At 38.9% G+C, this 72,089-nt stretch overlaps 1 non-coding gene and 1 pseudogene across 1 annotated transcript; one reads left to right on the top strand and one right to left on the bottom strand.

Moving 5' to 3' along the window:
- Positions 1 to 28,998: 28,998 nt before the first annotated feature.
- On the bottom strand, positions 28,999 to 60,984 carry LOC136136863 (UDP-GalNAc:beta-1,3-N-acetylgalactosaminyltransferase 1-like; annotated as a pseudogene).
- Positions 44,059 to 44,161, top strand: LOC136137381 (U6 spliceosomal RNA). The gene has a single exon (XR_010656720.1). It is a non-coding gene; the product is annotated as a U6 spliceosomal RNA (small nuclear RNA).
- Positions 60,985 to 72,089: the final 11,105 nt, after the last annotated feature.

The raw sequence follows: 72,089 nt of genomic DNA, 5'->3' as shown, positions 1-72,089 counted from the left end.
TGCCCCAGAGAACGTCTGCCACCTCCGGGCTCACCCTCGTAAGACCCTCATCATACTTCCCGCTCCTATGGTAGGTAAAGACGGCTGCACCACAAGATGAAAGGGACCCAGGTCCCTGTGTCTCATGCTTGCAGGAGAGATTCCCTACCCACGGGGCTGCAATGAGTGCAAGCAATTCATCTTTACTCTATTCAGCCATTGAGAACCTGAGGTTGTTTGTCACAGCACTTAACCTTCACTGACATTGGAACCCCAAGTTCCAGTGGCCTCTCTGAATTTTGCTTTAACACAATTTGTAGAAGCTGTGAGAGAAAACAACTTTAACTATACTATTTTTTCTTTCTCTTTCTTCCCTCCCTCTCTCCCTTCTTTCCTTCTTTTTGTTTCTTCCTTGCTAATGGAGCTAAGTAGGTGGAGGGCTATCATGCTCCCATACCCCTATATCCTCACCTTTCCTTTCTTTCAACTCTCAGTACCACCTCTTTGCTTGTGTTTTGAATTATATTTGGAATAATATTGTAAATGCAAATGTGTAATGTTTTGACGGTAACCTCCTAAGAACCTCTGCTGAATATCTGTACAAATCTAGCACAGAGACTCAAGCAATAAAAGGTTTATGTACAAACTGTCTAAATACCTTAAGGATGTATTGCAACAGTGAATTTCCTGTTACTTAACATTACTTAAAGTAAGGTAGAAAAACACTGGTGATTTTGATTTTGAGCTCTATAATTTCTAAGACAGAAAAAGAATTGTGTTTCATCATGTTTACGGGTTTTTTCTGTAATTTCCTGCCTCTTGTTTGTTTTCAGAACTTGCATTGTATTGACTCCTTCAACCCAGCTTCTTGTACACACCTCTGCTGTGCATATCTAGAAGATCTTTCTCACTCCTTGCAAGAGAATCGCAAATCCAGCTTCCCAGCCCCACAATACATGCCATATTTTATATGAATTGTTTCAGAATATTCTCCAAATTGAAACGGATCACCTTATTCTCTTCCCATTGCCTTCATTTTCCTAAATGGAATTCATCTCACCGTACCTCTTACAGCCTGTTACAAGGTATTATCCAGAACACACAAATATCTGTCAGGGTCTTTCTGCCTTTAGCAAATTTCCCTCTCTATAAAAACTCGAGAGAAGAAAAAGCAGCAAATCCTCAAGGGCGATGTAAGTATTTGTATATGTATGTGCGTCAGACTGGACTTATTATTTTTTTAATTGCTTAGAAAGAAACAGATTTTTTTATAGAAATTGTCCAAAGCAAGTTTTGCTCTAAATGAAATTTGGGTTTTGTTTTTTATACGCTGCTAACATGAGATAATCTGGTTCATTTGTTTGGAAGACAGGCAGCATGGGAGCACTTGGCTGTTCCTGATTTGCTGGTTCGGTTGGAGAGGCTTGAACAGCATTGCTGAGGAGCTGTCCAACCCAAGAACTTCAGTTCTCTCCTCCCCCACTGATGGCAAACATCCAGGGTCCTCCTGTAGTGGCCCCTGAGAGTGACCCCGGAATCCTTAACATCGTGTTAAGTGCAGTTGCTGTAACTGCTCAGAATAAACCTTGAGTTAAAACTTACTTCCCGGGCTTCCCTGGTGGCGCAGTGGTTGAGAGTCCGCCTGCCGATGCAAGAGACGCGGGTTCGTGCCCCGGTCCGCGAAGATCCCACATGCCGCGGAGCGGCTGGGCCCGTGAGCCATGGCCGCTGAGCCTGCGCGTCCGGAGCCTGTGCTCTGCAACGGGAGAGGCCGCAACAGTGAGAGGCCTGCGTACCGCAAAAAAAAAAAAACCTACTTCCCATCTCGTTTTTATGGCACCACTGAAACATGAGTTTTAAGATCAGAAAGGCCTATGTTCAACTCTCTGGCGCTAACCTGTTATCATTCAAGAGGACATTTTGGGCACTGCTACTTAAGGTGGCAGGGTAACCGCCAGCCTCCAGAAGTGAGCCCAGAACATGGTAGGAGGCTGGCACCCAAATTCCTCCCTGTTTTGCACCGTCCCCTTTTGGGCAGGAACATGGCCTCAGAGGGGAAGGTCACGGTTGGCTGGGGCACCTACCTGCCTGCTCATGTATCCAAAGCCTTGACGACTTCCCTTTATCAAAATCTGCCTGGATTTGTTGGCTTCTTTAAAAAAACCATAACGCAAAAAGGTTTTGCATTGAAATGCTGACTTTCACCCACCCTTAGAAAAAGGATGTCCAGCACATGGATGGAAGAGTGGCTACATTTATGTCCAGGGAGCTTATACGTGACCTTCTTACGAGAGCAATCCCTTCTCTTTTAAGCACTTCTCTCGCTATTATGCGTGCGTGCACGCACACACACAACTGCAGCTGCGCAGGGCATCTTACTATGTATGTCAGTCACCTATAGGAATGTCCTGCGCGCTCTTAGGTATGACATTCCTGTTAGTACGCTTGTCCTTCTAGGCGCGGCTATTGTTTATTGCTCATTGTTCCTTCTGGCTATATCTGTTTATTGTTCTTCCAACTATTTTATACTTTATCAAAGGGGTGGGTGTCTCATCCAAACAGAATTCAGATGAACTCCACCCAAGGTGGGTAGGTGAAATGCTAGGCAGTCTTAGATTTAGGAATGGAGATCTCTGCTTACTAGCAAAAAGCCTATTATGGTATTTCTTTAAATATTTTTTCTTAATTACGTAAATGTAAGGGGTAAATAACCACCCTTGGTATTCAAAGGACAACTGAATAGGAATGTTCAGGAATTCTTTTGTTTGTTTTTAGAATTCCACATCAAAAATCTCTCCCCCTAGAGAGGTGGGGATCTGTGACCAATTTACGAAAGATACTCAGGAGTCTTCAGATCTAAGGAGACCCATTGGAGTGAATGTGGCTTCTCCATGTCGGGTCCAAAAGGGGGGAAGAGCAATAATCTGGATTAGCATCTGTTCACTCTACAAGGGACTAAGTGCTCATTAGACAGAGTTTGTGTGTGTTTGTTCGTTTTCCACTGTACATGACAGGTTCTGGAAGCTTCTACTGACCCAGCCACACTGGCACAGTGGCTGGAGCTTGGGGAACAACGGCCAAGCCTGTGGGTGTGAAGTGGAGAGCTGGAATGTGGGCACTCGTGCAGCGGGCAGGGATCTGAGCGTCGCAGGCAACCAGGCAGAGCGGACCTTTGTCTCTCACACACTGTTCTTGTGTCGCGGCAACAGGCAACGGCAGAGCTGCAATTCCAGATCCCCCTAGAACTAGGTGTTCAAGGCAGCACCGGTTCTGCATCAGGAGTGAGCCCACGAGGGTTCTTGAACCCTTGGTATGTGGGGACCTCAAGAGGAACATGTAGGATTTCATCGTTTATGCGATGATTTCCTTGCTCTAGAGAGTAATTGGGAAAAAAAAAACCAGATATTTATAAACTGAACTGGTGAAGCAAGACTTTGGAGAAGTTTCCATTTGCCATGTCATCTACTCCCCTCCTTGTTTCTTGCTCTATAATATAGAAAACAGAAGTTAATGTATGCTTCCATAAATAGCAGAAGTCTTATTTAGTGTGGTCAGTAGAAAAGAAGCTGAAGAAACCACTCCAAACTCCAAAGTGTAAATGAGAATTCAGAGCTATGCATATAAGGACCTATAAAATGTATCACTACAGGTAGGGAGGACTCTATATAACAATGTGGATTATTGGATCCAATCTGCAGTTGTTACGCACTAATTCTACACAAGGCACTACGTCTGAGACTTTACCCTTGAGATGGGGTAAAGAATTATGAAAAGTGTTGATTCAAGAGTCCAGTTCCCTGGTTCTTGTTACGGGTCTGCATCTTGCTAGCTTTGTGCCTTAACTTCTCTGGCCCTCAGTGCCCTATATAGGAAGTCGGGGGTAATAACAGGCCCCATCTTATAGATTTGATGTGGGAATTGCATGACTATTTAATATAAAGCTCTTAAAACAGTGTCCGGCACATCCTAATAATGAAGAGTTGTTATCATTATTATCGTCATGGTTATTATTACTAATAGTAATGGCAATAGTACTATGTTACCTGACTTGAATAAGGACGTAACATTAGACCCTCCCCTCACACATAAAAGGAATTGTAGACTGAGAGGATGATGAAAGGAAAGGGGGGAAAAAAATCAAAAGGAGACAAACAATTGAAAGCACCCAGGATACTTATTTGGGGCAATTGGAAGGAGACCATTTTTCAAGGAGTTTTACGCATTTAGTCAGTATACCAAATAAACTCTTGGATCAATACATCGAGAAATAACTTTGTAAAGCAGAAGTCTAGGATTCTTTGGGTCTCTATAGGAGGACTCCCCTCCCAAGGTAATAATGCCTTTCTTGGTGTTCAAGTATGAAATATCCACCAAGTAACACGCTCCCCACCCTTCTGCAGCCACAGGGCCGGGGAGATGCAGGAAGTTAGCTTAATGCCACCAGTTGTTAATTGCTGGGCGAGATGATAATTAGTAATAATTACCACACTTCAAAGAAATTAAAAATAGTACAGTGTGCTCTCTTGATTGTATTAAGTAGGCATGGCCTCTGGTCTGAGCTCAAGCAAGAACTCCAGCCACAGAAATAAGTTGAAAAGCTACAAAGAATGCTGATTTGTCTGTGGCTTTTGCTGTCACCTTCTCCTTTGGACTCATTCTCCTCTATACAATGAATTCAATCAAAAGTTACAGTGAAAGAAGGGGGGATGCAAAAAGACTATTTTGGACATAAAGGGAAAACAAAGAAAATTGACTTTCTCTAGAAGATAGGGAAACACATGTTTTTTAGGAGGAAGAATATTTTTAAATTGTGTCTACACTGACAGTCTATACGGGTGCTAATTTAGTTGTTTTTGGTAACTGGTATCAAACCACAAAATTGGCAGGGATTTTTCTCTCAAGTGCTCTATTTATTCCTTTTTTTATTTTGGTGTATGAGAAAAAAGGTCCAGGTGTCAAAACAATTGCTGGTTCAAAAAAACGGATTCATTACCTGATTTTTGTGTGTGTGATAACATATCAAAAACAAAGAGTTAGTACATCCCAATTCAAGAGAAACCAAAAGGTGACTAGTGATCTTCCCACATTCAGAATACAGGGATTCGTTAATGAATCTTTATTCTCTGTGTGGCTCAGACGCCCTAAAATCGGGCCCATTTTTCTGTCTTATTTTCAATTGCCTCCATCTGCTAATTTTAACTTCTTGCTTTCTTTGGGGGTCGGGGTGGGTGCAGTAGTTTTCAAATAACCTTACAGTGACACAAAGGAAAAACTGGAGTTTGCAGTTTGGGGAAGCTAACGCTTCAAATTAGCAACTGCATCTAACAGCAGCAGCTATGATTAGAAACAAACTCCTGCCAATGGCACCAACAAAAGAGAAAGAGATGCAGAAGCACACGCTATGAAAGCCAAAGCCTCCTGCGGGAAGACGGGAGGGTCCTGATGGTGCTGGAGAAAACGAACTTACGATACCATGACTTAAAAAAATGGGGAATAATATTTATTATATTTATACTGTACAAATGCAACTGCCAGTGGGGTTGGGGACTGTACGAGATTGCTCTATGACATAATGGTAACACTTGATTTAACACATGAATATCACAGGGTCTTCTACCGGGAGCTCGTTAGGCAGGTCACCATATTCTGGGACATAGATTGGGATAAATGGCTTACACTGACTGTTAGAAAATACATGCCATTTTCCTTTTGCATTTTTGAACAATCGTTTAATCCTGATAATAAAAGTCAGGCATTTGAAGAAAATCTAGAGCTTACAGAAAAGAATAAGAAACCAAATATAATCTCACTATCCAGAAATAACCTTTGTTGATATTTCACATTTTTGTCTTGCACTTGTATGTCTGCATGTATATGATTAATACGATAATGTAGAAAAACATTTTGATTGCTTTTAAAACTATATCTTTCTTAAAAAAATATTTAAAGTATAATTGATTTACAATGTTGTATTAGTTTCTGGTGTACAGCAAAGTGATTCAGTTATATTCTTTTTCATATTCTTTTCCATCACGGTTTATTACAGGATATTGAATATAGTTCCCTAGGCTGTACAGTAGGACCTTGCTGTTTATCTATTTTATATGTAGTAGTAAAACTATATTTTAATACACAGAAGTAATAGATGCTTATTGTAGGAAATTCAGAAAATGTGGAGGAAATTTCAAAAAAGACAAATCAGTCATAATTCTACTATCCATATCCTTGGGTACGTGGATCCAGATTGCCTTTTTCTTTATACATATAGGTTAATATTTTAGCTACTCATTTTAGTCAACAATACATCATCACGTACATCTTATCAAGTCTCTATAACATGCTTTTTAATGGCTGAATAACATTCCACTGACTGTACCATTGCTTAGGCAACGTATTTTAGGATACTTGAGTTATATAAATGGCCATTTTCTAACACTTTTTCAATAATAGGTTTTTGGTTTTGTTTTGTAAATTGAGGGCTGTATGTGTACTTAGGAGTAGAGTGTGATAGGAATACCTAACTACTCTGCAATTAGAGACCCAGAGATGCACTATGGTGCTTGCATCTTAGTGTCAACAATACGAAAGCTGCAGAGCTGGCACTGACTGAATTATTAACAGGAGAACTTACCAAAAGCAGCCCGATAAGATGGCACAGTTTTGATCCTGAGTAGCCAAATTTGGCCCAAACAGAAAGGTCTGTATTGGCCCCAGCATTTCTATTTACCAAGTTACCAAAGATAATACGAGGGATCCTTGGCATTTTATAACCAAACATCATTTCACAATGTCCATATGCAAACTCATACTAACTGTTGGAATTAATCACCCTTTACAGCAACTATATGAAATAGCTTTCTGTTTCCAAGTTCTGTAAATGGAAAACGATAAAGAGATAAAATGTGACTTTCATAAAACGACAGAGGAAATCACGAGGAAAACAAAGCACAAATCCTTACTTTTTTCCTTGCTTCTGCATTTAGAAAAGAATTAAAATTAGATCAGGAAACCTATGTTAAGACTCTTTTCTTGAATAAACCCGCTCATCCCTCGTATAGATCTGAAGATACCCACCCTTATAGAGAAGTTTATGCTTTTCAAAAGCATCTAGATGGTCAGGGCTTCAAACTGAACAATTTGTTGAATCGAGTCTATCCATACATGAGTTACTTTGAACTGTATCATCAAACTGGTCATTAGTGATGATTAAATAAAACCCCAAAGAAAGAAGATGTATGTGTGTTTATGTAAGTGTATAGTATACAATTTTTACATTTTATTGCATTTTTGATTAAGCCATTCAGTCTTTTTGAATCAAGTAAACCAAAAATATTAGTTATATCTAATATCTAACAGTATTATCAAATGGTCATAAGTGTTGATTAGGTAAAGTCCCAGTGATGAAGACAGCTCCGAGCAAATATAGATATCTGTTATATGTGTACAGTAGAATTGCTTTTTCCATTTTAAGTGCACATATATCTTCATGTCTGAAAGAAAAATGCTGATCTATCTCTAATGTTGCTGCAGGCTATCATCTGTCCTTTCCAAAAACCTGATGAACAGACAAACCCCAGGCTCTTCTCCATAGAAATCCCACTAGACAATATTGCTAACCCTGAGCATTCCACGAAACCAAACAACTAGTAAATAAGTTTAGAAAAAAAAACAACCCTTTTTCTTTGATCAAAGTTATCGGTAAACTCAGTCAGAATAATTGAACTAGGATTCTCAAATAGGCAACACTCGAAGACTCTTCAAAGGTTTACAGGACAGAAACAATTTCATTTTCAAAGCATACAGGGCTGTGTAAGAGAAAATGTAAAAATACCCTCGCAACAACAGTGCTCAACTAAAAATAAGCAGTAGAGACTCAGCCATGTGGGAGAGCTTCTACCTTACAAATCCCTAAGGATTTTGAATAAGAAAGCTTAGACTAACAGCTGTGTGTGGTACAGTGGAAGAAAACAGCCCTTCAGGAAAACTGTGTGTTCGTGTTAGGATGTGTCCTGTCAAGTTATGCTCTTCCTCTCTCAGAGAAACAGAAATCTTGAGCTATGAAAAGAATAAAGAAAGCTAGAGAAATTTCTGTGTGGTGCTGAAAATGTGAATTATTCTTTGTTCTTAATATATAGAGGCAGGGTGCTGCTAACAGAGCATGGGCTTTGGAAGGAGATTAACTGGGTTTAAATCCCAACCTATCAGTGTGCGACCTTGGGCGAGCAACTGAATTTCACCCTCCTTCCTTGTAAAATAGAGGTAATAATACCTGCCCACTTTTCAGGGCAGGATATAAGCAGTAAATTACCCACTGTGAGGGGTAAAAACAGCTTAACATAGTCCCAAGCACCTGCTGGATACCCAACAAATGTTAGTTTTGTTTCTTCCTCTTAAAAATACTTGGCTCTAAATACTAACACTTGGGCGTCTGTATAAAAGACACTTTAGGATTTTGGCATTTCTTAATTTTCAGTTTTATCACAAGTTCTCAGTGTTCCCTTAGTTTATCTATGTTTTCCTCATTGTTTTCCCTGTTTTATTTTACTTCATAGCTTTTATCATCACTTGATACCTATTTGCTTGTCTGTTTTCTACCTTTTGCCGTTAGAATACCAGCTATAAGAGAGCAGGAACTTTGTGCGATGCTGAATCTCCACCAGTGGGACTTCAATAAATATTTGTTGAAATAAAGAATAAATGCCTTATAAATGTGTTTTATTTAAAGCTGTTTCCAGCATTTCATGCTGAAATCGTTGGCAACAACACACCAGCTATTTGTAAATAAATATGTACACGAATAGATAGTATCATAATATATACTTTTACAGCTCCCCATAAGATAAATAGTGCCCTGAATACAATCAACATTTAATCAATATCTGTCACACGTGTTAATACGAGCTCCTTATTCAACCAACATATATGCATGAGTATATCTTCAGCTGGCAGAACGGTATTGTTTCTTATTTTTGTGCAGACAAATGACTGCTTTGTGTGGAGATAAAATACCATAGTCATGTATCGCCTAGTAACATATATTCATAATTTACCATAATAAGTACTGGAGGAGTCTTGTAAAAAGCAATATTCTGGGATTGAGCTGTCATTCACACATGTACAAATAAATATAACGTCATAAATGTTGAGGTGTGTTATGTGTGCATATGTGTACGTGCTTGTTAAGTGGATCCTGGCTGTCTGTTTGTTGAATAATTCATTAATATATTCACATATATGTATATAAAACAAGCTATAAAAATGCATTGACACAGTGGCATGGTACCATAAATGTTGGGATAAGTGGTATAGGCCAAATGTCACTGAACTGAGTTGTGAAAGAAGAAGAATGCTGAAGTTTGATTTAAAAAAAAGGCAAATTATGTAAGATGAGCTTAAAAGAAGCCAGGTTGTATGCCATGTTTTTATTTACCATCCTTTTAATATATATATATATTTTGCCACGGATGAGAGAGAGAAATGGAAAGGCCTTCCAAGGGCCTTTTGGATGACAAGGAACATTAGAAACAGGGAGGGGGTGGAAAGTTCTGGTCGTGGAGAGATTGTAGCCAACCTCCCGCCCGCACACCCTCAGCACTTCAACTCCTGCCAGGCAGGAACTAGAATCTTCTGTAGAGCACCATTATAGTATTAGGAAGTAAGACAACCACAAAGGAGAGAAGAAAGGCTCGATCTACCGCCGGATAGGACTCTAAAATGCTGCCCTGCGAGGAAGGCTGGGGCAGCGTGAGTCAGAAGAAAAGACCTCCCCACCGAAGTGTCATGTCTAAGAGAAGTTCTGAAGCCGGCTAGGAAAAACATTTCCACCCCCAAGGACTTTCATTTATTTTATTTTTTTTTTAAGTTAGTTCAAAGTTGGAGATAATGAAGCACATTTTTGTAATTCCATCCCTAATCTTGGCTCTGGACCAAGGCCTCTCCCATCTCTTGCCTACCTATCTCGATTCTCAGGCTCCTCCCACATCAGGGGAAACTCAGGGATCTCTCGTGAAATGTGCTTGACAAGTTATTGAACATTGGCAGAGGATGGCACTATTGATAGAGAATCCAGACACACACACACACACACACACACGCACACACAGATGTTTGAAAGCATCTTTCTCCATTCGCTCTGTCAGTTAGAATATTCTCCTTTATTGATTGATTGATTGATTTTTAATTGGAGTATAGTTGCTTTACAACGCTGTGTCAGTTTCCACTGTACAACAAAGCGAATCATCTATATGTCTACATATATCCCCTCCCTCTTAGACCTCCCTCCCACCCACCCCCACCCCACCCATCTAGGTCATCACAGAGCGCTGAGCTGAGCTCCCTGTGCTCTACAGCAGGTTCCCACTACCTATCTATTTTACACATGGTCAATCCTTAAAAAAAAAAAAAGAACATTCTCCTATAACTCCCAGCCCACATCACCATATTTATCCAGACCCCTTTATTCCCCTCAGGAACAGTCTGGGATCTTCCAAACTGGCCTGTGACTTTCTCAGTAAGGTAACAGGGAAAAAAAGCCAATAAAATAATATTGAAAATCCTGCGGCACCACCTCCCATACCCCCCGCCCCAGACACACACACACAGGCACACACGATTATTTGCTCCACTTTACAATGGAACACCGGCTGTTTCATGGGCCTTGGCTGGTGCTAAGGCCCAATACGTCTGAAATCTAGAAGCTGAAGGAAAAATAACAGCTAGGTGTGCAAAGGAGCCAGAAGGAATTGTTGCCTTGTCCTGGATCAGAGCTGGAGAATATTCCCTTCTGTGATTTCCTCTCCCCATTACAGGGCTATGAAAAGTCTCCCTGAAATAGGGAGACGGAAGAGGGGAAAGAAAAGGTGAAAGAAAAAGGGACAGTCGTAAAAAGACTTATTATTTACTTTTGAAATAAATCAGCAAAGGGAGGCCCGATCGACCACGCACTCTGAGGGCCCTGGGATCCCACGCTGACTGTTGCGCCGCTGCCCATGTTGATCTGCGCTGAAATTAACAATCAGCTGCTTTATGAAATATTGTCTTTGTTAGCTTTACCACTAACAAAAATACACTTCCAATTTTTCACATCCACACACTACATCTATTAAAGCAATCTGGGAAATTAGTTGGAGATAAACTGTACAGCGATTTTATTCATAGCTTCCCCATATCTCACACTGTTAATCCGTATCACAGCTCACTAAATAGTGCCTAATGTTTATTGCATTTAACTGAATGTATACAATTCTGAGGGTACGCCAGGGACCGATTATCATAATTATACATGTTTCTATGGAAACCCACAAGTCTAACAGTTTTGATTCATTATATTGTTATACCTTCTAGCACTTTCTAATTATTAGGTGCCCATAAAAAGTCTCCGTCTTGCTGTTACTATAGAAATGAGCTATAGACAGGCCTCAATTGTTAACCCTTAAAGGACCAAAATATATAGACTCAGACAGCTGGTAGCTGTTCACATAACTGATACAGCTAATAATTTCATCTGTTACTTAAATTCATAATTGATTTTATATAAATTTCTGAAAACATTTCGCACGGATAACTCACGAATGATTATCTTCAGATTTTATAAAACTGTCCTGACTTTGAGGTTCCCTATCCTATCAGACCCCTTCAGGTCTGATAAAAGACACACGGGCACTAATGCAACCTGGAATTAGCATACGCTGAAATCTGGAGTCTTTCAGGACCTATTTCTTATTTCATAGCAAGGATGCTTTTGCTGGTGTAAACTTAGAATTAACATGCTAAGTGGTAAAACAGATAACTCAGGATATTACAGCAAAAACTCAGACGTACTGAGAGCCTTTAAATCAAGCATCTAAAATGGCTTCAGAGTAATATGGCTATTTAGGTATAATTTAATATTGCTACTTAAATTGCAATTTGTAATTTAATATTTTCATTTTACTTTTTCTCCTATATTCACTAACAGAATCCTGTGAAAATTGAAAGGGACTGAGCAGTTTCATTGTCTCTCTAACCCTCCTGCTATTATAGTTTTCAATTAGAAGTGCCTTTTAATTTAGATCAGGAAAGCTCTCCTAAAGTGACAGCTCGCCCTTCACACTGCATATCTATTTATTTCGGAAGTCAACACACCATTCAATAACCTGAGAACAGCCCTGATTGCTATGCTAATAGTATTCAGAAATATGTCGACACAGATCGAAGCAAGTAAACTAAGGCTAATTCATAAAGTGAATAATAAAAGGCAAAGGAGAGCCTTTCATACCTTCTACTACTACTTCTTCAGCTGGAATCTTAAGCTTACAAATTTAATTTTTTTTCCTCCCTTAGGGAAATGAACACTATATGGTAACCAAACTGAAATTAGATTTTACCTAATATTACAGCCTTGCCTCTTTGACACGGCTTGTTTTATTATATAAGGCTGCCATGGGAAGCACAGAGACAATGACCGGGTATGTTAATGTTCGTGTGATCTAGGAGATGCTTGCTTCAGCAGCCTCTACAGCTCAAAGCTAAATGCATTTTGCTTTTTGAGGTAGGGGGAGGAGATGGGGAGCCATAAGAATTTTAAACGGATGCCCACATGAAAAACAACAGCACATGTGAGGGAACAATCGTCTTCTTATTCCACGCCCAAGCCACCAATGTCCATAGCAGCTCCCCGCCAATTAGGAATAAATCAGACTGTATAAAGAACAAAAGGTATGGACATTTGCGTGTTGACATTCAAACTCTTAAAAACCAGAGAAGCGATCACAGCCTTTTGTTCCCAACTCTTATAACGCCATTAGCCTCTGAGAAAAGTAGATTTACCACTAAATAGAAAATTTTAAGTCAGTTAAGAGTAAATTAAATCAGAGAGTTTAAAAGCTCCATTCATCAGTATGTGCATATATTACTACTTACATGTATGTGGCCTGAAATTGATTATATTTAATTCACATTAAAATTCGTCTCCTCGCCATAACCAGTTATTGGTTATCCAGAATAATTAAAGTATGTCTGCGTATTTTTTTTACTTACCCATAGAAATTAAACTAATCTTCGATAATCAACATCTTATTTTTCATCTTGTTTATACTGTCATTCCCATGATCATTAGTTACTCCACCTAATTCAATAGCCCCCTCCAAAAATCTAAAGAGCTTTCTCATACATTTTAAACCAAGCAAATACATACACTCATTGATAAAATGTAAGAAAATATATGTGTGCAGAAAATATATGAATGTTTCTAGATGAGTCAAAGAACTATATGAGAAGAACAATGATACTAGAGCCAAGATTTCACACACTCGATTAATAAGCCTTAAAAGTGACAATAAAAGCTTCTGAAAGCAAAAGCACAAACCGTTGTGTGTTTTTTGAAAATACCTTAAGATCACTGTTAAGTCAGTGAATCCTGGGGTAAGATGGGGGTCAGATACCGAGGTCAGGAGGGTGATTAGGCAACAAAAGCAGAGACAGTAAGTCATTCAAGCAGCAAACATATTACCACCTGGGATGTCATTTATTTCCTAGAGGTAGAGGTGGGTAAAGTCCCTGCGTGGTAAAACCATGAATTAATTATATTCTTCCCCTCCCAGTGAGCATAAAGTGCTCAGATTTTCTTTTGGGGGGATAGGGGGAAAGGTGGCTTATCATTCACAGTTGGATGTTAAAATCCCAGAGGAGAAAGCCAATAAAAGCAGCTCCTAGTGACAAAAATCCAGGAGCTGTACCATCACTATCAATCAAACTGAAATGTTTTAGGATTCATATTTATTTTCACCACTTTGTCACTGAAGAAAATGTCTAGTCAACTAGACAATGTATAAATTCTAGTTTTCTGATGCTTAAAAGAAAAGTGAAAAGACATTAGGGAGTTGTGATTTACTTCAGTGGAGGGGATTCCTTTGGAGAAGGCCGGTCCATGGTGAGGGCGGTTGATAGATGCCTCTGGCACTGTTTCTAGCCCCCAGGGTCAGTCTCAGGGGGACCAGCATCAGTCAGGCCCTGGGCAGAGGCACCCAGACAGGCTCCCCTCCTTGAAGTGTTCAGGATGAAGCAGGAAGATAATGTTATTTCTGTGGGGCTTAATCAGAGGCCCTTGGGCAGTAGTTCTTTTTCCAGTTTAATTACAAGAAATCAGAGAAGGAAATAGATGGCTTGCTCCCCAGTTAGGAACTAGCCAGTAAGTGTAACAGAGTGAGACCAGATAAAACAAATTCTGATCCAGCTGAAGGAAGATGTTCTGGGGAGAAAATGTAGGAAGAGAAAGAAGCCAAGGAGAGACTCAGGTCAGCAGCCACCACAAGCAAACAGTGCTCACCTGCAGTGTTCCTTCCAGTACCCTTCTTGGCCGTTTGTCTTCCATGTCAATTTAACATAGACACATGTGCCTTTCAGCTGTGGATTGCCACATCGCTATGAGCACTAAGGATCTGGGCAGGGGGACTGGGTACCGAAAAGAAAGCAATAAAGGAGCCACTGCCACAAATGTAATCACTACACGAGAGTATTACAATACCATCAAAGTGTTTTTTTTTTTTTTTTTTTTTTTGCGGTACGCGGGCCTCTCCCTGTTGTGGCCTCTCCTGTTGCGGAACACAGGCTCCGGATGCGCAGGCTCAGCGGCCATGGCTCACGGGCCCAGCCGCTCCGCGGCATGTGGGATCTTCCCGGACCGGGGCGCGAACCCGTGTCCGCTGCATCGGCAGGCGGACTCTCAACCACTGCGCCGCCAGGGAAGCCCCATCAAAGTGTTTTGATGTGTCTATTTTTCTCAGGCCCGATGTGTTATTTCAGAAAATATTATGCTGCTTATGCTTGAGGAACACAAAAAGTCAAATATTTTAGTTTCTCCTCTTTAAGCAAATAAAGAATATAGCTCTCACTTTCTCTTTCTCTGTGTCTCTCATGTTCCTCTCTCCCTCTCTTTCTCCCGCTCTCTAGCTCTCTCTCTTTCACTCTTCTACTTTATCAGTGCATCAACAAAACACTCATTATTATTCATTCTGGAAGACTGTCATTTTAAGAGGCTAATCAACAATGTTCGCGGTTTATGTTTAGCTTTTAATGCTACTTGGAAGTTTGAAAATGAAAAATCACCAGTATTAACACATGTTTGTTTGAGTCTCACTGTCTGGCTGATAGAAACCGTTCCTTGGATGTTCATATATGGCACACACGTGTTCCCTACCAGCAAGTAGCTTACATTCTCTCCCAGAGGCAGGACACGATACTAAACAATTACATATACAAGGGTTGTGCTGCAAACCACTGTGTCAGCCAGTACGTGCTCTGTGACTCAGGTAAGGATGGGGGGGGCTGGTGAGGGTTAGGACTACCGGGGACTCGAACATGAGCTACAAGTAAGGGTAGGTTTAGCTCATGGAAGGGAGATGCAGAAATGTATTTGACAAATACAGAAATTATAATCACCTAAATAAAGTGGACCGTTTGTTTAGATGGAGAAGAAGCAGAGAAACCAGAGGGTGCTGACTGATCGGTACAGGAGTTTGCGGATTATTTTATTGTAAGAGAAAGTCATTAACGATACTTTTGAATAGAAGATGTAGCTTGTGTAGCAGGAGAAAAGTTAGAAATCATGTGCCAGAAGACTAAAATGAGGAAAGATTTTGCCTAAAAAGCCTGTTAGAGACTCTTATACAATACTTCTATAGACACGAGTTTTATACTAGAGCGTTCCTGGGGAGAGGAAAAAGAAACGAGCGTGATGAAAGAGAAGTAGGATCAACACATTATGGGCAGAGAGGAAGAGATAAGGGGTGAGTGCAAGCCACCAAGGCAAGTTACAACAGGATGATGACATACTGGCAGAAATCAGTTTTGGGGGCAAGAGAATTCACTTGACTGTTGACATATTGCTGGAAACTGTGCTGAAGTCCAGCAGGCAGCAGGACTAAAGATCAGAAAATTATCTTTGAAGCGAGGTCACTAATTTTCATTCTCATAGTCATGCACATGTTTTGCTTTGTGTTTTAAATTAGCCAGTAGGTAAATGAATATGAATAAGTAAAAAATGAACAGTACATGTGATCTGATAGCTGATGTTGTAAGAAAGAATAAACTCTACAAGAAGATATGGAGGGGGAAAATTAAATAAATAAGAACTGAATCTTTTAATTTTCATCCAACTATGGACAAAGGAAGAAGTAAAATAAAGAAAGAAAGGAAAGAGAAGGAGTCGCAAAAATGAAGGGAAAATTTGCAGCAACGTGGAAGGACTTGGAGGGCATTATGCTAAGTTAAGTAAGTCAGACAGAGAAAGACAAATACTGTTGTTATCACTTAGGTGTAGAATCTTAAAAAAATACAACAAAGTAGTGAATATACCAAAAAAAAGATGCAGACTCCCAAATATAGAAAACAAACTAGTGGTTCCCAGTGGGGAGAGGGAAGCGGGGAGGGGCAAGATAGGGGTAGGGGATTAAGAGATACAAACTACTATGTATAAAATAATCTACAAGGACATACTGTACAACGTGGGGAATATAGGCAATATTTTACAGTAACTATAAGTGGAGTATAACCTTTAAAAATTGTGAATCACTCTATTGTACACCTGTAACTTATATAATATTGTACAGTAACTATACTTCAATTTTTTTAAAAAGTGAAGGTAAGGCAAAGACGAGAGGATGTCAAGCAGAGAGAAAAATAGAACAGTAGCCTAAGGGAGGTATCAAGACTGAAAGAAGCTTTAGTGATGTTGAATTTGTGTGTGTGTGTGTGTGTGTGTGTGTGTGTGTAAAATAAGAGAAAACTAGACACATATGAAGGCACAGGAGGAGACACCAATGAAAAGGTTCAGGTTAAATGTCTCATTCTTATAAGGACCGGTTGATACTCTCAGGGGCGAAGGCAGAGGGGAGAAAATTTGGGAGAGTTCCAGGAGGACTTTAGACCTGGCACTGGTAGGGGTGGGGGGAGGTTTATTCTATTGAAAAGGAAAGAAGAGAAAATAAGTGATGATCCAGAGATATTTTGAGGTTTGAAGAGATATGTGCACAAAGATATAAGTAGGAAAGAAGAAGGAATACATGCCAGATGGTCTCATACTAGGAACAAAATGGCTGGGTAAACCAGGCTTTAAGGAACCAACTGAATGAAGCCAAAAAGTAAAATTAATATTGAAGAGTTGAAGGGGCAAGGCCCTAGTATTGGTACTGTGAACAATAGTCACCAGGATTTTTACTGCTAAGTAAAACTTCCATCTGCAAATCTTGGAAGACTACCAGGTGTAACAGTGAGGCAAACAAAGCTGTCAGCAAAAAAAAAAAAAAAAAAAAAAAAGGAACTATCTTAAAACTCAATTCAATTAAAAATATATCTTGAGCATTGATTACATGCCAGGCACTATATTAGATAAGAGCAGGAAAATTTTAATGGAATTCTAGGACCTGGAAACTTGCAAAAAGCGAACATAAAATTTGTGCTAGTTTCTTAAAACCCTAAAAATGAGCTTCCTATAACCAGGATGACTCAAGATGACATAAACTGGCCTCAGATGACCCCTCCATTCTTTTCCATATCAGCTTGTTGGGAGAACTCTGCATATCTAGCCAAAAAAAAAAAAAAATTAAGTGAGGATTAGGTAAACTAAGATACCACCAATAATAACGCTGTTGTGTCACCAAAGCCAGAAGGAAATAGTATTAGTTATTACTCAGTAATTTCCGTCTCATCCATCCCAACGGCTGTAGGTTTTCTCATGACCTGCAACAAAGCATGAAAAGATGCACGCTGAAATGATGTACAAAGATTTAACAGACGTTAAATATTGAATGACTACTGTTTCGGGAACACTATCCATGTCATCTCAATAAATCTTTATATCTTTATGAAGCAGGTATTATCATCCCTATTTTACAGGTGAGGAAATTAAAGCTGAGAGACAATAAGTACCTGCCCAAGGTGACTAGATCAGTAAGTGGACAAGCTCCAGCTGAAACATAGCTGTATCGTTTTCCAAAGTCTGTAAACTTTCCGCCTAGCCTAGTGACGCTCAATCTTGGTTGCATATCAGAAGAAGGTGGAGAAGTTTCCAAACATATCAATGCCTAAGTCTCATCACAGACCAGTGAAGTCAGAATGTCTGTGGGTGTGGAACTGGCCTCTGGGTGCTGAATGATCTTCCGGGTGACTCTCACATGCAGTCACCACTGGGAACCACGCTTCTACATCAAGCTGCCGTCATTCAGTCATCTTTCATCCCTCTGTCTTTCTCTGACTTCCTCAGAGTCAGCCTACTTTTTTATTAGTGCTTGCACTGGACAATAAGAGCAAATACTATGTCTTCGTGACCTTATATTTTCAAATTCCTGGTTTTCTCATCTGCAATTGTCCCTTCTAGCTGAGACTTTATGATTCTATAATTAATAGGGGTAACATCTTTTAAATTTTAATGAGTTATATTTATATCGGTTATACACATAATACACATTATTCTTAGAAAATTATTTATCAAGTATTCACTACTTTTCAAGCACTATTCTAGGGACTAGGATATGGTAAGGAAAAGAAAACACAGGCTAATAAAGAGTCAGAATTTGAATTCAGCCTTTTAATTATAGGTTTAGTCCTCTTTCTACTTCCTTATACTCATATAGAGTATATTTATGTAGCTATTGTAAAATTATTAAGGGGGAGGCTAATATAATCCAAGGGTTGGCTATGCAAACATTACGTTTATTACAATATATTCTGTATATGACTCCGTCTGCTCCAAAACATTTTCCTCACTATGCTATCTACTCTAATTCTTCTTTTACTATAAAGTCTGAAGTTCCCACCGCTCTTTAGAAATAGACATCAAATATAAAAATGATGATACTTCAGTAAGGGTTACTATCACCTGCCAGTTACAGAAGTCCTGATTAAGAAAAGCTTAAGCCAATCAGTTCTTTACTACCGAGAAGTCTGAAGACAGGTGGCTATTAACATTGGTTCAGTGGCTCACAGATGGCAAAGCCAGTATCTCTGTAATTCTCATGAGCAGAGTGACAAGATGGTGACAAGATGGATGTGCAGTGCCGTCATTCCCGTCTACACTAAAGGCAGGATAAAAGAAAAAGGGGCTTTCTGTGTCAGCTGTCTGTCCCTTCCATCAAGAAAGCAAAACATACCCTGAATCCCCAGCTCACTCCAGCTCATATCTCTATAAACCTTGTTACATGATCATATCTAGCTGCAAGGGAGACTTGGAAAGTGTGTCTTTTCTTGTCTCTTTAGTGAGGACTTGAGAGACAACGTCTAGGCTCTAGTCACACATTATTTAGAAGCCATATTTAAAAGGTACTGCATTTGCAAGGATATGTGGACCATCAGGAAGTCTAGCCTTTTCTCATCTGTTCATTCATGTTACTTAATCAAATACGCTGAATGTTTTCTTGGAAAGCTCAGAGCTCCAAACCAAGGAATCCCGGAGTTTTTAGACAAGAAGAGGTCGAATGCCAATGATAGCTCTATACATATGGAAACATCAAAAGGGACTAAGGATTTCAGCACCTGTGAGGGGTGGTAGGGGAGGCAGCTGCTCATAAACATGGGAGATCCAAAGAAGGGGTCTGTGGAAAGATCGTGGAAACATGGACACAGTTTGGATGAGAGTTGGTCCTCTCTCCATGTAAACTGATTCTAATATTGTAAAAGTCATTTCAGTTTTAACAGCTTTATTGGGATATAATTTAACTACCATATAATTCACACGTTTAAAATGTACATTTCAATGGTTTTTAGCATATTCACAGATACGTGCAAACATCACCACAGCCAAGTTTAGAACATTTTTATCGGCTCAAAAGGAAGCCTGTAATATCACCTGTCTATCCTTCATCCCCCACCCCTGTCTTAAGCAGCCACTAATCTACTTTGTACCTCCATAGAGCTGCTTCTTCTGGATGTTTCATTTAAACGGAATCGTATAATACGTAGCCTTTTGTGACTGGCTTCGTTCACTTAGCACTAGGTTTTCAAGGTTCATTCGTGCTGTAAATGCATCAGTACCCTATTCCTTTTTATAGCTGAATAATATTCCATCCTATTATTTATGTTTGTCCATTCTTTAGTTGATGGATGTTTACGTTGTTTCCACCTTTAGGCTACTCTGAATAACGTTGCCACAAACATTACTGTTCGAGTTTTTATGTGGACGTATATTTTCATTTCTCTTGGGAATATACCCAGGAGCAGAATTTCCGGATCTATATTAACCATTTAAGAAATTGCCGGAATGTTTTCTAAAGTGGCCGCATCATTTTGCATTTTCACAAGTAGTGATAAGCGTTCTGATTTCTGTACATCCTTGCCAACACTGTTCTCTGACTTTTTTTATTCTAGCTCTTCTAGATGGTGTGAAGTAATATCTCATTGCAGTTTTGATTTGCATTTTCCTGATTACGAATGCCGTTGAGCATCTTTTCATGTGCTTATTGGCCGTTTTTATTTCGTCTCTGGAGAAATGTCTATGCAGGTCCTTTGCCCAGTGTTAACTGGGTTATTTGTCTTTTTTATTATTGAGTTGTAAGAGTTTTTAATATACTCTAGATACAAGCCTAATATTAGATAGGTGATTAGTGGATATTTGCTCCATTTTTTTGTTTTTTTTACCTTCTTAATAGTGGTTTTTGAAGCACAAATATTTTTAATTGAGATGTTGTCCAATTGATCTTGTTGTTGTTCATGATTTTAGTGTCATATCTAAGAATTCACTGCCCAGCCCAAGGTCCTGAATATTTACTGCTATGTTTTATTCTAGAGTTTTATAGTTTTAGCTCTTACCTTTGAGTTTTTGATCTATAATCAATTGATTTTTGCGTATGGTGTGAGGTAAGGGTCCAACTTCATTCTTTTTCATGTGGCTAATCCATTTATTCAAAAGACTATTTTTTGTCTATTCAATGGTTTTGGCATCCTGGTTGAAAACCAGTTGACTATGGACACATAGGTTTATTTCTGGACTCTCAGTTCTATTCCATTGATCTATATGTCTGTCCTTATACTAGTACCACACTGTCTTGATTACTGTTGCTTTGTTGTTAACTTGAAATTAGGAAGTGTGAGTCCTCTAATTTTGTTCTTTTTCAGGATCATTTTGGCTACTTTGAATCTCGTACAATTCTAGATGAATTTTAGAATCTGCCAGTTGCTACAATGAAGCTAGCTGGAATTCTGACAGGGATGGCATCTTATCCGCAAGATCAGTTTGGGGAGCATTGCCGTCTCATCAATAGTAAGTCTCCTGATCCGTAAACTGGTTCTTACCTTGTCAAGGACATTTCTTACTGTCTCTGTGTTTGCCATTGTTCAGTCCCTTTTCACTTTATTGGTCATGTGTAAGCAGAGTATAATAAGGAAACAGAAAATCGAAGTATAGTGGTATATGGACAAGGAACCATAATTAAGGAATAGAACATGGTTCCTGTGAATAAATCCAGGTAGAACAGTTTCCTGTAAGATCAATCTTTTGTGTTTGAAGGGAAATCCTAGAGGCATTCCATTCCAGCGCCTCATTTGGGGTCATCTCTTTCTTTCATATGCTGCAGCCCTGGGCTCCCTTTTTTTTTCTTTCTTTTTTATTGCTGTGGCTGCCATGGCAACGGTTCACATGGGCCGGAATAGAGACGATGAGGCCTCCGTGGAGCCATCATTAGTGCTACTCTGGCCAGCAGGGGGTGCTAAGAAGAGCGGCCACTTGCACCTTCTGTTTGTAAGTGTTCACACCCACACCCAGGAAAGCAGACGACCCGGAACGAACTGAGGGGTGACGTGCGTACTACTACAAAAGGAGATCTTGAACTCTCTGGAGAGGTTTTTAAAGATTTGTAAGGATTTCACTAGGAATTCATATCAGAACATAATGTACGAGTGATTAAATAGATAGGAAAATTGAAACTTCACTACAAAATATGACCTTTCCAGAAATCAGAGGTCATATTCTTATTTTTACTTCTTTCTGCTACACAGATTTAATTTTTATGTATCCTTCACTCAAAAGACTCCCACAGGTTAGTTTCTCTTTGTGCAGAGTGGTTAGACATCCTGAGGAATTAACAAATGTTTATTAAGTTGAATTCAAATGCCTGTTCTCTAGATGCTGAAGGAAATTCTGTTTCCATTCAGTATAGAGCAGTGAATTGACCACCCACCAGTGCTTTCCTAGAACCACAGAATGAAATTTCAAGAGGACACCTGGTAGCTCTTTTACGATTCCATTTCACGTATGCATCAGAATATTCTACCCTCACACACGTAAGCAGGCAAGCAGCTATTAAATTAAAATGTGATGCCAAATACACTTTAAAAGAACTGTGGAGAACAAGGTAATGACCTCCTATCACCCTCCCCAGAGTACTGTGTGGATAGTTATGGATTTATATTTTGGGGGTTATATCATGTGGAATAATTTGCACAGCTCTGACGTGTGAGCTTGAAATCTTCAGATCTTTGATGCCTATGGCTGACAGTTTTTACCTTTGCAAATTCTTTGGTATGCAGCCAGTGCTGCCTGATACACAGAGTTGACTAAATATTTAGCAAATATTCATACAGTTACTCAGCGCATTAATTATTGAACAAGTTTCCACTCGACCATCCTTCTTTTTGCTACAGCTAATTCTCTGTTGCTACACTGACATCTGTTCTGGGGAGAGGCAGAGAAATAGGCAGCTCAGCAACTTTTATTCCTTTCAAGGTTGTGCATTAAAGTGTGAGAAAGCAAGACACCCATGAAAGCTACATCACTGGCTTGGCTAGCTTAGAAGTTTAAATATATAGATGAAACTCCTAATGGGTTTGTGTGTTTTGCTTTTTGAACAAATTTATTTTTGAAGTAACTCTTTGATATTCTATTAACTGACAAAAAAGAAATTCTTTTTTGCAAAGCTAAAATTTTTTATTACAGAAGACAAAATATTTTCCACTGAGTAACGTTCATAATAATAATTATGAATTACAACAGAAGCCCTGTTCTTGATGAAAATATTCTAATTTTAATGGCTTATTAAAAACATTTATTTAGTTATTGAATATTCAATCTAGTTTATCTTATAGACCTTAGATATTTCTGAACAATGAAAGCCAATACGTTTATAACCACTTAAACTGAAATGTACAAGTTCTGTTTTCAGTAGCTTTTTCTTCTTTTTTTTTTGAATTTTATTTTATATTTTTTTCTGCAGAAGGCTCTTATTAGTTATCCACTTTATACATATTAGTGTATATATGTCAATCCTTTAAATAGCTAAAAAATAATTATTTCCATAGAGACTTATTATAGTATATTCTCCTGTGCAGTATTTCATTTTTTTCCAGAGGAAACCCAGGCTAGCTTCTCTATTCCCATTTTACAGAGGAGGCAGATGAGGTTCTGAGCTACTCACCGATTTTTCCCAAATTCACACAACTGATAAGTGGCCAGACTGGCACTGGGACTTGTGTTCTGTTTTATGTAGTGTAGCATAGCTATGTTTATTAAAGGGAAAAAATGGAAATATTTGCTACTGGAATCAATAGGATTTTATTTTAGCAATGTTTTCATCATTCTCCGTATTCAGAATTGAAATTACATTCTGCACAATTCTTCTCTTGATTTTGATAGGCTATACCAAAAAGAAGTTACTGTTTCCGTAAACCAGATCAGAAGAAATGGGGGAGAAGGCGGACCCGGGGATTTTTGTCCCCTCGTAGAGCAGCTGTGCTACAGCACTGGGATAGTCTGGACCAGAACGAGCAGGTGTTCAGGGATCAAGTGATTGCATCATCACCGCCAATCAGTCATCCAAAAATTCATAACCTTAGAGAAGACGGTAGAAATAAGATAGGTCGGGGGGGGGAGGGGCGGTGCAGGGGAGGAAACCAATTACTGTCAATATTCGACTGCGGCATAGTCTTAAATAACAGGATTCTCTCTGGGATCTTTAACATAGAATTTGCACTCCTCGGAAGAATATCATTTCCATTACAGAGTTTGATTTCCGCTTTCAGTTAGATCTAGGTAATTTATATCTCCTTCATAGAAGAACAGATCCCAAGCTACCACGCAAGCATCAGGCATCTCAGCATTTCTATATTCCAATCCGGTGCAGAGTTCTCATTTCTACACCCTTTAATTGGGTCAGCAAGATTTTGTTTTTCCATCAAACCTTCTCAACAAGACATTCTAATGTCATATCATATATGCTACATCTCTTCATTTTGTCCCTAATAACATTATCATAGTTTACCCATTTGGGTAGTCTACTTAAAATCTTAAAACTAGGAATTTAAACAATATTTTTGGGATCACAGTAAATGAAGATTTTGAAACAAAACACTTTTAACATGCTTCTAAAGTATCCTTTTGTGAAGAAATGTTTAAAAACAAAAGATTTGCTAGACATGTGACAATTAATATCTATTATAAATAGGTCAGGATTTCAAGGTTACTGACCAACCATTAATTACTAGTGTATTGTTTCAAATAAATAATAATACAGATTATTTACAACATTATCAGCAGATGTGTTCATGTTGTAAAACACGGGTAGTATATTTAATTAGTTGTAAGTAATACAAATGCTCGACATAAACTCTTGAGACTTCAGATGTGGAGATGGTTTGTGAAAAGCTTTGAAATCCACTGGCACACACCATTCTTTCATTCAAGACAAATATGTGGACGAATCAGCAGGAGTCCATTCTGGCTTCCAGAGAGTGCCCTGGAGCTGTCCACAGGAAGGTGCTGGAAAAGGCAGCCGCAGATGGTCCAGGTACACAATTATTTCAGCCTGAAACGCAGCAGAATAGTCAGACTCATGTTAGGGTATTTCTACAATTACATGACCTGGAAACGGCTTCATGAAGGTTTTCAGGGCCACCTTCAATCTCCTTTGCTAATTATAAAGAAAAGATTTCTTTTTCCTGAGAAATAGGGAGAAGATTCACGTAAGACAAGGAATCATTTCTTTAGTCTCAGATTTAAATGACATTCCTAATAGGTACCTGGCTGAATTGCTAAATAACTGGCATTTTATTCCAGAATATTTAAGTTCTTTATTGAAGAATGTTAAGTTCAGACTCTCTGGATGTTCCTAATATTTCCAAATCCATATTGGAAAATCAAACATCATTTAAAAAATCAGCTATTTACCTCCAATAGAGTTGCCCTCCTAGCACACTGAAAAGAAAGGGGACAAAAGGATTTGTAGTTTTAGCAATATACAAGGACTGACTTTCAGATCCGTGGTAAAGGTCAGGTGTAATATTCAAAAACAAATGAAAAGGCAGCCATTCTATGGGACTCAGAAGATTCCAGCAAGCACTGGGTACCCATGGGCATTGGCTCAAAATGTGTTTATTGTGATCACAGCCCAGATGATGCTGCAAGCACTATTAAGGACCCTATTCACCACCATCCTTCTTGCATTATGTATGCAGTTATTGTTTTGCATTATGCGCGATCTAAAATGATACAAAAACATTTTTGCTGAAAAATAAACCACTGGTTTTATGCTTAACACCAGGATTACAAAATGTGATGTCATGAATTATTCATGTCATTCGATTTAATGTAATCATTTTCTCCCCAGCGCTAAGCCTCTGTGAATGGTGTCCTATGCAGCCACTGTTCTGAAGAACTTAATACGAGGGGGAGAAACACCTGGCATTAACTGACAGTGAATTAGGCTCATTGTCACTTTGGAAAAAAAATTGCAGTTTAATCTTTGATCTTCTGTACATCCTAATTCCAAGGAGCATTTATCAGCACTACAAAATGAACCAACCTTAGGAATTTATGGAAATATTGACCTCGACGTCTAGACACAGACGTATATAAAAGTGCACATACACATTTGAAATTTGAACTATAGAATGGAATCCATCTTTGTTTCTTTCAAAGCAATAGTGGGATCTATTTTGAATGTGTTTACGCTAATAGCAAATAGATTTTGATACACATTTATAATTTATTTAGATCAAATCTTTCAGAGAAGAACTGACCTTAGGACAAAGCATTGTGAGAAAGATAAATACATCAATGCAACTTAGCCTGCAGATTAAAGCAATTTATCTTCAAGGCAGCCCCGCCCTCAAAAAAAAATCAAAACCGAGAGAAAAGAACACTTCTGAATGTTTGAAACTCTTTAGAGAAAGTACAAACATTGGCTTAAAACTGGTAGAAGAAACTTTTAAAAATCAGAATCTCCTTCTGGTGGCCTATCTTTGACTTTGAATCCATGTTTAATGAGAAAAGTTACACCAAAATGTTTCTATTACTCTTAAATTAGAAGATGCTTCGTTCTGGGATTGAATATATGACTGTGTTATTAGTGAGAAGAGAAGAAACGCAGCCAGCCTGATACCTAATCCCAGCCCCTTTCAAAGTCCAGCCCCCGAGCATCTCAAAGTGGTGCTCTCACCTACCCTACCACCCAAAGGATGGGGTAGGGAGACCCAAATGATGTACTGAGAAGTAAAACACATCCAAAACTCTGAAGTGATCCACAGATGTGAGGAGTTATTACTTAAAACCAAAAATGTTTGTAACCCGTACATGTCTGTAATCTACAGAAGTGTTGGAATGGATACTGATACAGGTATCAGTAAGAAAGGTTTAAAAAAAAAAAAAAGGAATTGACTTAACACAAAGAAAAGAACAACATGCATAGCAATTTAAAAATTAAATGCTACCCAAATCTATACGGAATAACTCACCCAGGTAATCAGGAAAAGGAAGGAAAGTTTGTACATAGTGTCAGGCAAGATCACAACCACAGCTCCAGAACAATTTTTATCTCTCGCGGCACCTAGTATAGCATCTTGCACATAGTTGGGACTCAGCCAGTGTGGCCTGATTGAAAATGAAGATAGCTACCACGGTCAACCAGTAATTCAACGTTCAGTCTTTATAAGGTCAGTGTAGTCTGTCAACTGCTCCTCTGTGATAACAAACGCCTGAAAAACTTGAAACTTGGGCTTTACCAAAATAATAACTGACAATGTTCGCCGCTTTTCAAAACAGCAATGGGGTATTTTAAGAGGTGCCGGGGCAGGGGGCCGGGGAGTAGCAAGAGAGGCAGAGCAGTGGATGGAAAGTATTCCTTAAACTAATGGCTTCTTTGATTTGTTTCTATAACAAATCTCTTTTCTACTTAACAGGAAAAGGAAAATTTCTCTTTCCCCTAAATAAAAATTATTAGGCACTTTGTCTATGAATCTTAGAAGCAGGCTTCAACTAGTCTCGTTAACATTGTGAACTGGGCCAGAAGAAACCGTGTCATGTCATAAGAGCAGCCTTCCTTTCATTTCAAGAGCACCTTGACCTTCTCCAGCACCCTGTGCTCCTATCATCGTCCTCACTGCTTCCCAGGGCGGCTGTCTGGTCTCCCGAGGGTCCATCGGTACAGGGTGATCCCCAGAGACAGTCTGCACGGGAAGCCTTTAGGGTCAGCTTTTCATTTGCTCACTTACACACCCACGGTTTTAAAACATTATCATGGCTCCAAATCCAAAAAATGTTTGTGCTTTAAAAAAAAAAAATCTGGAGAACCGAGAACCAGAAGCCTCTCCGTGAAGCTACAGCCTAATTACTGCCTGCTGCGTGGCGCAGTTAAACACAATCAGTCAGAAAGCCTTAAAGATACAATATCCCTTTTCACAAACTGTCTGCTTGTCAATTCCAAGTCACCCCCCTGCTTTAAATCAACCAACCACAGAGCTGTTATGAACAGCAACTGATTTTCCATGCAGTGCTGCAAAACAAAATCACACCGTATCCTATTTTTAATGGCCACAGTTTTTCAACTACATAACAAGAGTTAGCTGGCACTGCTGAGCTGAACGGTATCAAAAAAATGGGTTCAAGTAGAAATAGCATGGAACCCTTGAAGTGAACAAGTACAGACCCAATTACAAGCGCTCAGTACCAATTACATCCAAATAACAGTGGAGCAAATTCCCCCTTAACAGTTATATTGTAGACATCAACTTCTTTTATTTTTGTTCCTCTAGGTTACAGCTTGATACTTAAAAGGAAAGAAAAAGGCTGAATCATAAATATTATTTTATTAATACATGGTCTATTTATGCACAAAGGCCTTTCTGTGATGTCAGCTTAGAGACACGGTACCTTGGTCACCACAGAGAGAAGTGCTCTGCTTCTTTCTTGCAGAGTTCGTGGTCTGTCAGGAATTTCACTTGGGAAAATCAGATTTTCTTCCTTGTGTATTGCTCATTAGAAATGATCTTCCCTCAAACAATACTGTTTTCAATTATTTGAGCCTTAGAGATATAAACAGACACTACCAGGGAATTTTTTTTTTTTTCCTTTTTAAAGGAAACCTAGCCCCATCTCCAAAGTAGTGAGTAAAATTAGGCATTCCATGAATTAAGGAAGCTGCCACTCGGGCCCCTGGGGGTTGATACATGACAGGTGCCTTAATAGCTAGAAAGAAAAAAGGAAGAAAGGGAAATAGAAAAACAAATGAGGCTGAATGGGAGTTGAAGAGACGGAAAAGAAGGTGCAAACACCAAATAGGTCCTTAAAACACGGAGACAAGGTATGAGAAAAGAAGAAGCAAGGGAGACCAGATTAAACCAAGCAAACCGAGGAAACGTAGCTCTAGCGTATGTGTGGTGTTTTGTTGACTATCAGAGAATCAGAGAAACGAGGTCCCTTCAATGTCATCCTGTCTAACCCTGGACCACATACTACCCCAGTGGTCACCCTTGCTCTGCTGGAATGTTCTGCTATAGCAGCCAGCGTTCACTTATTCCTTGGGTATTAACTTCACTTCCAACTTCTTCCAGGCCAGTACGGGCTCTAGAGTCGTCTGTAACAGCAGAACACCGGCTGCATCTTTCCAAGGCTGGCCACTCAGGCTTGAGGAAGGTAGCGAGAGAAATTAATGATGTCTCCAAGGCTTCAACAACATGCTTCAGAGGATAGGAGCACAGTTGTGAGCAAGTAGATCCTTCTTTATTTGCCCCTTTGCTCTGCCCATTTTCTCTTTATTCAGAACCATGAGATGGAGCGCATAGCGCCTAATCTCCCCAGCTTGCTATCCTTGGCTCTTTCCTCTTTTCCAGTTCAGTGTGAGCTTCATCCTGAAACACAGCAAAACAGAATATGCACCTTGGGGTGCAAGGTGAGACGCAAGTTCTTTAAAAGGTTTCATTCAGAATAAAAGCTAAACAAGAGACATGCCACTGATACCAAGAAAAGTGTTAGAAAGCTACCAACCCTCTCACCTTAGAGACGAGGAACCTGAGACTTCGGACGACCATGAATTCTATGGCACATCTGTCGTCAGCAAGCAGGGGTGTCAACGGCAGTGACACCTGGCATTGATTCCAAGACTCGTGGTAGCAGGGGGAATGCTATTTATTGTACATAGTGACTCACAAATCTAGGTTATGTGAACTATAAAAAGCCTGACTCAGAACCCCAGAGAGCAAGGAGGTGATACTACTTGAAATATAGGCCGTAGATTGCGGTATGAGGGTGTTTGTAGGATCATCTTTCAAGGCTACATGATCCAGGCAGCGCTGAATATAGCCATAGGTCCACTGATGAATAGGTGTCAGGAACTTTATAACATTAACTGTGATAACTTGTGATGGTGATCAGCATATATACTTCAGGGCGTTCTTGGGGAGAGGGAGGGAGAATCGGGGTATAGCTGAGGTGGAGGTTGTGAGGCGATGAGCCTGTGATGCAAGTGAGCCTGGGGGCGGCCAGAGAGGGCAGGAGAAGCCAGGGCCCCAGACCCACCAGCAACCCAGGGCCAAGTCTCTGTCAATCTCTGCTATCTCTTTGTCCCACTGGAAGGTCAGGGAGAAAAGTTATAAACGTTTCCATGCCCAACTTCAACATCTCCCCCAAAATGTTAAAGCAAGTCTACCTTCAGGACATTTGAATGATTTCAACCCCTCCTGCCTTGCCTCCAATTTCCCCAACCTCTGTCAATAACTGACGTTCCTTTAGACACTGAGAGCTAAAATGACCTAAAATGCAAATGCTTGGATGAGGTAATGTTTAATCAGTGAAATAAAAAATAGAACCAATCCATCAAAAGGCAAAGCCTGACTTGTGATCTTTTCCTGTTTTGACGGAGGAGTCTGTAAACAGTAGGAGGATACTGGTTACCTCACGTACTGGGGAGAAGAAATCAGTTTTGAAAGTGAGAGAGCTGAAGACACAGAAAGAACATTTCAATGACAGCCAACACAGCAGGGGTGTGGAAGGAGGCTTAGTATCAAGTGTATTTTAATCTCAGCTAGGAAAATGGAGTTTTATCCTCAAATGATTTAGGGAAATTTTTGTGGGGATGTTTTGGACATGTTATGGGGATTTTTATTGTTTGCTGCTTCTGTCGTTTTTAACATCACTTGCTTCCTATAAAGAGAAATTTTTCCTTCAGGGGATTCTATCCCTGTAACTATATTGACTTAATTCTGAAGCGCCAATGCAATTAAAAGACGGTTCTAATTAATAGGCAATAGAATGGTTGTATGTGAAAGATTTAAGCAGTTTATGCTTGATGCACTAAACGAATCCGAACAGAGTCGCAAAAGGCATCGGAGCTCCATTAGAATTTATCAGCTGAGATGCCTGGAATATTTTTCACACTGGGTAGCCACACTGCTCCCTGCATTTGAGATTGCACTGAGAGGAAAAATAAGGTCGACATATTTTTCTGTACCGGTGGCAGTAAAACGGCTTCTCATTTCAGCTGAGAAGTGCCAACCACCAGAGCAAAAGTACCTTTACTGCAGGAATGCTGCTTCTGACCCGCCAAAGAGAAACCTGATAGCATCACTGTGTGTGCTTTTCTAACAGGCAGCTGGACTGAGTGGGTCAGGCTCCGGGCTTTGGGGTCAGACTGCCTGCTTTCCAATCTGGCGCTGGCCACTAACGAGATGTAGAAGCCTGGGTGGGTAACTTGCTCTCTCTGCTTCAATGTCCTCATATAGAGGAGAATAGGATAAGAACAACCTTTCTTCTTAGGGCGATTGTGAATTACATAAGTTAATTGACATAAAGCACCCGCAATGATGTCTTACAGTGCCGTGAGCACTTGATGAATTTTGCATTATCTAAGTCTGTCGTCACAAATCCGTGATGGTCTTGTAAAGAAGTTGCATGACTAAGCATATTTCATAGGATTATATTTTGTCCCGTGGATCTTATAATGCGTGGTCAGGTATGAAGGGAAAGAGGTTCTAAACTCTTATCTCCTAAATAAATAAAGTTCCCCAATGCAATGCTGTACAAAGCATTACAATTCCACTTTCTCTTCTGTTAATGCCCATGATTTCTGAGCACTTGAAAAAAGATGATCCCTGGTTACCCACAGAGGCTAAACACAGTAAATCTTAGATACTGTGTCATTATCACTTATTTACTTTTAAAAATAACGTCCTTGATAGTCTTACTCCTGCGTGCAGTCTGTATTTAAAATAGCAAGAAAAAGTATTATTCAGAAATGGAAGCATTTAATCCCCTACCTACCAGAGGCCATCTTAAAAAAGTAAAAATGGTACAGAGAATTTTGGTCTTTACATAAGTCTAAGACGAGAGGGTATAAAGTAAGGAGGTAAGAGGGCACCAATGGTAATTTTGCCAGTCTTGGGGCTGCCCAGCTTCTGAACTCTCTGCCTATGTTTCGAGAAGTCTCCCCTTATTTGGTGCAGTTGTGCCATTTTCGCAGCCATTGTACTGACATGAGTCCTAGGCATTACCAAGAGCCTGAATAGGACGGGTTGGATAGCGGCTCTGCTATCCAGGCAGTGGCGGCTGTCATTCCAGGGGCAGCTCCAGGCTCCAAGTTCTGTGGGGCAGGAAGTAAAGCTCGGGGGTACAGTCCCCAGTGGCAGTGGCCTCTCCACCGGAAGCCAATTGAAATGTCACCTTGGGCTCCATTCCTGGCTGCTTAAACTCTGAGCCTAGTTCTCTGGCCCTGGTCGAGATTTTGTAAGCTCCCCGATTATCTTTTTAGTAAATTTCTTTCCACCATACATCAGCCACTGTAAGTTTCTGTTGCTTACAGCTAGGAACTCTGGTGGACTGATAAAGTGGCCAGCGGGGTTTTTCTGAGCCAAACAGGCTCATAAACATTGATGAGTACGAATGGAAGTGAAATAACCTAAGCGGCTTTCCCTGGACCCTTCCTGATCGGGGCACACTGGAAATTGCACTGCTTTCTGAGTGCCAGGTATCGGGAAAGACATTGTCAGACTGGAACTTGATCCCAGTAGCACAAAGCTAGGATAACAGTGTGGGAAAACCTATCAGTTAAGGAAGGTTCTGAGGCTATATTCCTCCAGATCGCTGCTTCCAGGCTGGAATAACACAGACCAACGGCAAGCTCCTTTTCCTTCAGTAATCCAACAGGATCCTTATGAAAGGGCTACCTTTCCTAGAGTAACTGTCCTCAGGGACTTCAGCATGGGGTAGCAGGTGAGATTAGGTTACATCTGAGATCCCTTCCCAATACAAGATGCTATTCAAGCTTGGGTGACCTAAGGTGAAAAATATTGTCTGACGTCCACTAGCAATAACTTTTCATCTTCAGTACCACCATCTAATGTGAAGGAGAGAGAATATTTGACATCACAGGTAAAATACCATGTGTATTCACCAATTTTTCTTACCTAAGTTTTCAAAATGGACTACATTCAACACCTAGTAGGAACTCAATCAATACTGCTCTGAATTGGACTGAATTATGTCCATGTGTCCATCCATCCAGAACATTTTTTCCAATTTTTCAGCTTATCACCCTTACTGGTTCCCTGACTCTGTGTTCACCTTCTCCCTGACCCTAAATTCATAGGCATTGCTGTAATCACTGTGTCTTCTTGGTCTATCCCCTACAGACAAGCGCATCTCAGCTTCAGCCTGACCCTGATCACCAACTTTCTTTACCAACTTTTTTTTCTTCCTTTTTGTCCATCTAGTCCAAAAACCCACTAGTCTCCCTCTGCCCAAGTTCCATTCTCAGAGTAGAGGCTCAGAAGATATTTGTTGAATAAAAGAAGAATTCACTATCTCATAATGACTTTTTTTAACACTCATTGGCTTAAAAAAAAAGTTTATCATTTTCTGATATTTCCTGATGTTAATGAGCACATATTTTAAACTCTTCTTGAAAAGAAAAAAAAAACTGATTTAAGATCTTTCCAACATCACTTACATTTGTACTTATTTTTATTTGGGGTCAAAGAACATACCTAGAAATAAGACTTAAAAGGCTATCTGTGGTAAACGTTCTATAAACTTTGAAAATGATAGCTCATTTTCAATGCTATCGTTCATAGCTTATCATATTCCTAAAATTATGTAATATAACAGTGAGAATTAGCATTGCTCTAGGCAAAGCTTGCAAATAAATGCCTCTTTTCATAACACTAAATAAATGTAGAAGACTCTGCCCTCTTTATTTAACAAACCAGGGCCACTTTGACCTTACATGAAAAGGTACTGGTATTATGCAATTAAGTAGGGACTTTTCCAATTTGCACTTGAATACTGGAAGTACTAGTTAAGTGAGGTATAAGTCTCTCATTTTAAACATTCCATCACAAAACTTAGGTAAAGCTGCCTCAATTTTCCTCACAACTGCCCAGCAAGTAGCCTTTAAAAATTTTAGCCACTAAAAAAAGCATTTCTATTAATTTTTATCTTTCTTCCTTCAAATATTAATGAATAGATCCAGTGATAATTAGCAATTTTCCCTAATTGCAGAAAATTGGCACTTCACAAATAGCAAACTCTGATATCTAGTATTGTGCCAGTTTTCCTATTAATTTGGAAATTCAGCAATTATCACCAGAACTATGTAGGTTAAAGTGTGTCGGATTCTGGATAAACAACTTAAAATACCCAGCAATACATGGCTCAGTGTCAAGGAAAGTTCAATATCGACATTTAAAGAAAAAAAAAGATTAGTGACCACCCCTGCTATCACAGCTCTGTGGGAAGGCTTTCCAAGTTTGTTTTCTTTCAGCCCAGCCCCTCAGATGACATCAGTGGCAGAACCTGGACAGCTTGCCTCATCGTCATTTGGAAGAAAACTGCAACAAAAATGTAAATTCTCAAATTGGAAAGCAGCATATACAAAAGTGCTGTATCAGGTCTCCAATGGACATTGTTATTAATTTTCTTTTCCGGAAACAGAAATTCCCCAAGACCTTCGTTGGGTGAGAAATAACGGACACACTCATGCACTTAATTCCTAACATGTAAATATTTTTACGGAATGCAAACCAATCTTTATACGAACTGTGTTCTTGAGGTTCACCTTGCTGTTAAGAAGTCAGGTGTTGTAGAAGTGCAGTATATCTCAGTTCACTTTGGAATAGCTTGTTTCATGCTGGCCTCTCACAAGCCCCTAATTAACTCTGGTTAACACTAGGAGTCAGCAGATAGACTCTTACTTTTTCATCTTAATGTGTGTCAGGATTACTCTCAGCACAATGTCACTTAGTTTTATCTAGAACAGATCCTCGTAAGTTCAACAGCTGAAGGCAAATGCTTGACTAGGCTTCCCAGCTTTCAGCAGTCTTTCCTGAACTCAGCAATTCTGAGACCAAAATTTAGGCTGCATTTGCATGTCATAAAAATAACTGGTTTTTCTGAAATGTAGAAAATTCAGTCAACTGAATCAATCCTCAGGAAGCCAAATCATTTTGACAGATATTTTTTCATTAAATTGATAGTGTTATGTGTGTTACTCAACCTCCTCAAAAAGGGAAAACAAGGTCAGGCAACGAGGGTGGTCAGATTTCTGTTAACGTGATAAATAAAACTACGGTTTCCAAAAATGCCATTCAGAAATTAAGAATGTATTAAAAAGCAAACTATGTTGAAAAACATCGCAATTGATTTTCCACCTTCAGGGAGGGAAGACAAGAGAGGAAATGGACTAAAATTCCAACAAAAAAGATTTAACACACATTACTATATATAAGCTAGATAACCAACAAGGACCTATGTATAGCACAGGGAACTCTACTCAATATCCTGTGATAACCTATATGAGAAAAGAATCTAAAAAAGAATGAATATATGTGTATGTGTAACTGAATCACTTTGCTGTGATTGAAACTAACACAACACTGTAAATCAACTATACTCTAATAAAGTTAAAATATAGAAAAAAGAGATTTAAGTCGAACCAAAACAAAATCTTCCAGTCTTTGGGGGTTAGGAAATGATGAAATGTATTAGAGAGCATGAGATAATAGGAGACGTTCTTTCCTGTGATACTGTTTCCGGTCCACCAGAATTTCGACGTGAGGGAGATTATTTCCTGTATCACACCCTATGAAGAAAAGAAAATCACAGTGGTTCTGCATTTTCCCTCAGGCCAAGTCCAGACCTTGACACACGGTAACCCATTCACCCCTGCCTCCTGCAGTTCCTCGTGCCCCCTCCACTCTTGCTCCCTACTCCACCGCCCCCAGACATCATAGCTATCCCTATTCATTGCACCTTTGGTCAAGACAGCCCTCTCCCGTTTACTCTACTTAGGCAAATCTTGCCATGCTTTCAATCTGTCAGCTCAAATTATGCAGAATATATCAAGCAATGCTTCCTTCAGTGGGACAGTCCAGTTGAACATATTTCCTCTATGTATCTGAGTCCTACCTGAATCCATTTAAATCCCACCTCTTCCTTGAAACTTTTCCTAAAAACTGCAGGTAATGTTGGCCTCTCCTTACTGCGAGTCTTGTAATACCACAGGCATTGTACTAGATACTTACTTTGGCACATGAATTTTGTGTTAGAACTTTATTAGTTCACTAACTAGTTCCATTTTCTAATTATTTTTAGGACATGAGACATGTGTCCCTAATCAGATGACAGCATCCTTCCTTGAGAGCAGGAACAAATCTCACCTTTCTTGTGTCATCCACAAAGTCTAACAAGTACTTGACAGAAGAGGTTAATGGTTTAGAGAAAGGCTCTGGGGTTGGACCAGAGGTCATTCTAGTCCTTTGTCACTGACCAACCAGCTTATGTTGTACAAATTGCTAAGTTCTTACTAAGTAAGTAGCATTTGTAAAAGCGGTAATAATTTCCACCTCATTTATTTGTTAAGAGGATTAGATAAAATAATCTATAGGAATTCCTAAATGCTGTGGAATATGGGGTATAATAGGAAGCTGGATCATAGTCTATGTCTTATATTATAACTTACATTTGTACTATAAATATTTTTGGCCTTATCTGAAAGCAGAGGACACACTCCAAAGCCTATTTTACTTCTAAAATAAAATACCAGAAACTCCGTTTTATCCTTTAAAATAAACACTTGACTCTGGTCTTTCCCTGTGAACCGCCTTCCTCCTCCTTCAACCTCTGTTTTTCCTTCACCTATAGGGTGTCAAATCACCATGGTTTTTCTGAAGTAATGGGGAGTGTCAACACCATTAACCAGCTTGATCTAACTATACTCAACAAGTAGAGAATTCATATTTTCTCAAGAAAACCTGACACATTTACAAAACTTGATTACCACTAAGATTATAAGGCAATATTCAAAATTTTCAAAGGTTAATACTCCAATCACATATTCTGATCACAATTCTAAAAAATCAATAACAAAAAGAAATTTTAAAGCACCATACATTTGGAAATTTTTATAAAACACTATTAAATAACCCATGGTCAAAGAAGAAATAAAAATGGAAATATAAATGAAATTATAATAATTAAACTATAATTTTATAACTGAAAGATAACTTTGGATATAATAAGTTTATCAAAAGTTGTGCCATATAGTAAAAACAGTATCTACAGGAAAATTTAGTTAAAAAATTTTTACATTAGAAAAAAGCTAAAAACTAATGTTTCCAATTAAAAAATTTTTAAGTATAATGAAAGATAAATTAAAAAGAAAAAAAGATAAAGTTAAAAATATTGGGTTTCCCTGGTGGCGCAGTGGTTAAGAATCTGCCTGCCAAGGCAGGGGACACGGGTTCAAGCCCTGGTCCAGGAAGATTGCACACGCTGCAGAGCAACTAAGCCCGCGAGCCACAACTACTGAGCCTGTGTGCCACAACTACTGAAGCCCGCGCACCTAGAGACCATGCTCCACAGCAAGAGAAGCCACCGCAATAAGAAGCCCACGCACCGCAACAAAGAATAGCCCCCGCTCACCACAACTAGAGAAAGCCTGCATGCAGCAATGAAGACCCAATGCAGCCAAAAATAAAAATAAACAAAATAAGTAAATTATAAAAAAAAGAATCAATAGGCTAATTGTTAACACCGACAACCAATGTTTAAAAAACAAGTAATAGAAGTATTAATCAGTGAATATAAAAATAAAAAGATTCAATACAGAAGGTCAACCAAAGCAATTTTTTAAAAGGCTAATAAAGTAAAAAATCTTTACTATGCTGTCGAAGGGAAAAAAAAGAAAAAATACTAATAAACAAAATTAGGGATAAAAGGGTATAGATACAACAGGAATTACAAAGATACTAATACATAAGAGAAAATTCTGAGTTTTTTTGCCAGTAAATTTGAAGCTTTTTGTGAAATGAACAAAATCCTAGTGAGATATAATGTATAACTGATTTAGGAAGAATGAGAAAGGTTGAAAAGTCCTATAGCTATTAAAGAAGTTGAAATAGATGTTTTCACAGGTTAATTCCACCAAAGTTTAAAGGTGAATATCTCTTATGTTATGCTTGCTCTCCCAGAAGATAAAAAAGGGGGGATGCCTTCCAGTCCATTAATGAGGTTAGTGTAACCTTAATATCAGTATGAGAAATGCAAATTACCTGCCAGATGCACTCACCATTCCGATAATTTATGTGAGTTAAATCTTTATCTGGCATCACAGGACAGTATGCTATTTAAAAATCAACAAGTAAGAGTATAACAATACTATTTAAAATTATGGGCATACCACCGATGAAGCTAACAACAGACACAAAAAATTATCACCTCTGGGGAGTAAGAATAGAGTTGGTGGGTGGGAGAACTTCTTCAGAAGCACTTTTGAACTGTTTGACCTATAATCAAATGATAAATTAAAATGTGTGTTTTATCAAAAACAGAAGAAGAGGATGTAGGGATAAGAAGTAAAGATAGCAATTGGAGTGTAACATATTTCCAGGAACAGGAACAGGTTAACGAGTGTCTGAAAGTTTAGATCTTATTCTCTTCTTCCATTACCAGGCTGCCTTCTTCACGATTGGCTGGGACAGTGTTGCCATGGAACCAGGGCTTGTAGAGTCACAGCATCACGTTTGTCACTGTTCAGACGTATCACTTTTTTTCAAAATAGGTATCAAGGCTTTGCCATAAATTAAGTTACCTCCTTTCCCTGTTTTGTTTTGTGGTTCTTGAATCACTAGAATTATTTGGATTAATGCACGTTTCCTCATTTGCTTCTATAATAAAAAATATAAATGAACTGATATGTGTAAAGTACCTAAAACATGGTAGACATCTAATAAATATAAATTTTCTTTTCTCTGCTTGGGTTTCTGGACCCACTCATTACTTCTCATTGGAAAATTTAAGGGGGGAGATAGGATCAAATCGTATTTTGTAGACTTCAATTAAGCACTGCCATTTTCTTAAAACTGATGTCCTTTTATTACTAGAGCACATAACTGCTATTTGTTATTCCAGCATTTTCATGAATACATAAGCACTCCTTGTCACTTGTATATCCTTAAAGAACTAGTATGTTGGCATTATTTTAAGAAAAGATTCTCGAAAGCACATTCAGTAGTTTTTGTGGAGCATTTAAGTGGATACAAAGATTGAGGAGTACCCAAATAGTTACCATCTACCAAGGATCAAAGTTACATCATCATATCAGGACAACTTGAGAAAATAAGGGATGGGAAAACAGAGTTCTTGAATAATTTTGTTTGTTTGCTCTCATTGCATGCAGTGAAAAACAAATCCTCTTGTGATCCAAACATTAATAAAACATGTCTTCAGTACGTATATAGCTGAAAATATTAAGTTTTTGTAGCTATTTTCTTAGCTACATAGACGTCTTATTCTTAGCAATGACAGCTAACAACACTTTCTCTTTTGTAGGGGATAAGTTAAATCCAAAAGGGTCCTGGGACACAAACGATCCCTGCAAATATTTCCTGATGTCGGAAAGACACTTCTCTCGCCCATTTATCCTTGTAGTAGCAAAGTGATATTAAGTTCCTTAGTTTGACTGGAAAAGAAAATCACCAAAGTAGGGCTCAGTCAAGGGAAAAAAATCATTGTATGTTCAAATAAAATACTGCGGTTCAAAACGAAACAGCAAATGTTGGCGCCAGTACCCGTCAGGTCAGATGAACAAGAGCTGCAGGTGAAGAGTGATACTGTCCTTTCTTGCTAAGATTTTGCTATTGCAGAAGATTTGGAGGTGGGATATTAAATTATTTCCTCTACTTTATGACCACTGCATAGTATTCTAGAGCCTCCTATGTGAAGAAAGCTCATGAAAATAAAATATAGAGAAAGAGGCGGAAATGCTGAAGCCCTTCATTGAGGTTCTTTAGACAAGTGACCACAGAAGAGATCCCACAGTATCTAGAGTTCAGTGCTGCCTTAAGGTTCAATGAATGAAGACGTAAAGACAAAAATCCTCATGCCTTCCATTACTGAAGTATTAGCTAATAAGTGAACAAAGACATCAGGATACTTGGCTGAATTTCCCTCATTTCTTCAGGATTTCTGGAATCATACAGATGTCAAAATAACCCCTTTGAATCAAATGTATTCTACTCTATGGTAAATGAACTTCTGCTTCAGAAGTTCACTTGAAAGAAATTTGATGAAAGGCTTGATGTCTTGGTCATCTGCAGTTTTCCTCAGTTTATGCACACTGGGCTCTGGATAGGAAAGAAGGACTTTCACAGAGCATGAATCGAGCATCTATACTGTTTTTCACACCCACCTCAAATCTGAACCCTTTGAAAAATAGGGGTGTAAACTAACTTTGTGAAAAAACTGGTCTCAGTAGTCCATAACCTAAAACACATTGTACTACAGGGGTTTAATCTAACTTTGTGAAAAAACTGGTCTTGGCAGTCCATACCCTAAAACACATTGTACTACAGGGAAATAATATCCTGAGGATTTTTTTTTTTAAAGGAAACACACTCCCCAGAAGCATTAGCATTATTCTTGGTTTCCTTCCACGTCAGGTGTCACACTTTATAACGTGGGATACCTCTGCTTACACAGATCTATTTCAATCAAGTTGTTAAAATTCAGATTGTGAGCCCCACTGGTTACTAGCTTATGGAGTTTTTATATTTATGTATTCCTCTACAAAAAAAGCTTTATTTGTGGATGGAGTGAGTACTGCCTATTTGTAAAGTCCCAAATGGGTCTTCTTGTGCCAAAGCCTATTATCCTACCATTATAATTCCATGTTTTTGAGTCCTGAAAACTTTTTGTATTCAGAAGTTCCCTATTATACTTGTATGCACAGCTCTTCAAGCTTATGTTTCTAAAATTGCAGTAGATCTACCACCTGGCACATGCAGAATTGTGTCAAGGGAATGAGAAACTATATAATAAATATGACATCTCCTCCTGGAAAATAAATTTCACTTGAAAATTTTGATGCAGAAAGTGAAGTGATTTAAATGAAAATTTAAACACATTTTCTATTTAAATATATATATATATATTTATATTGTTGAGGAGAATGCTAAGTGTGTGTAAATTGTTAGGCTGAAACCCAAAACTTCAAATAATTTCAAGGATATGGAGTTCGTGCTAGTGATTTTCATTTGTTTGTTTCAAATGGCACAAAGTACCCAGGTGGCTTAAACACACATACACAAAATATTTGCTTAGATAAATGAAAAGTCCAGGAACGGGACTGGCTTTAGATACAGCTTGTCCAGAGACTCAAAAGATGTCTCCTAGACTTTGTTTTTCTTCATCCTCTCTCAGAATCTTCCCTCCTCCGTACTGACTGTATTCTTATAACCAAAAGATGAGTGCCAAAGCTTCATATTTTATATCTTCCCTGTCTTTAATCTCAGGGGGAAAAAAGCAAGAGTCTCTTTCCTAGAAATCTCAGGAGAAAAGAAACCTTGAATCTCACTGACTCCGGTTGGGTCACTGAATGAATCATGGTGGCCAGCTATAGAATTAGCCAAATGTCACACGCACCCTGGAACTTCAACAGAAGTCTATAAATTGAGAGTGGAAGAATCCCCTCCCCACTAGGTAAATTGTGGGATGTTTCCCAGAATAAAAGTGAATCATGCCAGGTGGCATGTTTTACACACACACACACGCATTGCTGTCGCCCTACCTCACCTCATACACACACACAACACCTTCCCAGGTTTAGTTCCGTATCTTAAGGGTATGCTGGTGGAAAGGAATCTGAGACACACTGCTTTAACTTATCCACCAGCACTTTAGCAGGGATTAACAGCTGGTGGAATCCAGCAACGCTCACTGGCGATAGGATAGAAGTACCCAGATCAGAGGCTTCCGATGCACTGACAGCAGGTGCACCAAAGATCCTTAGCTCCTGAGTTCCTTTAGTGCTTTTCTCACCTAATGACTTGCTGATGGGAGATAAACCTAGCTGACTAAGTCAGCGTAGGCAGAGCTGGCGGAGTGTTTGCAGGACAAGGCCTTTTTGAACTCATCTTCAAGGTTGGCCAAGATAGTTGCCAACAGTATAATGAACCATAATAATGACACTGCAGAGAGCTGTAAAGTGCAGGATGATCAATGCTGAGCTCACAAAGTATCTGATCCTCTAGGCAAACCACACAACTGGGAAATTCCTTGTTAATGGATGAACTTTGTTTCTCTCCAAATTTCAACAGCAAGGGGTTTTGTTTCACATGCTATAGCACTGCACTATATTTTCCCATACTCCTTTTTCCCCAAAAGCAGATATCTTGCTCTGCCTCAAGAGATTACATTGAGTTTATTATGAAATTTATTTTCATGTAACTACTTGTTAAATATACATGAGGTAGTGGATTTTGCTAGAGAGAATCCAGATTTTGTTTAAGGTGGAAATGTGCCCAGAAAAATAAACCCTCCATATTCCAACCTTGATCACAGATAAGGGTGACCTTGGGACATATTTCTGACCATCGAGATATAAGCAGAAAGCGTCTGTGGATTTCCTTCCCACTTCAGTGACTTCCTGACACACAGACATGAAGGTTGAGCTGAAGTAGCCATTCTGTGACCATGTGGTGACACACATGAGGGTAAAACCGTGTATCAAGCAAAGTACAAAGGAGGAGAGAGCCTGGAACAGTGACAGAATGTGCTGTACCGCCCTGGGTCTAGGCTTAGTTGTCAGATGAAAACCTTAGCGTGTGTTGTATGAAGCCGCTATAATTGACTTTCCTTCTGTTGCAGGCAGCCAAACATGTTCTTAATCAGTAAAGGCTGCTTTTCAAAATTCTGCAAAATCTATTGATTTCTCACAACCATGGCAGAAAATTAGCTCAAAATAATTCATTCCACCGGAAGTTCAGCCAGTATAATTTCTCCCCATTTTCTTTTTTTCATTTAATTGATTTTATTGTAACTGGATCAGGTCTGAGATGAGGGAAATGGAAATAGCCTTGTTATAAAGAATCAAACATTATAATGGTTCTAACTGAAATTAAGCTTTTCTTATAGGAGAATTATAAATATATGAGCATTACAAGAGCTGACTATACACTTTCAAGTTCATATTCTCTGCCAACAGATTTGATCTTTCACCATCATGTAATCCAGATAAAAGGAATCACTTGTCCCATATCAGGCATAATGGTAAATTGCACAATCCCGAGAATATGGGGGCAAGGAGTGCCCCTCTTTGACCAACTAGCAGGTCGAAGGTGACCTACTTCATCTCTCCTATGAAAAAATGTGCTTCACCATGACATGGAAATCAGACTTGATTTTAGACCACATAGTAGGGCTTTCCTCTTGATGTGAAACTGATAACAAGAGCAGCTGTGTTTTTTTGTTTTCTTTTTATTCTCAAACTGATTGTTAATGAGAAAAACCGCGGAGCAGCTAACAATGCAGCTCAAATCTTTAGTCCTCTCTTTCCCACTCAAGCACTGAAATACGACACTCCTTTCATAATATTCTGGCCACCACATCCTCTCTTTTCTTTTCGGCTTCAGAGTCCTTTCCAAAAGGAAACATGCTGCCCGGCATTCTATACTACTCCTAATTTCCAGGTGGAAAAATGAGACAGATGAAGTGACATCTAAAAACACCGGGGATTATATTTTTAAAAACAAGACAGTAATTCAGATCTTCTTGCTTTAATTCTTCTCTGTGTTACCATGCCAAAATATTTATCAAAGTTCAAGAGATTACTGATATGCAGTAATGACCAATGACTACACGTTAATGGAGCTTTTCATAATCAACTCATTAGTGAAGTAACTGGAAAAGAAGTTTAAATACAAAGAGTGATTTTCACTATTCTGTTCATACAGTATTGAAACAACCATAACTTCAAACACCCATAAAAGTGCAAAACTCTAAGTAACATTAAACAATAATTGATAACTCTGAAATACTGCAACATCCTGAAGTATCTTCCAGATGACCAAAAACAGATGAAATTTTGTTCAGTATAACTTCAGTTTTTTTACACAGAACTATGTATTTTAAAAACTGTAATCCATGTAAGGTATACACAAAACCCTGAACTGACTAGATTGTTCAATCAATAATACTCCACACTGCTTTGTTGTTATGGACAAATGAGCTTATAATTCAATGAAACCCATGTAAGAAATTCTAATCTATAGAATGACATGTTCAAATTGTTTGTTTTATTAACAAAAACCTCCTATTCCTTTGTCAGATGTTTAATTCCTCTAAATATCATCTTTAAAAGGCCTGACTTGATTGTTGTCAAAATAAACCACAGGTCAAGTGCAACCCTCCAGTATCCAGCCTATGGGCTCTTCATGAGTTTTGGTTCCGTGTAAGCCACACAATGACCTTCCCATGAGTTTTCCATTGGAGATTTCACAGTCTAATTTTAACGGTCTCCACAAAGTATCCCTCCCTTCTCTAGGCTTTGGGTAGAATGTCAAATTAATAACGGCATGTGGGTGCTTCCTTCGGCACATATACTAAATTGGAATGATACAAAGAAGATTAGCATGGCCCCTGTGCAGGGATGACACGCAAATTCGTGAAGCGTTCCATATTTTTAAGCTGGGATGAAGTGAGAGAGTGGCATGGACATATATACACGACCATGTGTAAAACAGATAGCTAGTGGGAAGCAGCCGCATAGCACAGGTAGATCAGCTCGGTGCTTTGTGTCCATCTAGAGGGGTGGGATAGGGAGGGTGGGAGGGAGACGCAAGAGAGAGGAGATATGGGGATATGTATACGTATAGCTGATTCACTTTGTTATACAGCAGAAACTAACACACCATTGTAAAGCAATTATACTCCAATAAAGATGCTAAAAAAATAAACAACAAAATAAATAAACACTGATATAAGGGGAAAAAATGCCAGGTGGTGTTCCTTAGCATAGCCTGCCAAAATGTGATAATTTCCTTGGAAGAAAAGCCATGGGCTGCAATCATGCATCTGAGTTGACAGACATTCAGATGGATCCTATATAAAAAGAAAAGGTTGGTGTCTTCTGGAATATGAATGTCCACTTTTAATAAATTCAAACAGATCCCAACATAAACATCTTCAAACTTGATGGGTTTTACGTGACTCATCATTTCACAGATTCTTGGCACCAAATTTCTGGATATTATATAACCCAACCCACCGCAGTCGGGAGGAAACACCTTGAAGGGATACCCCTGGTATGAAATATGGGGGTTTTGGTAAAATCCTCTATAGGAATAATCATCAATTAGAGGATAACTTGTGAAAAACTCCTCTGAGTGGTTTAAATTTAAAGATACTTCACTAAGTTGCCAGTATTGATGAAAACACCAGTGTCTGTCTTCGTGATGTACCATGCGTTGGGGCAAAACTCAGTTACCCACCTAAATGCCACAATTGTTTTCAAGGTCACATTATTGTATGTGTCTAAAAAATCTTGTATTATGTTGCCATAAAGGAGGTGTTCATCCTCTAAGGATAATGCTAATATTTGTCTTCCGTTTCAGCCTACTGGCCTAATAAGAAAATTGTAAGAACCTCATATCTCCACCAAGACTTCTTTTCACCCCGAGTAACTCTAATGGCCCATCTGGCTTTCACATCTGAGGGGTGTGAGGTCACCGGGATGACAAGACATGCATTTTGATGAGAGCAGCTCCAATGCTCTCCAAGTGTGAAGCGGAAGACTTGTCTGTAAATGGGCTCATAGTCATAGAAGTACATACAGTTCACGCGTTCTAGCACATTGTAGTGGGGAAGACTGAGGTACCACATCACCAGGAAACTCAGGAGCGACGGCAGCAGGAGGCTCCAGGGATCTCAGTGACATCCACCCGGAAGGGTGGTTCGGAGCTCTGGGGCCATTCACAGAAGCTCAGGAGCACGCGAGCCTCGGGTTCTTGATTTACTTCTTCTGAGTGAAAGACCTTCAGTTACATCAACTGAACATTCCATAGCAAGTGGTAGTCAAAACTAATGCTTGAAATTTCTACTGAAAAACAAGACTCTCAGATTGGCCTAAAACTCTGCCATATACTGCTTACAAGATACATGCCTGTAGAATTTCAGATGAAACTAAAGCACTAGTTGAAGTCTTTTGTTCCCCGTATTCCATATGCTTTAATTAAACGATTTGCCGTGAACTCTCCAGCGCGCCGCGCGCACCCTGCTCCAACGCGGGCAGAGGGCCGACCCTCCCCTCTCCCCATTTTCCAAGGCCATGTTAATACTGACATCTTGGACAAGTCACTTAACATTTCTGAAACTCACTTTCTCCACCTCTAAAGTGGTATTAACGTATCACCTATTCCCTAGGTTTGTTATGAGGATTAACTGAGATAATCTGTAAATATTTCCTGGTAAAATATAAGCACTAAAAAATGGAATCCATTATTATTTAATTGTATAATCTTGACTGGAAAGAAACATATCAAAAGGCGCATAGTAAACCCCTAATATGCATTTATGAATGAATGGTTAACAGTGGTTGTCTATTTGTTGGGAGTAAGAGAGTTGGTGATTCTTTTTTCTCTTCTTCTGCATTTTCTAAATTTTATTGAATAAACATATTTATTATTTTATAAGAACATTTGTTCACCTCTCCATCCACCCTAAATACCTAATAACCAAAATTATATATATTATATAATATTTACTATAATATATAATTTGATATAATAAATACATTTAATACATGTTTTAATACAGTTATTTCATATTTAATTGATAAAGTATAGATTTATAACATACCTGAGGCTTTATTTAAAAGACTAAGAGTGTTAGAATGAGGGGGAAGATGCAGTGATGCCTCTGTGAATACAAACACATATGCACGTATACATGCATAGACAGTCACAAATTATAACAATAAGCTATTTGAACAAGACACACCTAAACCATGGCATCAAAAGTTTAAAAATAAATATGTAGTCTATAAATAAAGCAAGGATAACAATATTATTATCTGACATATAAAATTCAAGGTGACAAGCATCAAACAGTAAGAATGCAAAGAGCTTGAATTATATTATTAATAATGTGGCCCATTTTTATATGGTAGAATACAGCAAATACGTAATTATTTTGCTGCGTTAGGAATTAAGAATTTCTGTGTACGAAAATAAGGGATCAAAATAAAATGACACAGAAAAAACTTGTAATGTTAAATCTGAATTGGAAATACTATTAAATCATGAACTTTTTCTTTAAAAAGTATGTATTCCCTAGTTCTGTCCACTTAAAATGCCTGAAGGCAATGACACCCCCAGGAGCAATGAGTGCTCCTATATGTAGACTGTGCTCCGTAAATACCAGGGTTCTTTGGATAAGTGGCTGATTACAAGTCTGAAGCATAACATTAGACTTGCCTGAGACATCTTGTTCCAGAACTCAAGGACACTATCACAGACTAATGGGGTTACAACCAGATGACACAGGAATCACATGAAGGAAGAATGGACACGTGAACGCCAAAGAGCGCAAAGTCTACAAATTATTAAATCTATGGAACAGAAAAGTTATGAGTTAAAAAAGGAAAAGAAAAGAAAAGAAGAATTTATAGTAGTACTTAATAAAGAGAAAGCCAAAATAAACTCAAATCCTGAAGATTATTGCAAATAACCATTACAACAAAGAAATCTAGCTAATGAAAGTGAAAGAGAAGATAGAATTTAAAAAATAATTCGACTTCTGGTTTCCAGTTCCATATGCAAGGAGCCTGGAAGTCACTCCATCATAGCAACAAGCAAAAAGCTGAACAGACTGAAAAATCAACAATTCCTCATGGATTCATAAGAGAGATTGAGGGCACAGGACAAATCCCCAGCACTGGAGAGACAGATGGCTGAGTATAGGGAGTCACATAGAGTCAGGAGCATAAACTGCCACAGGGACCAGTGCCAGGGTGGGAAAACCTCAACTATAATTAAAGAGCTGCTGGAAGCTCAGTGTGGACAAGTCTGAGAGTTAAAAACTTTGGGCAGACCCTATCACATTGAGATCCCCACGCGTTTTGTAAGTTTTACCCCCAGGAGCTCAACCAGATTCTCACTGTAAATACTAGAGAAAAATCCCCTCTTGCTTCCAGCAGGGGGAGGAGAAAAGAAAGAAACTGGAAATGAACCACAGTACTCTGGGTTGTTTTTTTTTAATGGATAAAACAAACTTTATTTTATTTATTTTTTAAAAATTTATTGTAGGGCTTCCCTGGTGGTGCAGTGGTTGAGAGTCCGCCTGCTGATGCAGGGGACACGGGCTCGTGTCCCGGTCCGGGAGGATCCCACATGCCGCGGAGCGGCTGGGCCCGTGAGCCATGGCCACTGAGCCTGCTTGTCCGGAGCCTGTGCTCTGCAATGGGAGAGGCCACGACAGTGAGAGGCCCGCATACCACAAAAAATAAATAAATAAATAATTATTGTGTAGTTGATTTACAATGTTTTGTTAATTTCTGCCATACAGCAGAGTGATTCAGTTGTATATATAGATACATTATGCATGTATATACATATACACATTATATATATATGTGTGTATATATGTGTATACATTCTTTTTCACATTCTTTTCCATTATGGTTTATCAGAGGATATTAAATATAGTTCCCTGTGCTATACAGTAGGAACTTGTTGTTTATCCATTCTATGTATAATAACTTGCATCTACTAATTCCCAACTCACAATCCATCCCTCCCCACCCCTCTCTGCCTTGGCAACCACAAGTCTGTTCTCTATGTCTGTGAGTCTGTTTCTTTTTTTTTTTTTTTTTTTGCGGTATGTGGGCCTCTCACTGCTGTGGCCTCTCCCGCTGCGGAGCACAGGCTCCAGACGCGCAGACTCAATGGCCATGACTCACAGGCCCAGCCGCTCCGCGGCATGTGGGATCTTCCCAGACTGGGGCACGAACCCGTGTCCCCTGCATCAGCAGGCAGACTCTCAACCACTGCGCCACCAGGGAAGCCCTGTTTCTGTTTTGTAAATAAGTTCATTTGTGTCGTATTTTAGATTCCACATATAATTGATATCATATAGTATTTGTCTTTCTCTTTCTGACTTACTTCATTTAGTATGATAATCTCTAGGTCCATCCATATTGCTGTAAATGGCATTATTTCATTCTTTTTTATGGCTGAGTAGTATTTCTTTGTATATATCTGCCACATCTTCTTTATCCATTCATCTGTCAATGGACACTTAAGTTGTTTCCATGTCTTGGCGATTGTAAATGGTGCTGCAATGAACTGTGCTTAACAAGTCCTGTCCTTAGGAGAAAGTACTTAACCAGCAGTTAATCTGCTGAGGTATTACCAGACCATAATGGACCTAGGGGAGGAAACTAATCAACTCCAGTCAGTTCTACACTTACACATGGGAGAAGGGAAACACTGAACTCCAGCTCATTCTAGCCATCCTGTCTGACTTAAGGGGAGAGAAAAAACTGAGAAATACTTGTGAGGTTCACAGTCTAGAGGCATAGGCTCAGGTAAGACTGAGACTTAATCATAGGACTACAGAATTATTCCCCTGCAAACCCACATTATCACCACATTACTAGAGAACTCTTTACAGCAGTGCTTTTACCCAGTACATCATGTCTGGCTATCAAGAAAAAATTACAAGGCATACTAAAAAGCAAAAAACAAAATTTGAAGAGAAAGTGCAAGTGGCAGAACCAGACATGACAAGGATGTTAGAATTAACAGAAAAGGAATTTAAAATAACTATAGTTAATATGCTAAGGGCTCTAATGTAGACAGCATACAAGAACAGATAAACAAGGGAAACAGAGAGATGGAAATCCTAACAAAGAACTAAAAAGAAACAAAATGAGGAATACATTAGATGGGCTTATTAGTAAACTGGACACAGCTGAGGAAAGAATCTCTAAGGATATCTCAACAAAAACCTCCAAAATTGTAAATAAAAGATAGTAAAAACTTTAAAATAAAACAGAACAGACTATCCAAGGACTGTGGGACAACTACATAAGGAAACAGAAGAAATATCTGGAACAATAATGAGTGAATTTTCCCAAATTTTCAAACTGGTCAGACACAAAACCACAGATCCAGGAAGCTCAGGGAACATCAAGCAGGATAAATGAAAAGAAAATATATCTGCACCTAGGCATGTCATTTTCAAATTACAGGAAATCAAAGATAAAGAAAAAGTTTAAAAGCAGCCAGAGGAGAAAAAATGTAAGAAAAGAATTATGTTCAACTTCTCCTCAGAAAACATGCAAGCAAGAATAGAGTAGAGTGAAATATTTAAAGGGTTGAGGGAAAAAAACACCAACCTGGAATTCTGTACCCTATAAAATTATCCTTCAAAAGTGAAAGACTTCCTCAGACAAACAAAAAATGAGGGACTCTATTGCCAGTAGACCTGCCTTGCAAGAAATGTTAAAAGAAGTTCTTTAGAAGAAAGGAAAATAATATAGGTAAGAAATTCAGATCTACATAAAGAAAGGAAGGGCATTGAAAAAGGAATAAGTGAAAGTAAAATAAGAACTTTTATTTTTCTTATTCTTGGTTCTTAATAGATAACATTTTTTCAAAATAATAATAGCAACAATGTATTCAATTATATATATATTTGTAAATGCTTATGTGTAAGTGAAATGAATGACAACAATGATACAAGGGATGAGGAAGAAGGAATTAGGGTGACTTTCTTATTATAAGGTACTCACTACCAGTGAAATGGCATAGTTTATTTAAAAGAGAACTTGGATTATTTGTAACTAAATATTGCAAACTCTAGGGCAAGAACTAAAATAGGGGGGAAAAAATGAAGCATAACAGATATGCTAAAAAAGGAGAGAAAATGGGGTCATATAAAATGCTTGATTAAAGCCAAAGGCAGAAAAATAATGAAAGACAAAAAGAGGAACAAAGAACAAGAGCAACAACTAGAAAAAAGGAACAAATATGGTAGTTATTAGTGCAAGTATATCAATAATCACTTTGAACACAGATGGTATAAAAGCACCAATTAAAAGACAGAGATTGTCAGGAATTCTCTGGCGGTCCAGTGGTTAGGACTCGGGGCTTTCACTGAGGGGGCCCACGTTTGATCCCTGGTCAGGGAACTAAGATCCCGCAAGCCACATGGCACAACCAAAAAATAAATAATAAATAAAATAAAAGACAGAGATTGTCAAAGTGGATCAAAAAACAGGACCCAAATATATGTCATCTACAAGAAACCCACATTGTATGTATTGGATACATATAGCTTAAAATTAAATGGATGGAGAAATATCTACCATGCTAACACTAATCAAAGGAAGCAGGAGTAGTGTATCAATTTCTGACAGAGCAAATTTCAAAGCAAGGAAAGTTATGAGGGATAAAGAAGGGCATTACACAAAGATAAAGGGTCAATTCTCCAAGAAGACATAACAATGTGTATGCACCTAATAGCAGAGCATCTAATTATGTGAGGCAAAAATTGATAGAATTGCAAGGAGAATAAATGAACCACCAACATAGTTGGAGACTTCAACACCCTTCTATCACAGATGGAAAGATTCAGCAGCCAAAAAAAATCAATAAAGACTTAGTTGAACTCAACAGCACCATCAATCAACTGGATATAATTAACCTCTATTGACTGCTTCATCCAACAACAGCAGAATACACATTCTTCTCAAGCTCACATGAAACAATCACCAAGAAAGACCACGTGCTGAGTCATAAAACACACATTAACAAATTGAAAAGAATAAAAATCATACAATGTCTGCTCTCAGACAACAATGGAATTAAGCTAGAAATCAATAACAGAAAGGTAACTAGAAAATCCCAAAATATGTGGAGATTAAAAACCACACTTCTAAATAACATGGGTCAAAGAAGAAATCTCAAGAAAAATTTAAAAATACTTTGAACTAAGTTAAAATGAAAACATAACTTACCAAAATTAGTGGGATGCAGTAAAAGCAGTGCTAAAAGGGAAATTTATAGCATTGAATGCATACTTAGAAAAGAAGAGGATGGGAGTGAGGAGAGGAGGATTTGGATGAAGGTGGTCAAACAGTACAAACTTCTAGTTATAAGATAAATAAAGTCTAGCAATGTAATGTACAAAATGATAACTATAGTTAACAATGTTGTATGGTATACTTGAAAGCTGTTAAGACAGTAGATCCTAAGAGTTCTCACCATAAGAAAATTTTTTTTCTTTTTCTTTTGTATCTACATGAAATGATGAATGTTAACTACACTTACTGTGGCAATCATTTCACAATATATATAACTAATACCATTATTCCATACGCCTTAAACTTACACAGTGCTGTATGGAAAGTATATCTCAATAAAACTGGGGGGAAAAAAGAAAAGAAGAAAAATCTAATATCAGCTACCTAAGTTTCAACCTTAGGAAACTAGGAAAAAGAAAACACAGCAAATTCAACCCAAAGTAAGCAGAAAAAAATAATACGTATAGCAGAAATCAATAACACTGAAAACAGGAAATCAGTAGAGAAAATCAACAAAACCAAAAGTTGATTGAAAAGATCAGTTATCTATAAGCCTCTAGCCAGGAAAACTAAGACAAAAAGAGAGCACACACAAATTACTAATATCAGAAATGAAAGAAGGCAATGACTTTTTAGATACAATACCAAAAGCATGATCCATGAGAGAAATTACAGATTAGCTGGACTTCATTAAAATATAAAACTTCTCAAAGTTAGCAGAAGGAAAGAAATCATAAAGATCAGATCAGAAAAAAAAGAAAAAGAAATGAAGGAAAAAATAGCAAAGATCAATAAAACTAAAAGCTGCTTCTTTGAGAAGATAAACAAAATTGATAAACCATTAGTCAGACGTATCAAGAAAAAAAGGGAGAAGACTCAAATCAATAGAATTAGAAATGAAAAGGGAGAAGTAACAACTGACACTGCAGAAATACAAAGGATCATGAGAGATTACTACAAGCAACTCTATGCCAATAAAATGGACAACCCAGAAGAAATGGACAAATTCTTACAAATGCACAACCTTCCGAGACTGAACCAGGAAGAAATAGAAAATATAAACAGACCAATCACAAGGACTGAAATTGAAACTGTGATTAAAAATCTTCCAACAAACAAAAGTCCAGGACCAGATGGCTTCACAGGCAAATTCTATCAAACATTTAGAGAAGAGCTAACACCTATCCTTCTCAAACTCTTCCAAAATATAGCAGACGGAGGAACACCGCCAAACTCATTCTATGAGGCCACCATCACTCTGATACCAAAACCAGACAAAGATGTCACAAAGAAAGAAAACTTCAGGCCAATATCACTGATGAACATAGATGCAAAAATTCTCAACAAAATACTAGCAAACAGAACCCAACAGCACATTAAAAGGATCATACACTATGATCAAGTGGGGTTTATCCCAGGAATGCAAGGATTCTTCAATATACACAAATCAATCAATGTGATAAATCATATTAACAAATTGAAGAATAAAAACCATATGATCATCTCAATAGATGCAGAAAAAGCTTTTCACAAAATTGAACACCCATTTATGATAAAAACCCTCCAGAAAGTAGGCATAGAGGGAACTTTCCTCAACATAATAAAGGCCATATATGACAAACCCACAGCCAACATCATCCTCAATGGTGAAAAACTGAAACCATTTCCACTAAGATCAAGAACAAGACAAGGTTGTCCACTCTCACCACTATTATTCAACATAGTTTTGGAAGTTTTACCACAGCAATTAGAGAAGAAAAAGAAATAAAAGGAATCCAAATTGGAAAAGAAGAAGTAAAGCTGTCACTGCAGATGACATGATACTATACATAGAGAATACTAAAGATGCTACCAGAAAACTACTAGAGCTAATCAATGAATTTGGTAAAGTAGCAGGATACAAAATTAATGCACAGGGCTTCCCTGGTAGCGCAGTGGTTGAGAGTCCGCCTGCCAATGCAGGGGACACAGGTTCATGCCCCGTTCCAGGAAGGTCCCACATGCCGCGAAGCAGCTGGGCCCGTGAGCCATGGCCGCTAAGCCTGCGCGTCCAGAGCCTGTGCTCCGCAATGGGAGAGGCCACAGCAGTGAGAGGCCCGCATACCGCAAAAAAAAAAAAAAATTAATGCACAGAAATCTCTTGTATTCCTATACACTAATGATGAAAAATCTGAAAGTGAAAATAAGAAAACACTCCCATTTACCATTGCAACAAAAAGAATAAAATATCTAGGAATAAACCTACCTAAGGAGACAAAAGACCTGTATGCAGAAAATTATAAGACACTGATGAAAGGAATTAAAGATGATACCAATACATGGAGAGACATACCATGTTCTTGGATTGGAAGAATCAACATTGTGAAAATGACTCTACTACCCAAAGCAATCTACAGATTTAATGCAATCACTATGAAACTACTACTGGCATTTTTCACAGAACTAGAACAAAAAATTTCACAATTGGAGCTGGAGGAATCAGGCTCCCTGACTTCAGACTATCCTACAAAGCTACAGTAATCAAGACAGTATGGTACTGGCACAAAAACAGAAAGATAGATCAATGGAACAGGATAGAAAGCCCAGAGATAAACGCACGCACATATGGTCACCTTACCTTTGATAAAGGAGGCAAGAATATACAGTGGAGAAAAGACACCCTCTTCAATAAGTGGTGCTGGGAAAACTGGACAGCTACATGTAAAAGAATGAAATTAGAACACTCCATAACACCATACACAAAAATAAACTCAAAATGGATTGAAGACCTAAATGTAAGGCCAGACACCATCAAAATCTTAGAGGAAAAGATAGGCAGAACACTCTATGATATAAATCACAGCAAGATCGTTTTGACCCACCTCCTAGAGAAATGGAAATAAAAACAAAAATAAACAAATGGGACCTAATGAAACTTAAAAGCTTTTGCACAGCAAAGGAAACCATAAACAAGACAAAAAGACAACCCTCAGAATGGGAGAAAATATTTGCAAATGAAGCAACTGACAAAGGATTAATCTCCAAAACATACAAGCAACACATGCAGCTCAATATCAAAGAAACAAACAACCCAATCCAAAAATGGGCAGAAGACCTAAATAGACATTTCTCCAAAGAAGATATACAGATTGTCAACAAACACATGAAAGAACACTCAACATCATTAATCATTAGAGAAATGCAAATCAAAACTTCAGTGAGATATCATCTCACATCAGTCAGAATGGCCATCATGAAAAAATCTACAAACAATAAATGCTGGAGAAGGTGTGAAGAAAAGGGAACCCTCTTGCACTGTTGGTGGGAGTGTAAATTGATACAGCCACTATGGAGAACAGTATGGAGGTTCCTTAAAATACTAAAAATAGAACTACCATTCAACCCAGCAATCCCACTACTGGGTATATACCCTGAGAAAACCATAATTCAAAAAGAGTCATGTACCAAAATGTTCATTGCAGCTCTATTTACAATAGCCAGGAGATGGAAGCAACCTAAGTGTCCATCAACAGATGAATGGATAAAGAAGAGGTGGCACATATATATAATGGAATATTACTCAGCTATGAAAAGGAACGAAACTGAGTTATTTGTAGTGAGGTGGTTGGACCTAGAGACTGTCATACAGAGTGAAGTAAGTCAGAAAGAGAAAAACAAATACCATATGCTAACACATATATATGGAATCTAAAAAAAAAAAAAAAAGGTCAGAAGAACCTAGGGGCAGATGGGAACAAAGATGCAGAACTACTATAGAGTGGACTTGAGGATACAGGGAGGGGGAAGGGTAAGCTGGGACTAAGTGAGAGAGTGGCATGGACATATATACACCACCAAATGTAAAATAGATAGCTAGTGGGAAGCAGCCGCATAGCACAGGGAGATCAGCCCGGTGCTTTGTGACCACCTAGAGGGGTGGGATAGCTAGGGTGGAAGGCAGGGAGACGCAAGAGGGAAGAGATATGGGAACATATGTATATGGTTAACTGATTCACTTTGTTATAAAGCAGAAACTAACACACCATTGTAAAGCAGTTATACTCTAATAAAGATGTTAAAAAAAATAAAATAAGATAAAATAAAACTTCTGCTCTTCAAAAGACAGTGTCAAGAGAATGAGAGGACAAACCACATACAGGGAGCAAATATTTGCAATATACACAACTGATAAAGAAGTGTTAGCCACAATATACAAAGAACTCTTAAAATTTAGCAACAGAAACCCAAACAACTCAATTTTCAAAAAATGGACCAAAGACCTTAACAGACATCTCACAAAAGAAAATATACAGATGGCAAATAAGTATATGAAAAGATGCTCCACATCATATATCATCAGGAAATGCAAATTAAAATAGCAATGGGAGACTACTATACACCTATTAGAATCGTCAAAATCTGGAACACTGACGACTCCAATTGCTGGTGATGATGTGGAATGACTGGAACTCTCATTTCCTCCTGCTGCAAAAACAAAATGTTATAGCCACTTTGGAAGAAAGCTTGGCAGTGTCTTACAAAACTAAACACATTTTATATAATCTAGCAATCATGCTCTTTGACATTGCTGGTGGGAATGAAAAATGCTACAACCACTTTAGAAATATGTTTGGCAATTTTTTATAGTTAAACCTTTACTTAGCATTCAACCCAGGAACTCCACTGCTAGAAATCAAAAGACAAAAAAATAAAAACATACATTCACAAAAAGGCTTGCCGAATGTCCATCAACTAGTGAATGAATATACGATTGTGGTATATCCATACAATGCAATCGTCCCTGTAGATTAAAAAACTGTATTAGTGATATATGTAGTAATATGGATGAATGCCAAAACCATTATGATAAATGAAGAATGCAGACACAAACGACCACATAGTTTATGATACCATTTATATGACGTTCTGTAACAGTCACATTTGTTCCCCAAGCATGTTTCCATGTCTCTACATGAAATACACTTTTCTTCCTCGCCTGAAAAATTCTACTCATTATTCATGGTACAAGCCTCCACCAAAATATATCAATCATTGGTTTCTGATGCAACTTTTTGGAAGTTTCAGTTACAGAAATTACTTTTTTAGAGGTATTTTTCCTCTGTTTTCCCTAGAAAATATAAATTCCTCAAGGACAAAGATCCTCTCTCCTTTGTATTCCTAGTGTTTGGCAATGACCAAACACAATGACCAAATATGTGGTAGGATCTCATCTCAATCCATGTTGAACAATGTGTTTAGTTTTCTGTCTTCCAGATTCCCTTTTGGCCAGCATTTCTATAATGAAAAACAATTCAACTACAACTAAGTTGTCTCTATTTTAATTTATTGGTGTTGTCTAATTTTAGAGAATAAGCCAAAGAAACAGAGAATATCTTATTTTTTCATATAAAAATATAGCTTTTAGTACACTTTCTCTTGGTCATTTGATAGAAACTAAGTCCTTTCTTCTTCTTTCTTGTCTCCTTCCTTCTTTCCTTCCTTCCTTCCTTTTTTTTGATTGTCAGTATTTCCTGCTAAGGAAATAAAATGAGGTCATGTTTAAATAAAGACAGGAAAGATAAAGAAATCTATTTAGTGGACACTGAGAAAATTCTGACAGCTACTGTATGATGGAGCTGGTGATAATTATATTTTCACAGACACATTGTACTGATATTTAAGCAAAATACACTGAGAATAAATACTTATAGAAACATGGCAATTCATTTCTACTGTCAAGCAAATTACAAATTCCAAAACTTCTTTAGGAAAATACCACCATGAATTCTCATTCGTTAGGCTTGATTGCTCCTGAGAAAGTAAAGGTTTTGTTTTTTAAGATATAAACATGTGTCTACCTATATAGACATAATTAAGAAAAGTGTGCATACTTAAAACAACATTTATAGGTTAATAAAAGATACTTTTATTTAAGGGCCTTAAGGTAGAAAGACGATGAAATATAGAGCTAGCGACAACATTTAAAATAACCAAGAGGAACAAAAAGAAAATAGAAAACTAAGATCAAACGAATATAAAATGAATTTATAAATACACACACACTTTCAGGGGAAATCTATTTTAAAGAGTAACTTTAATACTGCATAGCACACATTTAACAAAATTAAATTTTCACTATGAGAATAAGCAAGGAAATCTGAAAATAGGGCTCCCCACAAAGTTCCCTTTGCTAACACTAGTCTTCACTCAAACCATGTGTAGACAGTCTTGGACTGTGGTCTCATAGGATGAGTGGTGAGACCACTAAGGGGAGAAGATTGAGAAACACAGCCTAATACTCATGATCCAAGGCAGCCAGCAATCATTCTTCCCAGGGCCTCCGGAATCCACCACCTCCAGCTTTTCAGCTCAAAAACATTGCCTTCTGTTTGCCTGGGCTTTCCCTGCTCTCAAGGACCTACTGCTTCAGATTATTCCTTTCTTCCTGCCCCCAGACATCTAAAATGTCACTGAACTTTTGCTCTGTGCTCTATAATGGGCTGTTGGAATCTACTTATCTTGCAGCCACCCAAGACAAGCCTCTGTGTAAGTTCCCTTGCTTTTTAACCTGCCACCAGCCAAGCTAGAGTGGTCTGCCTCTTTCTTGGGTCTCTCTTGCCCTTTGGTTCAGAGACGGGTTTCAGATTACACCAGAAGCTCCCGAGGAAGCTGCACAGCAACAGGGGGCAATTCAACCCATTTCCTACAACTCAGCTGAAATTTCTGGAATGCCAGTGTGAGCCAACCTTGAAGGGCTAGGAAGGTCAGACATAAAAACTGTGACACTTCACTCAACAGCAGGAATCAGACGTTCCTCTAGGAAGTAGGAAGGGCTGGTCCCCTACTTTATTCATCCAGCTTCTTCAGGGGAGAATTCTAGGAAACAGAAAGAATCAACACATTGGAGCTCGGTAGGAAGACGGGGGAGGGGAAAACAAATGCCAAACACAACAGAGAGGATAAAGTCCCGAGGAGGCAGAAATACTGGCAGAGATGGTCACAGATATCCCTATGCCTCATAGAAAATTCTCTTTCTCCACTTTAACTTCCTGCAAAATAAAATATTTGTAGATGTGAAGAAATTTCAAAGTAGCCTGGAGGGGCCCCGGAGATGTTTGGGTTCTTGAGAGGTTTGAACTGCAAGGGCTTATGGAAAGGATTTCAATGACCTGAGGTCTCTGGGTCTCCTGAGACATTTGGGTGAAAAGGAGGTAGAGGCCTTTCTATGGCAGTGAGCTCCAAGGAACATAGTATATCCCAGAACAGAAGCTGGGGCTAACTGTTCAGGATTGACTCTGGTAAAGGGAGAGGAGTTGTCTGAGTTCCTTTTTCTGCTGCCCCTGCTTATCTAGAGGCAAAATTTCAAGACAAAAGTCCTGTCTATAAATTAAGAAGATGATTTTGGAGTTATAATTTATCATTGCTGCATCTCTTGGGGCCTAACCCAAGGAGAGAGGAACACTGTTTGAGGCAGTAAGGCACTTTAATAGTCTCCATGCAAATCCCGGAGGGGAAGTTTGCAGGGAGAAATAATCTCCACCACAAATAATGAAAATGCACAACTTGAATCCTTTAAAGGCCCAGGAGATACATAAATGAACAAACTTACAATGAATAACATCCCTCCAAAATGCCATGAAATGTGTGTTTAAGTTTCTAGTATAAACAAATTCACCTCAGTACAAAATACAATGCAGAATATTAATTAGTCACCATTAATCTGGTAACTGAATTCTCGGACAAACCAGCTGCCCAAATGTACAGCTCTTTCTGGAATACATGACATTTGGAGTTAGAATCCTCATAAATGAGGGCGGTGTTGAGAAACTGAAAGATGTTCTTCCAAATTTTAAATGAGATAATACAGTGCCTGGCATATAGGAAATGCTAAATAAATGGATTTCATTTTCTATAAATTTCTATTCCCCATCACCCTGGACTTCTCCTTTTTGCACATTCTTCCTTAATGGCCCCAAATTCCTGATAGCATCACAAACCAATGTCAGAAAGTCCCATCACTGGATTATTAGGGACAGTACTCTCTACATGGCTCTTAAGGTTGTGCAGGTGGGATACAGATCAGCTGGGGTTACGTTTGAACAGAAATGGAGATTCAGAGCACAGATTTAACAGCAAGTCAAAGAATGTCTACCAGAGCAGCTCTTAATTACATGATTATTTTATTTTATTTTATTTTACAATGAAATAGCATCTATCCATCCAGGAAAATGTTCTTTTACTTGCTGTTTGAAAGCAATGATTTCCATAGTTGACTTGTGTACATTTATTCCTTCAGTGACTGAATGTCTGTTTAAAGCAGTTCAAGAGCTCAGAAAATTCCCTCTGATGTGACTATAAGGCAGGAACAGTATTTAGGATATTATAAAACTGCCTCTGGTATTCAGGTTTGCAAGCATTTAACAAGCACCCTCTGCAGAGTCAGGTACCACTCGGGGCTGGGAGGATAAAAACAAACAAGACAGGGTAGAGTTTACCTTCAAGGAGCTCAGAGACAAACAAGCAGGTGACTTCAGTACCGTGTGAAATGGAGGGTTATGACAGAGAAGGGGCACCAGATCCAGCTATCCTGGGAGTGAGAGGCTGGAGAGGCGACTGCTTATAAGAGGTGATGTATGAGAAGAGTCTTCGACAGTGAGTGACACAGGCCAAGCAAAACAGTTTGGAGCAGAGTAGAGCGTCCCAGGAGGGAGTGGGGCAGAGAGTGGAAATTGACTGGGGTCAGAGGAAGCTACTATTACATAAAAGAGCTTAAAGCTCAAACTAGAATGGACAGGGAGCTTCAGAGAAGCTTTTTCAGAGGAATGTCATGGTTAAAGTTGCCCTTTATTTTTTTATTTATTATTATTATTATTTTTTTTTTGCGGTACGCGGGCCTCTCACTGCTGTGGCCTCTCCCGTTGCAGAGCACAGGCTCCGGACGCGCAGGCTCAGCGGCCATGGCTCACGGGCCCAGCCGCTCCGCGGCATGTGGGATCCTCCCGGACCGGGGCACGAACCCGTGTCCCCTGCATCGGCAGGCGGACTCTCAACCACTGCACCACCACGGAAGCCCTAAAGTTGTCTTTTAAATAGTTGACTCTGATAATCCATCTGAACAGGTTTGGGGCTGAATTTAGGAGGCCCAAAGGATAATAATGGCCAAATTTAGGATAGGGGCTGTAGGTTTGAAGGAGAGAAAATAGGTTGAAAACATATAGGAACTAGAAATCATGATACCTGTCATTCATTATATATGGAAGGTAAGGTCGAGAATGAGTCCAGGGTTCTTCACTTGAGCAAATACTGATACCAACATACATGAGAGGGATACAAGAATTCTCTGAACCAATAAGCTGCCACATAATTCAAGGGGCACTACAGCGTATAGATGGAGAGCGTGAGCTTTTGAGCCAGAGTGGCTGGGTTCAAATTCCATCGCCATCGTTTAAAATCTAGGTTAACTTGGAAGAGCACCTCCATTCTTCCATGTAATTTCCTCATCTATGGAAAGGTGATGATAATGGTAGTACCTATATTGTAAGATTGTTATGAGGATTCCATAAGGGAATATATGCAATACGCTTAGAATAGTTTCTGACACAGCAAGCAGTAAACTATATATATATGTATGAAAAACACTCAAGGTGAGAAGATAAGTGGAACAAAACCCAAACTGCAGTGAATACCACCATGAAGTAGATCAAAGGGAGAAGCGTAGCATAAAGAAGTAGAGTTTCAAGGAGGAAGAGGGAGCAAGTTTCAGATGCTGTTGAGAGATCAAGCAAAGTTAATGTAACAAAGGACTTTAAAGGCAGCAGATAGGTACACAGTGAAATATAACTTCTCATCCTCTTCTTCAGATGACGCTCTACTGTGTTTTGAAAGCAAAAACAATGACTACTTCTCTCTTAGATGTTGTCAGTTCCATTTCACCAAACCAATACAAGGCATAAGAGCAAATGTGATTTGGGACAACTGGCTAACTATTTAGGAAAAATAGAAGACAACTAAACTGGATCCCTATACCACCCCTCATATTAAAATAAATCTCAGGTGCATCAGAGATTGATATGTAAAATACGAAATCAAAAAATATAAAAATAAATTCATAAACATTTTGTAATCTAGGGGTGAAAAAGTGTTACCTTTAAACATGATGAAATGTTTAGACGCTATAAAGAAATGATTTACAACTTTTCTATAGAAAAAAATACCATAAAGAAAAAATTTAAAAACACGATGATACGAATATTTGTTGACTTATTTGAGCAATAATATGGCCAAGACTCTAATATTTGAAAAAATATGTCAAAAATGGAACAAATTTATAAGAAAAGACCACAGGAGAAAAGACCCAGGAGAAAAACTGGCAAAGAACATGTGTAACTCACAAGAAATGGAAAACAAATGAATAATAAATCATTGAAAATATTCTCAATGTAAATGTGAATTAAATCTATAAAGTAATTCTATTTATCACCATCCATGTAGGCAAAGGTTGATAAGATAAATATCTTCTAATGTCGATGCTGTTAGAAAAAATAGTCACTAATTTTACTAGTATTTGGAGTATAGATTATTAAAACATCTTGGGCATCATTTAGCAATAACTATTAAATTTTAAGTGCAAACATCAATCCATCCACCCTACAAAAGACCTGGCCAGTACTCTTTAGAACTATCAAGGTGATGGGAAACAAGTGAGAAATAGTCACAGACCAGAAGAAAGAAGAAACACAATGACTAAATGCAATTGGTATCCTAAATTAAATTCTGGGACAACAAAATTCAATGGGAAACATCCCACTGAAATCTGGAATTTAGTGAATAGCAATGTACAAATATTAGTTTCTTACTTTTGACAACTAATATGGTTTATTGTATTACCATGCTAATATAAGATGTTAATTTTAGAGTAAACTGAGTGAGGGGTATATATTATCTTGCAACTTTTCTGTAAATCTAAAATAACTCCAAAATTAAAAGTTTATTTAAAATTTTGATTAACCAGCAATTTCATTTCTAAGAAATGTACCCTATAGAAACACTGCAGCAGGACTTCCCTGGTGGCTCAGTGGTTAAGAATCCACCTGCCGGGCTTCCCTGGTGGCGCAGTGGTTGAGAGTCCGCCTGCTGATGCAGGGGACACGGGTTCGTGCCCCGGTCCGGGAGGATCCCACATGCCGCGGAGCGGCTGGGCCCGTGAGCCATGGCCACTGAGCCTGCGCGTCCGGAGCCTGCGCTCCACAACGGGAGAGGCCACAACAGTGAGAGGCCCGCATACCACACACACAGAAAAAAAGAATCCACCTGCCAATTCAGGGGACACGGGTTCGAGCCCTGGTCCAGGAAGATCCCACATGCCTAAGCCCGTGCACCACAACTACTGAGCCTGCGCTCTAGAGCCCACGAGCCACAACTACTAAGTCCACGCAACACAACTACTGAAGCCCACGCGACCGGAGCCCATGCTCCACAACAAAGACAAGCCACCACAATGAGAAACCCGTGTACCGCGACGAAGTGTAGCCCCTGCTCACCGCAACTAGAGGAAGCCCGTGCACAGTAACAAAGACCCAACACAGCCATAAATAAATAAATAAATTTATTAAAAAAGAAATCTTTGCCATAAATGTCCTGAAGAACATTTAAGAAAAAAAAATACTACAACCAGCATAAAAAAATAAGTATATAAGGATATTCAGTACACATTAATTGTAACTGGAAAAAGAAATGTAGAAAAGAAGATTAAATAATTGAGCTGTAACTATAAAGTGGAATGTTATACATCTATTAGAAAGGTTGTGTTCTAGACTTAAAACTACTGGAAAGAAAGTTATCTACGGTATATTGTTAAAAGAAGTAAAAGCAAGTTGCTGTATACAGATGCAGATAGAGAGATAGAAATAGATATTTAGAGTTAAAAATACACACACACACACAGAAGGAATCTGGAAAAAACATGTAATCCGTTTTTGAGAGATAGGAAAGTGGAGGACTTTGACTCCGTTTTTCAAATTTTTCCCCTTGAACATTATTAATTTAGTTAGTACAATTGACATGTTTCTTTTCAAATGTTGTAATGGAAAATATAGTGGACAATTAAGAATTAGAAAATTTAGGAAATATCCAGTTTTGCATTGCCATTATATGATCTCGGGCACGTGGCTTAGTTTACCTGGGCCCACCTTTCCCCAGATAACAGGAAGAAGTGATTTGATCACCTCTTGATATTCTTCCCAGACCTAAACTTCTATTAGTTTATTGTCTTGAAGGTTGGGTGATCCTGCCACTCTAACATCTGTAGAAATTGGTTTACTTAGTTTTACGATGTCTCTGTTAAGAGTTAATAAATGTAGTTATCTTTTAGCTGATGGAGGAAGAGGTATGGAGCAGGTAAAAACGGGATATATTAACTCATTTACTCAAAGAGCTTCATAAAGTAACTTGGGACTCATGTCCAATTCATAATGAACACAACTGGTTTGTGGTTCATTACCTAACGGTAACATTAGGTTACCCGGAATATTCCTCTTTTACAAAATGGTTTTGACCAATTATTGGACACCATCAGCCTGAGAGACTATATATACTTTCAGAGGTTAATGGACATTTCAAAGGCACCATGATTCAAACTTTCTTTAAACTCTTTTATACACTTTAATGAGTTGCTCCTAGTCAACCTTGGGCACACACATTACTAAGAAGAATTCAAACACATTCTTTCCATTCCTAACAATTATATATTTTTCTGAAATCTATTCAGTTATTGCAGGCAGTGTAGGTTTATCAATCACCTCTCCAAGCTGTCCATTATCTATTTTGAGAGTATAATTTGTTTCCCGCATAGAGTATGTGTTAACAGCATGATGAGTTTTACATTTGTAATTAATTTTGAACTGACAAAGAAGGTAGGAAAAATTCTCCCATAAATAAAAGTAATGAATGCAAGTGTTTAAACAAAAGATCCTAGTAACTTCAAGCAACTAAAAAAAAGGAAAAAACTCAATCTTCTCTATCTTTTAAATTAAAAATACCAAGATAGTTTGTTCCTTCTTCAAGACACTCCAGAGATTTTGAAATTCTAATACTAAAAAGGATAATAAATGACAGGTATGCACACTGCATTGAATCTGTGAAGAAGAATTTGTTTACTTCTCAATAAAATTAATAATATTAGCTTTCCTGTACATGACCAATTGGCTTGTTCACACAAAGTTTTATCAAAAAATCCTTTTTCTAGACATAAATTCCTACCCATGATGAAACTAAATATTTTGCTACTCTTAACACTTTCAGAATGATAGAGAGCTTGAAATTAAATTACACTAAATGCCTTTATATTTATTCGGCATTAAACCTTATTTTCTTTACTGTCATTCTGCCAGCGTGATATCATCGGAGTTGAAGAGGGATGCTAATGCTATTTATATTACATTGCACTGTCCTCTAATTGACCTTGTTTGTGCAATGGAACGGCTGCTTTTCTCAAGCTGCCAGCCCTTTATTGCAGCATTTTGACCATGCACTGGTGGCTCTTTGTGCTAATGCTGAGTTCAAGAATCAATACTGCATTCCCCACAGCCAATAAAGGCAGCTGACAGCATGAATTAACTGAGTGTGGCCAGTTGCATGGAGGGCCATTGTCTTTAAGGAAAATCTGGACGTGATTACCAGCCTCCTTCTCTGAGTGAAGGTTTTAATGCAAAGTGCGAGGTTTCTATAATTTAATTTTGGCCTGCTGCTCTGACACGCTCCGCTTTGCCACCTCTTCATAGAATCCAAGCTATAAATGGCTGCAAACCAAAACACATACAGAGACAAAGGCAAATACTCACAGTCCTATGATAGCAGTGGTTTCACCTGACTTGGCCATTCTCTTTTGATAGTATCCTTATAACAGGTTCTATTTCTTCAACCCAGTCTACCTGCCATAGTCATAAGTCAAGCAAAAGTTAAAAAGTAAACTTGTTATAACCTCTATATCTAAATGAAATTTTCATATGTGGCAAGGTTGAAAAATCTGCATGAAGAACCCATTGCTTTCAAATCGACTGTCAAAATGATAGAGAAATTTGTCTCTACGTCCTCATCCCCACCCATGGCAAGATGACTTCCGTCCCCTCTATTCCACTGACCTATTTTCCCTTACAACAAAATCCAATCAATTATTTTCAGCTCTTATCTTCTCCGCAGTATTTACTGTCAAAGACTTCCTCCTTTGTCAAGCGTTCTCATGTCTTGGAATCTTGCTGCTTCTCAGTGTTGGTGGTCCTCTCATTTTATCCTTCTCTTCTGACTTTAATGTGGCCCCTCTGTGTACAACCTCATCCTTTTTCATGCCTGTAATTACTTTCAATTTCCATGTATTGACTCCCAAGTATTGATTATCATCTTCATCTCCAACCTGGTCCTCTTAAGAATTTTGATTGTCCCATCAGTATTTTGAACTCCTTATGTCTCAAACTCAGAGCATTACCTCCTGTTGGGTTTTCCAGTTCAGTAAATGACCATCAGTTTCATATGCAAGAACCTGGACCTGTCCTTCACCTTCCACACCGAATCAGCTATCAAGTCCTCCTAATCTACCCCTTATTCTTGCAACCAAGCCATCTCCTCACCTCCATCGTTTCCACGGCCTCTATACTAGTCAGGCTCTCCTTCAAAGGCCTTTCTCATCCATCCCCCTGACTCCATACTTGGCCCTGCCCCTGCCATTGAAATATCCACCCTGAAACTAACCTTATCTTTCTAAAAATCGAATCGGTTCACATTACTTCTCTGTTAAAACATTTCAAAGACTCCACATTAAGACTTTAGCTACCTCTTTAGCTTCAAGTTTTACGGGGTGTTGTCTTTTGCCCTTTTGCAATGACATGTATTTTGGTCCCATAACTACTAACTCAATGATTTAAATACAAGGACAAGGACCATGGCAAAGACTTACTCTGCAACCAGAACAAAGGAAAACTATTAGACACTTGACTGCAATCATTATGCTCCAAGCCTGCAGTTATTGTCTAAGCTCCCACACGTATGTTAGACAAAGGGGAAATCCACAGAATAACAAAGGGGGATTTACGTAAGCCTTTAAAAGGGGAAATGACATGTCATTTCTTGCTTTATCAAAAGACCTATATTTCCAGAGAATTTTAGTATTGAAAACGTCAGTTCTGTTTATAATAGGCAATGCTCTTGGTTGAAACTAATTCAAGCAGAGTTATTCAAGGGACAGTGTATTATATACAAACCATTTAACTTGAGCTTTAAAACGATTTTTCATGTCTGAGAATTATCAAGAAGATACCGGTCTGGATCAACACTTTCTATAAACTGGAATAAAACCTGTGGTTTTAAAGGCTTTTATTTTAAATGCAGACATGTGTGAGACTCTTAAAGGCACAGTTTCAGATCTCTTCCCCCTCCAAAATTCTGTTGCTATTCATTTTTTTCAGGGCGGTTTTATTTTACTTCCATTGTCCCCAAATATCCTACCCATTAAAAAACAAATTAAAGCAGCTCACGCAGCTCAACAACAAAAAAACAAACAACCCAATCCAAAAATGAGCAGAAGACCTAAATAGACACTTCTCCAAAGAAGATACACAGACTGCCAACAAACACATGAAAGGATGCTCAACATCATTAATCATTAGAGAAATGCAAATCAAAACTACAATGAGATATCATCTCACACCAGTCAGAATGGCCATCATCAAAAAATCTAGAAACAATAAATGCTGGAGAGGGTGTGGAGGAAAGGGAACACTCTTGCACTGCTGGTGGGAATGTGAATGGGTACAGCCACTATGGAGAACAGTATGGAGGTTCCTTAAAAAACTACAAATAGAACTACCATATGACCCAGCAATCCCACTACTGGGCATATACCCTGAGAAAACCATAATTCAAAAAGAGTCATGTACCAAAATGCTCATTGCAGCTCTATTTACAATAGCCAGGAGATGGAAACAACCTAAGCGTCCCTCATTGGATGAATGCATAAAGAAGATGTGGCACATATATACAATGGAATATTACTCAGCCATAAAAAGAAACGAAATTGAGCTATTTGTAATGAGGTGGATGGACCTAGAGTCTGTCATACAGAGTGAAGTCAGAAAGAGTCAGAAAGAGAAAGACAAATACCATATGCTAACACATATATATGGAATTTAAGAAAAAAAAATGTCACAAAGAACCTAGGGGTAAGACAGGAATAAAGACACAGACCTACTAGAGAATGGACTTGAGGATATGGGGAGGGGGAAGGGTAAGCTGGGACGAAGTGAGAGAGTGGCATGGACATATATACGCTACAAATGTAAAATAGATGGCTAGTGGGAAGCAGCCGCATAGCACAGGGAGATCAGCTCGGTGCTTTGTGACCGCCTAGAGGGGTGGGATCGGGAGGGTGGGAGGGAGACGCAAGAGGGAAGAGACATGGGGATGTATGTATGTGTATAACTGATTCACTTTGTTATAAAGCAGAAACTAACACACCATTGTAAAGCAATTATACTCCAATAAAGATGTAAAAAAGACCAAATTATATAATTCTCATATTCCCACTTCCAGAAAGGCTGAAATGAAGCTGGTAATGCTACCTAAGCTGCCTCATTCTCCCCAGAACACGTGGCCATCAGCTAAGAAACAGGTGTGTTCAACTTCAGGTCAGCATGTGATGCTCCTTCCAGGATACCTGTAGAAAACATGTTTGTTGCTTTCCTACCCTTCCTCCCACCAGCTCTTTTCATCTCTCACATGAGGCACTTCCCTGGCCTGAGAAACTTCAAGGGTTTATGGCTTGGCAGCTCAACACCATCTGAGGGTTCTGTTGAGAGTGCAAGAGGCAGATAAAAGGAAAGCATGCACAATTCTCTGTCCTCCACACCTCTCACGGAGGACGGAGGATTATAGCGTGGAAGGAGGCTCAGGCTGCCTCCATAATGACTGGCTTGCTGCTGCTTGTAATGTATGAAGAGTTCGTGAGTGGCAGTGGGAGGGGCATTTTGTGATCGTAGGTACATTCACTTTGCCATTAAAAGAGGCCACGTGGTCCAAGAAGCCCGAGGAGGAATCACCAGGTAACATCTCTAACTCACCCTCCCTTATTTTGTCAGGAGCCTCCTGGCATTGAAGTATGGCTACTAGCAAGAAAGAAAGTGGACACAAAGGAGAAAATGTCACACCCCCTTTATACTTGGGAAGGTACATTTGTGTAGCTGCTTCCGAGACTTCAAAGTGACTAATTAAAACCATTAAGTTCTTTGGCTCTTGATTTAGTTTACCTAAAATGATTCTTCTGAGGAGCAAGATGATTTTTACCAAGTTCCCTTAATCAAAGGCAACATCCACGGGATTAGATCTGCCTAAAAATATATTGTATAGGATTCAGCATACTTTACACCTTCCTGAAATAACCCTACATTTTTAACGACAATTGTGGTTGCCCGGCCTTTTGACCTGATAGAAGAGTAATAGCAGCCCAGTTCCTTGAAGTGGTGCAAGTCTGGACGGGAGTGGGGGAATGGAGAGCCATTCATTAAAGTCTTCGCTGTGGGCCTGTCCGCAAGAATCGCTGTACATCAAAGCCTGAAAATATATAGGCTTTTTCTCCCTCTTCGGTCATGTGCAAAAGCCATGTTTATTCGTTAATCTAGTCTCCATCCCCTTACCCTTACCCAAAAAGTTCTGTTTCCATTAATAAAAAATGTGGCTGCTTTTTGTTTTTAGAACCAAGCCTCCGAGTGAATTATCTGGGGGCCCCCTGGATAATATACGAGAAGGCTCTATGGCATCAGCTGGGAAATCTGCAGCCAACATTGGAATAATCAAAAGTGACCCATATGCAATAATAGCGTGTGTGACAGTGAAGAGGGGACATCAGGAAGCAGGTGGTCTGTATGACAGAAGATCAATACTCCTGTAGAGGGGATAAAATAGATTCCAAATGGAAAATAAACTCGTGGAGAATACGTCCAGGAAGACAAGAGAAGAGGAAGGAAAATAAGCCAGACGTGCAGAAAACAACACAACAAAGAGAAAGTGAGGGCATGTGTGAGGCCCACAGCTGACGTGACGATAAAAACTGACTGTGTGAGAGTCGATAGGAATTTGCTTCCCTGGCAAAGAAAGGGGGCGATGCAAGCATTCAGGAGCTCAAGCTACTCAGGTGAGCTGTCTTCTCTATGCTAGTTTAATATGCTTAAAACGTATCGTCATTTGTACAAAGTGTTTACACTCTCAAAAACTTGGTTTTGTTTAGTGAGGCCTAGTTTTTAGTAAGGAAATGAGGACAACCCATATTTCACTTCTTTTGAAAATATATTTCAACGAAAAGGGAGATGGATAGAGGTAAACCTAATTTGCATTACTTAGTTCAAAAGAAATGTTGCTTTGATGCCACTGCGTATATTTGCAGTGCTTCCTTGCTCTCCTGGGAGCTGGTTTGTCTTAACATTCCATTCCTCTTTTTCATTATTGCTACCACATATATTAAAACACACGTGCACCACACACACACACACACACACACACACACACACGCAATTAGCTGATAAAAACCATAACAGCAACCTCCAGTATGAGAACTTTCTCCAGAATTCAATTCCAAACATAAATAAAACTAAAGACTCTGACAAATGTTAATAAAATTTCATTAGCTTAAAAGACAACATTGGAATTTCATGATTCTTTGTTCCTATCGTGGGTCGCATGAATCCGTGCTTCCAGGGACTCACGTTATTCTGCAGTTAGGCCTGGAGAATATTTCAGATCTCATTCAAATGGTGGAACATTGCATTATCTACAGCGTCATCTTGATTTCTTCCTTTTATTTTTTTGTAAAGGAAACTCGCAATGCGTTGTTCCTCAGATGCTGGGAGAGGAGTGGGGTGTCTCACTTCCCATCTGCTCACTGATACCCGAGGAGGGTTTTCCTCCCAACTACTGCAAACCTACATGGAAATCAGGAGTCAAGGACTGTGATCTTCTTACAGAAACGGCTTTAAAAATCTCCAGCTATTCCTGCAATGCAGCAGATGCGTGGGCTACTGCCCAGCTCCGGCTGGCTCTCAAAACTGCTGACACCAAGCCTGAGATTCTGTAAGGAAGCAGCGTAATGTTTACACAGAGCTGCCGGGGTTGATGAGATGCTCTCCTTGGCACGCTCTTCAAGTACATCTTTTGTTCCTGCATCCCCACGTTGCTTGAAACGGTCTTGCTTTCCATGGCTCTGGGCTCACTCTGCCTGGACGGCGAGCTCCATGAGGGCAAGTCTGTGTGTAATAATTCAGGTATCATCTCTCACAGGGCACGGAACATGGTAAGAACTCTGTGATTACTTGCTAGCTGAATAAATGGAATGAATAATCTTGAAGAAGCCTCCTAAAGGCCAATCACTTCCTGAATCTGGCAGGTAGCTCTGTGTCCCTAAAGGAAGACACTTAACTGAGAAGAGCCAACTCCCCTACCGCCTGGAGGGGAAGAAAAGCCAAATAAGCCCTGATGCTGAGGACCCATTTGGACCAGCACAGGGTAGACTATAACTGGGGGCTGTACAGAGAAACACAGGCTGAGCCCTGCGAGCAGCTCATTGAAAGGGAAGGAAGGTTTTAATGAACTGCCTGGAGGGCTCAGCCTGTGTTTCTCAATACAGCCCCCAGTTATACACTTCCCTGTGCTGGTCTTTCTTTCCTGACTGGAATTCCTTTGCTCCTAAGGATGAATGTCAGCCATGGTGAGCCATCTGCATGTCTGGAACCCAACCAGGGAATGGGATGCTGCTTCCAAAGTCAAAACCAGGGTCAAGCTTTTGCCTTTTGACCCTATTATTTTAATTTTGGGTGAGTCTTAAAAAGTAGAGATACCTGGATGATTACAGCTCCAGCTCCAAGTTTCTCGCAGCCCCAACCTCCATGCCTGATATAAAAGGCCCAGGAGACTGTGGGCCCCTCCTGCCACTGCCTTTCTCCTGACTGCCCAGCCCTGCTGGCCGAGCTGCCCTGCTGCAGTGTGACAACGCCTGATTCATGGCTGTCTGCGCTCAGGCAGGCCGGGCTTTCGCTGGAGCCTGCACAGCTGCTGTATCCTAACAAGAGCCCACGTTTTATCAAGTCTTTCCCTCAGGAAGATCACAAACCACGTGATGCACAAACATCTCTTCATCCGGCCCCATCACTTGGGAAGGGAAGACTACATGAAGCCTTAGAGAAAGAGGCTGTCAGAACTCTAACTGAAATGTGGCTGGTGTGCAAAGGGTTACTCTGTCCTCCAACAGAATGTGCCATATGTTCTTCTGTAAGCACAAGTGACTGGATTTATTCTTTATCTGAAAGATAGTTAAAATGAGTTGTCAAACACTTTCGGTTTAGTACCATATTCAAGACTCTTTTTTTGTTGTTGTTTCAAATGGCTCTTTGCGTAATTAGGACATTCTTAGATATATTAAAAAGACCTTTCGTCTATTTACCTATTTAGTAATTTTCAAATTTAAGTGTCAGGAGCAAATCAAGGAAGATCTAATATAGAAATGCCTTCTGTGTT

This window comes from Phocoena phocoena, chromosome 17 (genome assembly GCF_963924675.1).
Source record: "Phocoena phocoena chromosome 17, mPhoPho1.1, whole genome shotgun sequence".
Lineage (NCBI taxonomy): Eukaryota > Metazoa > Chordata > Mammalia > Artiodactyla > Phocoenidae > Phocoena > Phocoena phocoena.
Note: the sequence above shows the minus strand (reverse complement) of the source record. Positions and strands in the feature narration are given on the sequence as shown.